Source organism: Eleutherodactylus coqui, chromosome 3 (assembly GCF_035609145.1).
Source record: "Eleutherodactylus coqui strain aEleCoq1 chromosome 3, aEleCoq1.hap1, whole genome shotgun sequence".
In the NCBI taxonomy this organism is placed as follows: Eukaryota; Metazoa; Chordata; class Amphibia; order Anura; family Eleutherodactylidae; genus Eleutherodactylus; species Eleutherodactylus coqui.
The window spans coordinates 224,774,539-224,835,384 of NC_089839.1; the positions used below are offsets into that span (position 1 = coordinate 224,774,539).

General features: G+C 46.0%; 3 protein-coding genes across 5 annotated transcripts; all 3 read left to right on the forward strand.

Annotated features, from left to right (window-relative positions):
• Positions 1–1,482: 1,482 nt before the first annotated feature.
• THUMPD3 (THUMP domain containing 3) lies at positions 1,483–13,255 on the forward strand. 2 transcript variants are annotated; one of them, XM_066596986.1, is made up of 10 exons: positions 1,483–1,590; positions 2,011–2,267; positions 4,080–4,157; positions 4,797–5,285; positions 5,419–5,549; positions 7,183–7,252; positions 8,147–8,262; positions 8,546–8,653; positions 8,747–8,870; positions 11,857–13,255. In XM_066596986.1, the coding sequence occupies exons 2-10, from the start codon at positions 2,034–2,036 to the stop codon at positions 12,034–12,036; spliced, it is 1,530 nt and encodes a 509-aa protein (XP_066453083.1). In that variant the 5' UTR covers positions 1,483–1,590; positions 2,011–2,033; the 3' UTR covers positions 12,037–13,255. The 2 variants fall into 2 exon arrangements, with proteins under 2 accessions (XP_066453083.1, XP_066453084.1); XM_066596987.1 differs by having other exon boundaries at positions 1,531–1,557.
• A 5,508-nt stretch (positions 13,256–18,763) lies between these two features.
• On the forward strand, positions 18,764–24,163 carry VHL (von Hippel-Lindau tumor suppressor). The gene is made up of 3 exons (XM_066596988.1): positions 18,764–18,993; positions 19,600–19,722; positions 22,406–24,163. The coding sequence occupies exons 1-3, from the start codon at positions 18,804–18,806 to the stop codon at positions 22,582–22,584; spliced, it is 492 nt and encodes a 163-aa protein (XP_066453085.1). The 5' UTR covers positions 18,764–18,803; the 3' UTR covers positions 22,585–24,163.
• A 6,296-nt stretch (positions 24,164–30,459) lies between these two features.
• Positions 30,460–55,319, forward strand: IRAK2 (interleukin 1 receptor associated kinase 2). 2 transcript variants are annotated; one of them, XM_066596990.1, is made up of 14 exons: positions 30,460–30,737; positions 39,275–39,454; positions 40,397–40,576; positions 40,725–40,841; positions 40,921–41,015; positions 42,511–42,699; positions 42,791–42,840; positions 44,064–44,175; positions 47,460–47,569; positions 50,069–50,261; positions 51,440–51,502; positions 51,590–51,799; positions 51,934–52,321; positions 53,622–55,319. In XM_066596990.1, exons 2-14 carry the CDS (start codon positions 39,334–39,336, stop codon positions 53,738–53,740), a joined length of 1,947 nt encoding a protein of 648 aa, XP_066453087.1. In that variant the 5' UTR covers positions 30,460–30,737; positions 39,275–39,333; the 3' UTR covers positions 53,741–55,319. The 2 variants fall into 2 exon arrangements, with proteins under 2 accessions (XP_066453087.1, XP_066453086.1); XM_066596989.1 differs by having other exon boundaries at positions 30,461–30,737; positions 42,785–42,840.
• Positions 55,320–60,846: the final 5,527 nt, after the last annotated feature.

Sequence of the window (60,846 nt, forward strand, 5' to 3'; positions counted from 1 at the left end):
CATGATAGGATTAGATACATCAGCTCAGTAGACAGTATCACACATGGTTGGATTAGATACAGGAGCACAGCAGACAGTGTCACACATGATAGGTTTAGATACATCAGTTTAGTAGACAGTATCACACATGATGGGATTAGATACACAGTTTAGTAGACAGTATCATGCATGATAGGATTAGATACATCAGCTCAGTAGACAGTATCACACATGATTGGATTAGATACAGGAGCACAGCAGACAGTATCACACATGATAGGTTTAGATACATCAGTTTAGTAGACAGTATCACACATGATGGGATTAGATACACAGTTTAGTAGACAGTATTATGCATGATAGGAGTAAATACATCAGCTCAGTGGACAGTATCACACATGATAAGATTAGATACACAGTTTAGTAGACAGTATCATGCATGATAGAATTAGATGCAGCAGCTCAGCTGACAGTATCACACGATAGGATTAGATACATTAGCTCAGTAGACAGTATCACACATGATAGGATTAGATACATCAGCTCAGTGGACAGTATCACACATGATGGGATTAGATACACAGCTCAATAGACAGTATAATACATGATAGAATTAGATACAGCAGCTCAGCTGACAGTATCATACATGATAGGATTAGATACAGCAGCTCAGTGGACAGTATCACACATGATAGGATTAGATACAGCAGCTCAGTGGACAGTATCACACATGATAGGATTAGATACATGGCTCAGCAGACAGTATCACACATGATAGGATTAGATACATGGCTCAGCAGACAGTATCACACATGATAGGATTAGATACACAGCTCAGCAGACAGTATTACACATGATAGGATTAGATACACAGCCAAGCAGACAGTATCACACATGATAGGATTAGATACACAGCTCAGCAGACAGTATCACACATGATAGGATTAGATACACAGCTCAGCAGACAGTATCACATATGAAAGGATTAGATACACAACTCAGCAGACAGTATCACACATGATAGGATTAGATACACAGCTCAGCAGATAGTATCACACATGATAGGATTAGATACACAGCTCAGCAGACAGTATCACACATGATAGGATTAGATACACAGCTCAGCAGATAGTATCACACATGATAGGATTAGATACATGGCTCAGCAGACAGTATCACACATGATAGGATTAGATACACAGCCAAGCAGACAGTATCACACATGATAGGATTAGATACACAGCTCAGCAGACAGTATCCCACACTATAGGCTGTGATACCCTTACTCTCTATCCCCGGAACTGATAGTACAGCAATGATAAGGTTGTAAAAACAAACAGGTTGAGGACGTTGCTCTAGACCGCGGTTGCTCCTCAGCACTGGCCAGTAGCCACATACAATAACCTCCATTATTTACAGCCCATCGCCCCCTTGCGGCTTGTTGTACAAGCGCACACTACCAATCTCTAATAGCGGACAGCGCCATCTAGTGAACGGCCTTACCTACATCGATTGTATCTGTCTCCTTCAGTCCTAAACCGGATGGCCGAGTCATCGATGTGTCATGTCTGCACCCTGGTGCGCACGCTGATCGGACGGTCGTTCTAATCGGTATATGGTTGTGTGTTTGTGATGTGCGGCTGCCGGATGACTGGGATGATGCGGATTAGAGTATAATTAGCCCTTTGTTAATGGCTGTAGTCTTGTTAGCATTGTATACATTCTTATCTTCCTCTCCCTGATAACAACCAATCACAGCGCCACTGTCACTTCTCAGACGTCCGTGGTAATATGAAAGCTGCGGTGTGATTGGTTGCTATGGGTAACAAGGTCATTCTTGATTGGTGGGGCCCTGTGTGCCTGCAGTGAGAGTCATGTGACTTGCAATGTGCCTGGTTGCCCCTGACAACGGTCCGTTTCTGTATTCATTTACAATTAGCTAAGCTCATCAATGGCGTTCTTATAGTCGTGCGGCGTCCGTACCTTGAGCGTTGCTGCCCCCTATAATCCCACGTGTGTCTTTTTCCACAGAGTTTACTATCTAAGCTGCCAGTATGACTGAGGTGGAGGTTATGGTGGACATCTTGATGGAGGTGACGCTGGAAGACCCCACTCCCAGCGATGCGGTGGCCTCCGAAAGTTCCCTGATGACCATCGGAGCCACCGTGCCCACGGGATTTGAATTCACGGCGGCTGCAGAAGTGGAAGAGAAGCTGGGATGTCCCTGTAGGATCAGCAAAGACCGCGGCAAAATCTACTTTGACATTGGTCTGGACGCACTGGCTCAGGTGAGGCGCTGAACACGCGCTCCGAGACTCATGTCTTAAAGGGGCTCTATCGTAGAAAAAGATTACACAGGGCAGGAAATGGTTAAAAATAAACTAAGGTTTCTTTTACACGCAATAAATCATTCTCATGAACCAACGACTATGGAGTTCGCTCGTGCAGCCAATGGAAGCTGTGCGTCCCACGGCCATTCTGCAATCATCATTGTAGAATGGTTGTGTCACCGCCATAGCAACGCCGCAGCGTCTTCTGTACTGCGCACAGCAAAAGAAAAAAAACTCTTTAAATTTGGGATTTTCATAATTGCACTGACCCACAGATTAAAGTTATCACGTCATTTTTTTCCGCACTGTGTACACCTTTAAAACAAGAACCCCCTCCCCCAAAGATGGCTATTTTTTTTTTTCATTTCACTCAACGTAGACATTTTTTTAAGTCTTTTTTAGTACCTTAAGGCCACCTGCACGCGGCATGCCGAACACCGCAGCGGGATCCGGCCCTGGAAGCAGCGGCGTCCATGCGTACCTTTACTTTCAGCCTTCAATCTTTATTGCAGGTGCTCCACACGGGGAGCCGTCGAATGTGCGTAGTACAGATTTTTATTTTTTGAAATCCTGCCTTTCCCGCGTCATTTCCGCAGTGTGATTGCGGAAGGGCTGCGGATCAGACGGCTTCCATTGACTTCCACACAAAAATGAATTATGCTGCGACTTTTCCTCCGCAATTGGTTTCTGCAAGTGTGCATGGAAAATTCGATTTCCCATTGCATGCTATGGGCGCTATTTGCTGTGGATCCGTGGTGCGAGCGCCCATCGTGGATTCCACAGCAAATATCCGTCCGTGGGCAGAAGCCCTAACTACGGTAGTACCAATGAAATTACAATTTGTACCACAAAAAACAACAAGTCCTCTCTGCTGGTCTGTTTTTTCATTTGATGCGACATTCTGTATATACGGATCACTGCTGCAGCCAATCACTGGCCTCGTGGCATACAGCTCAAGACTGCTGTTGTGTGTGTGTGTATATGGAACATCAGCACTATGGCCAAGGTAAGCACACTCTGGCGGTAGGGATAGGAGCAGCAGGGGATCAGAGAGGTGAGCTGCGTCTATACGGAATGACGATCAAAAAAAAATCGCCAGTTCATTCAAATTTAAACGCTAATCGTTCCGTGTAAGCACCGCCAACAATCGTACGATTACCGTTCATTTCATGCAAATCATGGTTGGCTCATTCGCTAAAGCATTTAAATACCAATTGTTCAGTCCTTCTCATCCACTGGACACTGAATGAGAACAATTGAATGATTCAGCGAGCGAACAATTTATCTGCCTGTACGAATGGGCTGCACCAGTGCGCTCTTGACGTCGTCTACTTGTGCAAATGATAAATCGCTCCATCTAAAAGCGCCCTTAGGGCGAGCACCCACTGGCGTTTTTTTACCTGCGTTTTGCGTTTTGCGTTTTTCCTGCACAGGCATAGAGATAACATGTGTTCCTGTCCACTGGCGTTTTTTTTGCGTTGCGTTTGCGTTTTTAACATAGGAACTGTCAGTTGCATATGTGTCCTTATTTTTCTCCATGGAAATTAATGGCAAAGCCGCGAAAACGCAGCGAAAAACGCCGCGGAAAACGCGCGGAAAAACGCGGGACACGCGGCGAAAACGCTGCGTTTTTTTCCCGCGGGAAACGCAAACGCCAGTGGGTGCTCGCCCTAAGTTTGTATTTTTTTTAACTATTTCCTGTCCTCTATAAAGTTTTCCATAAATTAGAAGATTCTTTTTTAAGGCAGAACCGCTCTGTTTATGTTGCAGGTTCATCGGCTGAGGTCGGTCGACAATCTGTTCGTAGTCGTACAGGAATTCACAGATTTCCCCTTCAAGGAAGCAAAGGTGAGTACATAAGGAATAGCGGCCTGAGATCTGTATACAGGGGTCACAAAACACACACTACTGGAGTATTGCTTAACTGGCATCTTCATTAATAGGCTCCTTCCTGTGACTGCATGGAGCAGTTTGACAACTTTTTTTTACTGCTGTTTTAGTTGCTTGTAGTTTATAATTATGGTTATAGAAATCTGATTTCCTTCACTGACATCCTGCTGAGCTAATATGAACAAGCAGAGCTGCAGTGTAAAGTATGGAAGAGGGACACATAAGCAAATTGAGCCTCTGTTGGTGCAGTTAAGCAGGACCTTCAGCGATCATGGCTGAGCATTAATGAAGAGAGGCGAAGTGTAACGTATGGAGGAAAACAACAGCAGTTCGAGAGTCTAATTAAATAGGGGATTTTGGCCTCCAGCAGATAGTGCTGCTGAACTGAAATCATTAATTGCAGAACTGTGTGCTAATGGAGCAGAGCTAAAGTGTAAAGTATGAGGGAGGGACAGTGTAGCAGCAGCATGAACTGGAATTCAGGTCATGCACTAAAGTAGCTGAAAAACAGCCGCCACTGAAGAACACAAGTAGCAGGTAAGCCCTACCAAAATACTGCCCGCCTGAACATCTGCTTTATCTTCCTTGTCTCTTTAGGAAGCCGCACTGCAGGATTTCGAGGAATTGGCTGCAAAACTGTCCTGGGAAAAAGCCCTGACGACCTGGGAGCTGAACAACAACCTGAAGAAGAAGAAAAAGAGAAAGAAAACTGCTGGCTGTAGTAAAGAGAAGAAGCTGGTGGCGGCAGCACCTGATGACGGGGTCCCAGCGGGAGACAGTACAGTAGAAGAGGCACCAGCGCCACCTTCAGGACAAAAGGAGTGTAAGACTTCTGAGAGTCATCCGGAGGACAGCATGGAGGTTTCGGCTTCTGTTGTCAGTGACTTGCAGGAAAATGCAATGAGCGACGACACAGAGAATAACGACTCCTCATCTGATGTCAACAAGGTTCTGAAATTCCGTGTCACTTGTAACCGGGCCGGTGACAAACACAGCTTCACATCCAATGAGGCTGCCAGGGACTTCGGCGGAGCGGTGCAGGAACACTTCCAGTGGAAGGCAGACATGACTAACTTTGATGTGGAGGTGAGTTGTGGCCCCCGTGTCAGGTGATGTCCAGAAGCTTTGTGGCAGTATATAGTGTGTGTGCGTATGTGTGTGTGTTTGTGTGTATATATATATACATATATATATATATATCTCCATTGTCTGTTCTCAGGTTCTCCTGAACATCAGCTATAATGAAATGTTGGTGGGAATCGCTCTGACCGAGGAAAGTCTGCACCGCAGGAACATCACCCATTTTGGGCCCACTACGCTTCGCTCCACTTTGGCTTACGGGATGCTCAGGTAACCTCTGGTTTTGTTCTTAACCCCTTAGTGACCAGACCATAGTGTTTCTACGTCCTGGCCTGCTGGGCTTTAAACCCCCAGAGGACGTAAAAACATGCATCTTCTGGGGATTAAAACCCTGCAGGCTCTGGATGTGACAGCTCAATGCTGATGGTTACCGGAGGTAGTCGACATCCTAGAGCTTTCATCCCAGGCCGCAGGACTCCCCTTCCCCGGTCATGCAATTGATTACCGGTAATCGCATTAAAGTCAATAGACAGTGCTGTCACAGAGTTTACGGAGAAAGGGACACCCTGCGGTGATGATTTTTGGGGAAAGGCTTTAAATATAAGCCCTTTCCTGAAAAGCATTCCAAAAGTCTGTAAAAAAATTTAACAACGTATATACTCACCTGTTCGCCGCTGTCGGGGTCCGGCAGGTCTTGCCACATTTCTTCCCGACTCTGCACTGAAGATCTTTCAGCCGGCAGGGATTTAAAAATCCCCACCAGCTGTAAGCTCTGTCTCTGATTGGCTGAGCACTCGGTCAATCACAGGCAGCCCTCAGCCATTCCTTGAGTGACAGCTGAGCGCTGCCTGTGATTGGTCACAGCGCTCAGCCAATCACAGGCATCCCTTGGTCCATTCATAGAATTCAATGAGCTAAGCGCCCGCCCCCTCCCTGCATCTTGTCCGCAGCCAGCAATTGAAAGGGCGGAGCTTGGCTATGACCCTGTCCCGCCCCGTCTCATAGCAAACAGCCAGAGGAGAGGAGAGGAGAGAAGGGGTAGGGAATTTAGCAGTCACACTGCTAAACTCCCTCCCACCTCCCTTCTCCGGCCGTAGGAGCCTATGCAGCAGCCGACGTATTCCGGGCACAAAGATAGTTCCAGGACTATGTTTGCTGCCCAGTGTAAAAGCACCCGGCTCTATATTTGCCGGCCCGGCGTTTTTATTCCACTAGAATATGCCTGTGTGATCTGATGCATTGGAATCCAATCAGCGTATATTGTCCGACTGTGAATATGGCGGTCGATATACGCTTGTGTGAATAAGCCCTCAGTTAGTTTGAAGAAAATAGACTACCTGGATTTGGATATTAAGGTAGTTAAGTTATAACGTAATACCTATTGTAAACCGTCAGCTAGGAATGGCGACATATTTTTTGATAGTTGTTGTTTACCTAGTTGGTTATTAAATATACCATTTGGGCAATATAGGCATGCAAAATGCTATTGTGTGAGCAATGAAGTTTTTGAATGGGAGGCTATAGAACTATCGCAGCTATGTATGGATAAAAAATAGCCCCTTATTTTATTTAATTTATTTTTTTATATATTTCTTTTCATTTATATATATTTCTTGTCTGTATGATTATATTCAATAAGATATACATTGTAATACCATGCCGGGCCACTGCAGAGTGCACACACATCAGCCTGTGAAATTGGTGAACAGTGAGAGCCCCAGGTGGTGGACCCCTGCCAATCAACTATTGATGCCCAATCCTAAGAATAGGTCATCACTCTTCAGTGCTGGACAACCCCTTTAATGAGACCTTTTAATTGCCAGATTATCAGAATTTCTGGATTAAAAAGGAATCTTCTACAGTTTTATTTCACTAGCTTAACACTTCCTTCTTTGTTCCTCAGGCTCTGTGACCTGGAACCATCAGATGTCGTCATTGATCCAATGTGCGGAACTGGCGCCATCCCTATAGAGGTAAACTGGAAACATAGGGGAGGAATTTATCATGTAAGGGTACATTCCCATAGTTGCCCAAGTGATTGCTCAAAAGAATCCAACAGGGCAAATGAGTGAGAATTGCTCACTTGTCGAAATTGCTTGGTTTGCAGTTCACCTAAAAACTAAGAGACTGTCGGCCCATGTAAACAGGCAGATGATCATCTATGAAACACTGCCTGTTTATTGTGAATAGATGTGGGCAGCCGAAAGAGATCATAACATCTGTGTGGGAGCACAGGAGTGATAATTGTTGGCTCGACTGGCAGGTGCCCAACAGTTGTCCTGTGTAAAAGTACCCTAAAATACTTCTGTTTTCTGATATAAAATAGTTGCACATTTTGGTGTATGTAAGTATGTAATAACTATTTTTAAGTGGGTGCTGCTTAGCAGCAGCAGACAGCCCATTAGATTTGGCCAGAATGGCCAACTCATTAGCCCCTTCCGACTCATGGTATAAAGGCTGAGAAACTGAGCCTGTGCTATCTGCAACAGGAGCCGGCTGTGACTGACAGCCAGCCTCCCATTGTAACAGCATACAGCCATGTTGATGGAAATGTTAAAAAAATTATGGCTTTTGAAATGGCAGGGGTTTGGTCGCACCCATGGTCCTACTCAATTCACAGAATATTAGGAAATTGCCCTTTTAGCAGTTTCCTCATAAGTTCTGTTAGTTCCAGTTTCATCGCTGTCTCACAGCCCCCTGCGGCTGAGCGCCTTACTTGTAAATTGCAAATTAGTCCTTGAAGAAAGTGCCGTTATGGGCAGCAGTACCCCGATGTGGCATTGTGTGGGGAGCGGTGCAAGGATGTGGGTGAAGTTTGGGAGGGGCTCTGTCTTTCTTACTTGTGATCCAGCTCCATAATCCCGCAGGGCGTCAGCGAGTGGCCCAGTTGCTTTTTCATCGCTGGTGACAATAACACGAACGCATTGAACAGAACCGCCAGCAACATCATCTCCTTACTGAGAAAGCAGCAGAGTGCGGACAGGTGAGCGAATAGACGGATAATCACAGTGAATTATAATATAACAGGCTAAAAGTACTGGAGAGAATAGATATAATAGACTATTCAGTGACTGTACAGATGAGCCATTCAGGACTTTAGGAGAGCTGGCTCACAACTCTTAATTGCTAAGACCACAACCTACGATTTATTGTCACATGGTTCTCACAGAAATTGCTATATAGTATTTCCAGCAAGACAGATGAGGACTTTTATAAACGATAGAGCACCTAACTCATCACGCTGTCTCTGCCTTATGTCTGCCCAGTGCCCCCCAGGGGCTCCCGATAGACGCCACTCACTGGGATATTTCTCGTCTGCCTCTGAGGAGTGGGAGCGTGGACGTTATAATCACAGACATGCCATTCGGGAAGAGGTGAGAGGTGCTGCAGGAGCTGTGTCTAACCTCGGGCCGGAGCCACCGTCTACATTCAGCTGCTGTATCAACTGTTTTCTTTCATCCACACAGAATCGGATCGAAGAAGAGGAACTGGGACCTGTACCCGGCCTGCCTCCGAGAGATGAGCCGTGTGTGCCGAGCCGGGACAGGGCGGGCTGTTCTTCTCACTCACGACAGGAAATGCTTCATCAAGGTGCGCAAACCCTCTCTGTCCCCGTACGCCGCCTGCTCCCTCGTCCCTTCTGTTTCCGTAGGCCGCCTGCTCCCTCTGTCTCCGTAAGCCGCCACCCCCCCCCTCGCCCTCTCTGTCTCCGTAAGCCGCCACCCCCCCCCCCTCGCCCTCTCTGTCTCCGTAAGCCGCCACCCCCACCCCCTCGCCCTCTCTGTCTCCGTAAGCCGCCTCGCCCTCTCTGTCTCCGTAAGCCGCCACCCCCCCACACACACCCTCTCTGTCTCCGTTAGCCGCCGCCCCTTCGCCCTGTCTTTCTCTGTAAGCCGCCGACCCCCCCCCCCCTCTGTCTCCATAAGCCGCCGACTCCCCCCTCCCCCCCCCCCCGCCCCGTCTCCGTAAGCCGCTGACCTGCTTCGCCCCCTCTGTCTCCGTAAACCGCCGACCTGCTTCGCCCCCTCTGTCTCCGTAAACCGCCGACCCGCTTCGCCCCCTCTGTCTCCGTAAGCCGCCTCCCCCCCCTGTCTCCGTAAGCCGCCGACCCCCTCGGTCTCCGTAAGCCGCTGACCCCCTTCGCCCCCTCTGTCTCCGTAAGCCGCCGACCCGCTTCGCCCCCTCTGTCTCCGTAAGCCGCCGACCCGCTTCGCCCCCTCTGTCTCCGTAAGCCGCCGACCCGCTTCGCCCCCTCTGTCTCCGTAAGCCGCCGACCCGCTTCGCCCCCTCTGTCTCCGTAAGCCGCCGACCCGCTTCGCCCGCTCTGTCTCCGTAAGCCGCCGACCCGCTTCGCCCCCTCTGTCTCCGTAAGCCGCCGACCCGCTTCGCCCCCTCTGTCTCCGTAAGCCGCCGACCCGCTTCGCCCCCTCTGTCTCCGTAAGCCGCAGAACCCGCTTCGCGCCCTCTGTCTCCGTAAGCCGCCGACCCGCTTCGCCCCCTCTGTCTCCGTAAGCCGCCGACCCGCTTCGCCCCCTCTGTCTCCGTAAGCCGCCGACCCGCTTCGCCCCCTCTGTCTCCGTAAGCCGCCGACCCGCTTCGCCCCCTCTGTCTCCGTAAGCCGCCGACCCGCTTCGCCCCCTCTGTCTCCGTAAGCCGCCGACCCCCTTCGCCCCCTCTGTCTCCGTAAGCCGCCGACCCCCTTCGCCCCCTCTGTCTCCGTAAGCCGCCGCCCCCCTTCGCCCCCTCTGTCTCCGTAAGCCGCCGCCCCCCTTCGCCCCCTCTGTCTCCGTAAGCCGCCGACCCCCTTCGCCCCCTCTGTCTCCGTAAGCCGCCGACCCCCTTCGCCCCCTCTGTCTCCGTAAGCCGCCGACCCCCTTCGCCCCCTCTGTCTCCGTAAGCCGCCGACCCCCTTCGCCCCCTCTGTCTCCGTAAGCCGCCGCCCCCCTTCGCCCCCTCTGTCTCCGTAAGCCGCCGCCCCCCTTCGCCCCCTCTGTCTCCGTAAGCCGCCGCCCCCCTTCGCCCCCTCTGTCTCCGTAAGCCGCCGCCCCCCTTCGCCCCCTCTGTCTCCGTAAGCCGCCGACCCCCTTCGCCCCCTCTGTCTCCGTAAGTCGCCGACCCCCTCCCCCCCCCCCCCCCCGTCTCCGTAAGCCGCCGCCGCCCCTTCTGTCTCCCTGTCTTCGTAAGCCACCGACCCCCTTCGCCCCTTCTGTCTCCGTAAGCCGCCGACCCCCCCCCCCTTCGCCCCCTCAGTCCCCGTAAGCCGACGACCCCCCCCCCCCTCGCCCCCTGTCTCCGTAAGCCGACGACCCCCCCCCCCCTGTCTCCGTAAGCCTCCGATCCCGCTTCGCCCCCTGTCTCCGTAAGCCGCCGACCCCCCCCCTTTCTCCGTAAGCCGCCGACCCCGCTTCGCCCCTTCTGTCTCCGTAAGCCGCCGACATACTTCGCCCCCTCTGTCTCCGTAAGCCGCCGACCCCCTTCGCCCCCTCTGTCTCCGTAAGCCGCCGACCCCCTTCGCCCCCTCTGTCTCCGTAAGCCGCCGACCCCCTTCGCCCCCTCTGTCTTCGTAAGCCGCCAACCCCCTTCCCCCCTCTCTGTCTCCATAAGCCGCCGACCCCCCCCCCTCTGTCTCCGTAAGCCTCCGACCCCGCTTCTCCCCTTCTGTCTCCGTAAGCCGCCGACCCCCCCCCCTGTCTCCGTAAGCCTCCGACCCCCCCCCCCCCTGTCTCCGTAAGCCTCCGACCCCGCTTCGCCCCTTCTGTCTCCTTAAGCCACCGACCCCCTTCGCCCCCTCTGTCTCCGTAAGCCGCCGACCCCCCCCCCCCCCCTTTCTCCGTAAGCCTCCGACCCCTCTTCGCCCCTTCTGTCTCCGTAAGCCGCCGACCCCCTTCGCTCCCTCTGTCTCCGTAAGCCGCCGACCCCCTTCGCTCCCTCTGTCTCCGTAAGCCGCCGACCCCCTTCGCCCCCTCTGTCTCCGTAAGCCGCCGACCCCCTTCGCCCCCTCTGTCTCCGTAAGCCGCCGACCCCCTTCGCCCCCTCTGTCTCCGTAAGCCGCCGACCCCCTTCGCCCCCTCTGTCTCCGTAAGCCGCCGACCCCCTTCGCCCCCTCTGTCTCTGTAAGCCGCCGACCCCCTTCGCCCCCTCTGTCTTCGTAAGCCGCCGACCCCCTTCCCCCCTCTCTGTCTCCGTAAGCCGCCGCCCCCCCCTTCGCCCCCTCTGTCCCCGTAAGCCGCCGACCCCGCCCCCTTTGCCCCCTCTGTCTCCGTAAGCCGCCGACCCCTTCGCCCCCTCTGTCTCTGTAAGCCGCCGACCCCCTTCGCCCCCTCTGTCTCCGTAAGCCGCCGACACCCCCCCCCCCCCCTCGTCCCCTCTGTCTCTGTGAGCCACCGTCTCCCTCGCCCCCTCTATCTCCGTAAGCCGCCGTCTCCCTCGCCCCCTCTATCTCCGTAAGCCGCCGGCTCCCTCGCCCCCTCTGTCTCCGGATGCCTCCATTATTTTACAGTGTCTTACTTGTATATTGTTGTCTCTGAACATTTATGGACCTGTATGTATTAGAACTTTCCACATCTGTCTATTTCAGGCTTTGGCTAAAGCTGGACACTTGTGGCGGAAGATGCACACGGTGTGGGTGAATATCGGTGGTCTGCACGCCGGTGTTTACTTGCTGAAAAGAACCACTCTGGACTTCTCTGACGGCTCCAGTGAGAGACTGGAGGAGAATCAGCCCTTGAGCCCCGGCTCACCTGCCAAAGAAGAGTAAGGAGTGCGGCAGCCTCGGCCATCCTCCACCCCTCCAAGCAATTCTCCCAAATACCCAACAACTCCTAAGAGGGCAAATCATTAAAAAAAGACCACTTCCCACTAAACTCTCCATAACTCTCAGTCCTTGACACTGATAAGTCTCATGTTTAGCTGTTTCTCCGTTATTTTTGGGTGGCAACCAATCTGGCTGTGATTACCGCTCCTACTGCGCTGGTTCTACAGCTTTCGAAATTTCCTCAATTCCAGGTATGAGATACCCCACCTGTGTGCCAGTATGATAATAGCCCAGTCCCGGCAGCCATAATGACTGTCACCCAACGTTCACGGAAATGGATATCATCAGGAACAGGGAGACTCCAGCACTTACGGAGGCTCTTCAGGGGCTCCAAGTTGTTTCTGTCTGCTTTATTTTGCCTTTAGGAAGTTTACAAATGTTATACAAGTTTTTAATGTTGGAATTTGCAAAAATAACAAGCACTAAGTTTGCGTGGTTTCATAAATTCAAAGGTGACACCAGCCGGAGTCCTTATGCTGTTTTGTTCTTCAGTTCAACGGTTTTCCTAAATAGTCTGTAGCTGTTTGTGGCATTTCCTGCAGACGGCAGCGACGACCATTTGTATGCGCCACATGTTAAACTTTATCAGAAGATATGTCACGGAGGTGAAGTTTCCCTGTAAAGGGGTTGTGCCGAGATAGAAAGTTATCCCCTATCCACAGGATAGAGGATAACTATATGATTTTTTTGGACCTCCATCACTTTTTGAGAACAGGGTTCCTGCATGAATGGAGCGGCAGTTCATTTCAATGGGAGCGCTGGAATTGCCATGTTCATGCGCTCTACTATCTCCAGCAGTTTCATTGAAATGAATGGAGCAGCAGGCGTACACTACCACCACCCCTTTCTTCATGCGGAGAGGCTTTTAGGACCCCCATTCTCAACATTGGTAAAGGTGCCATTGGTTGAACTTCCATCGATGGGGAAAGTTATCACCTATCGTGTGAGGAGAGGATAACTCTCAATTGCGGTACAAACTCAATGGAGCATGTTGATGACATCGCAGCCATGCCAAAGTTTGATGATGTCACCACTGCATTGTTAGGGCAGTAATCTAGAAACTTGACATTTTTTTGCTTTATAATAAGTATCGGGACTGTAATCTACCTGGAAGGAGATATTTGTGTGGTTTGCTGCTTGGAATAAAGTTTTTTCTGTTCTACTTTCCAGTTCTTTTTGTTCTCAGTGGTAGAAAATTAACCTGAAAATAATCTTCAGCCTCCGAGTCCTCGAGGCATGCGAGTTACAACTAGCAAAACAGATTTACTGGGCTACATATGAGACACAGGATGATTCACGTAGTAACTGCAGCAGGAAGAGCAATCATGAGATATCACTCAGCCCATCTCGGGTGTAAATGTTCAGCCAGTAGTAATGAAGCCCAGCACACCACAATGCTGCAGGCTACATTATGGCAGCTCAGAACTGGGGCCCTCCCCACCAGGGGCCACATATGCATGACAGACCGAAATACATTAATTTGGCTTCCAAGGAAACTGGCCAAAGTAATAAAGATTACATTGTGAACTCCTGGAGAAAACAATCTGTACAACGCTGTGGAAGATGTTGCTGCTGTGCGAATTAATGGACGATTAGGATGTTCTACAGTAAAACACTACTAGTTTACATCTGCAGGTCTGAAAATCTCAGTGGATTTCGAGGTTGAGGATCAGCACTTGAGGGCTCATCTATATGTGCAGAATATCATAAGCAAGGAACACAGCCTGTGTATTATACTCAAGTGCTGTGTTCAGTATTCGACAAGCTTCAGAGCTGAAATCTCCCAGAATTCTCTGTTTATTTAATGTCTGCAGTGTGGGAGCTCATTATTCTACTTGAGCTGCATTCAGTAGGCTTCAAAGCTGAAATCTCAAAGTATTCTCTCTGCTTGCTTAGTGTCTGTATTGTACATTGTGGAAACTCAGATAACAGTTTGTTAAAAATAAACTCATATTTGACAGCAAATGAAGGTTAGCGCTGCTTGTCAGGGGTATTAATTAGTGTTTTGAATGCTGCTCTGGGTGTGAATGCAGAAAACGACTTGAAATATTTCCAATTCAGAATCAAAATAGTAAAGTTTTTGGAGAATCCTTCTGCTTTCTCAATATGTCCCCTTAGTAAGGCTATGGTCATATTTGCGTCAGAGGCTCTGTTAACATGCTGCGCTATTTCGTCCAGGGAAATTTGTGGCCACTTGTAAGAAGCTGAATAGCCCTTGTTATTGTCAATAGGGTCCATTTGGCGCCATCCCTCTGAGACATCATCGGCACCTCCGCCATTTAATAGTGGATGGCTGATGGGCTGACATGGGCAGTGGTCACTATTGTTAGCAATACATTATATAATCTGTATTCTAATACATTCATTGCCAAAACCGATCCCTCCCCTAGAAGTTGTTGGAATGGAATGAAACTTTCTCTGTGATTGTAACATTGATATAAGTAAGTGATTAGAATATTAGAGCAAAAGGATCTCACCATTGCAAACGGAGGTAATGGAGGTAATGGTGGGTGTCAAAATCAGTACGTGTAATGGGTGCCATGTGGGCAATTGTCTTTCAGCCAAGCCCCTGGAAATGCTTCTGACAGACACAGAGGATGTAACGATTGCACCACCTGTCTCTGGATAGTGGACAACGAAACAGTTGCTGGTGCTTGTCAGACGATCCTCTCTTCTGGTGGTCTGTCTGGGGTCCTGAGCCCAGTCACTTTGTGTCCCCTCACACATCCACTGGGCACAACACCTCCTAACAGTCTGGTCAGAACGGCCCAGGTGGGGGACAGTTCAACGATACGACCATCCAGCTTCTCACATCCCGATAATGCGCCCCTCAGACTCTGGTAAGGGGGTGACATCTCTTCTCTGTGTCGTAGAGGCGTCTAGTGGTCAACAAGCTCTACACAAGAAGAAGAGGTCACTACACACAAGGAGCCTCTGAGAGACTTTTATAGGCCAAGGTGGGAACCACTTTTAGGGTTTCAGGTGGCAAAACCGTTCATCTAATCACACCATGACTCTAATCATTTGCATATGTGCCTGAGATGGAACTGCATGCCGAGTTTTGTAGCAAAATGACAACTCTTTTTGGGGGAGGGAGTGTTTTTGACAAAGAGTGTATAACTGACCTTATAAAAAGAGCTTATTTAGCCTGTTTCAAAGAACTGGGCGACCAAGATAAATCTTGGGCGCTTCATGTTGTGTGCGATAGTGGACAAATGGGAAAAGGAAATGAATGAAATTTGTTATGCCAATGGTAGGGCAAGAACAGGAGAATCATGTCTTAATGAAGATATCTTTGTTTTGTTGTTTGTGTTCAAGACTTCTTGGGATCTTTCTTCGTACCTTCATTTTTTATTTGGCATTCATTGCATGTATAATACAATATCTATGCATGTATCAATATGGATATATGTCATATTTTGATAAGCAGACCTGATGGAGAAAAACTGTCATTTTCTGAATCTATCACCCCAAAAAACTTTTAAGATCTCCGTCACCAAAAATTGTTTTCCCCAGTGTTATCAGTGTGATCATAGCATGGTAGGTTCAAGTTCCCTACATGGACATAAAAAAATATTTAAAAAAATACTTTTGTGCACACTTTCCCTTTTTTGTTTAAAAAAAATGCTAACATTTTTTTAAAACCCCTCACATTTGGTAACAACCAATATAATAGAAAACACCTTTTATTCTGCACAGCAAACACTATTAAAAAAAGCAAAAAGAACTGTTTTTGGTCAATTTCAACTTTTAAAAATTGAAATAAAAGTCAAATGCAGAAGTGGAAAAAAATTAAAAATATACACATCATTTTGGCATTGTCATAATCATGCCACCCTGCAGAAAAAGATAATGACGTTTAAGCTGCACGATTAATGCTGTAAAAGAAAAAAAAACGAAAAACAAACATGACAGAATTTATATCTTTTCTCCTCCCCTTCCAAAAAAAATTAATAAAAGTTCTAGAATGCATTATATGTACCCCAAAATGGTACCAATAAAAACTACAGTTTGCCACGCAAAAAACAAGTCCTCATACAGCCATGTTGGCGGAAAAATAAATAAAGGTTATGGCTTTTGAAAAGTGTTGATGAAAATTCCCCAAAAATCGTTGCATCCTTTGGGCCAAAATAGGCTGCACCACTAAGGGGTTAATGGAAGAACCCCTTTAAGAATCATTGAGGAAGCATATAATTAAAGGATGCGAGGTTGTGCATGGCGGCTTTACAAGCACAAATTAATGCAAATCTGGTTCCGCCACTGCAATTACTGTCAAATCAGAATTTTGTAGCAACATAATGAGACGTTTCCTGCAGCAAAATGATACAAACATAACTGGGGGTCGTAATTAAATTTACATAAGAGTCCGCGTATTATGTAGATTATAACGATCATCAACTGTCCAACTGAACGATAGCTAACGGGGCAGTGTGTCCCTGAGAGCTGCAGACTGCAGTAGCATGCTGGGACTTAGGCCACTATCACACACCGCATTTTCCCGCGATTAGCGCAGCATCCCGAATGCCAAGCCAATCGCGGTACAACGTTCCCCTTGATTTCAATAGGGTCTTGCTTTCTGGTCTATTTTTGTGCGTTTTCGCACTTCTTAACCCGGGAATTCTTTGATACGACCATCCAGCTTCTCACATCGCAATAATGAGCCCCCTCTCAGACTCTGGTAACGGGGGAAAACCGCTTCACTGCGTCGTAGAGGCGTCTAATGGAAGTGCAAGCTGAAGAAGAGGTCACTACACACAAGGAGCCTCTGAGAGCCTCTTATAGGCCAAGGGGGAACCACTTTTAGGGCCTCAGGGGGCAAGACCGTTCATCTAATCACCACACAACTCTCATCATTTGTATATCTGCCTGAGATGGAACTGCATGCCGAGTTTTGCAGCAAAATTAAAACTTCTAGGGGCGGGATTGTTTTTGACAAAAAGCGCTAATTGACAATGGGACGAGCACAGACTGGACCGCGTGCTCCTTGTATGACCGGGGTCTGAGACATACATCGATGGGAGTGATGTCGCCATACACATGTATTGCTGTTGATGAATCTCCTGTATATCACCTCCTCATCTCCGCTTATTACATGTCTATTTCCCACACGGAGATCCTGATATAATCCCTGTATACAAGCCTGCGACGTCACTGAGATTCTCAGAAGTAGAAAATTCCAGACACGTCACCAAACGCTTTTTCTCGGGGAAGTACACAGACGGGTTTCCTAGTAATAGGTGTGGTGTCATCATTTACTGTAAGGCCGGATCACATAGCAATAGAGATAAGGCAGGGAGGAGCAGCATTGCCACATCCCAAACCACCAAAAATGTGGGAATGCAAGCGATTTTTCTGGCATGATGACATCAGTGACATGATGTCACAAGACCCTGCGCTATTTGTACCCTTCGGAGGGTCGTCAACAAAGTCTGCAGACTTTTGAGATTTAATAAAAAAATAATAATGGCCCTTCAGTCAGAGGTCTGGTCCTTGTCACTGGAGACAGTCAGCAGGCTGGTGGACAGACACCTCCTCCAACAGCCGGGGAGCGGATTGCTCCCATTTACATCTGTGATCAAGGCTCCGTTCACGGTTACGGCTGCAGATCTAGATCAAAACCCTGCACGAAATAGCACAGCATGTTGCGCCATTTCTCCGGGGAAATTGCTGGGAGGAATAGCAGAAGCCGGACGGACCCCATTACAGTCAGTGGGGTCCATGCAGCACAGTTTAGGTTCAGGTGCTTTTTGCATTTTCGTGTTCGGCTCTGAGGATGGTACAGAACAGTCTGACTTCGCAGGGCGCAGATGTGAACAGGTTCCGTAGGGCTCATGACCACGGGGAAATTATATTTTTAAATCTGCGCGTGGAAAAAAACCACAAATCCGCATCCCATAGGAAAGCATTGACCATCCGCAGTTAATTAAATAGCCGCAGATGGTATTTTAAGTGATTTGCGAATCGTAGAGCTCATATCTCAATTAATCTCCCGCAAAAAAAAAAAATTATAGTGCATGCGCAGCAGAAATCCGCGCGGCCCTGATTTTTCCTGTGGACATGAGGCTTTAGGTTTCCCAACATCAGAGAACCTTGCAGATTGTAAAAAAGACCCATTTCCCAGAATGCAAATCACCAGAGTAAACTGTGCAGATGCTGAACCAGCAGGGAATGCTGGGAGATTCCAGCTCTGCAGCTGCAGCATAGTGAATCCAGCTTTGGAACATAATACAGGATGTAACGCGGATAATATGGCGTGATAGGCGTTGGCGCTACAGTGACGTCTCGCCTCCCTTTTTATAATGGGAAATTTGTGCAATTGTGTTTTAATCGCTCTTTATAGCCATGAATATAGAGAGCGGCACGACTGCCAGGGCTCAGACACGTCCAACGCCTGCACAGGTCGCTATTCACTACTGCGCAACCTAAAATCACTATTGTACTGATGCTTAAATTGTGTTTCTCAGTGAGTTCTTGTGGTATCTACTATTATTAATTCTCCACAGGATTCTCTGTAATATTTGCATTAATTGCATAATGTTCGCACTAAGTGGAAGGAATTATTGCCGCCATTAGCGCTCATCTGCGCTCAAACTACAACTCCCACAATGCCATTCGCCTTACAGTGACGTCCCAGGTGCGTACGTGATGACGTCGCAGTCGGTCGCTATGGTGACAAGTTGAGGCCTTGCCGGAAGTTTGGAAACCTCGAGATGATGCCGCAACAAATGCAGAACGATCTTCCTCGGCTCATGTCCATTAAGAGCCGGGTGCTGGTGGCTGTTGTGTTCTGTAACCGGAGCCCTCGGACCGTGCAGCCCATCTGGGTGAACTTCAAGGGGGACCCGCAGCCGTACCCAGCGCTGCCCCCTGGCACCGGCCGCAAGATGAACACCTACCTGGGTATATGTTACTAATAACTATCTAGCTAGAGTTCAGATCTCTGCTTGCTGTCATTGAATGAAATCAGCCTTATTTACATACTAGCTCGATCATCTCCCACAAGAGAGGGCACTAATAAACATGAGGACCCTTTACACGAGCCCAGGAATTGTTTAGATTCTTCCATCCAGCAGGACGATTATGACGCAGTGTAAATACACGCCCCGACTGAACGACAAACAAGAATTCGCTTGCTCTTCATTCGTCATTTGCTTTCTGCATGCACAAAAGCTGAAAGATGAATTGGCGCGTGTAGACAGGCCGTCATTCTTATGGATGACGGCCTGTTTACTGAGAATGGAGGCCGGAGGGCCCAAACTATCCCGCCACTCTGTCTCCATTCACTAAGCGGAAACATATTATTCAGTGTGTGGAAGCATATTCTTGCCGGGACGACCTGCTGGGCATTTTTTACCCCACAGGTTGTCCCAAGTCAATGGGCCTTAGAGATGTGTCCATTCACTGACAGCAAGCAGAGATATCTTCCTTATTGCATGCTTTTAGTGTTATTCGGATTGGGACGTTTGGCAGATCTGACGCCTCTGACTCTTCTCTCCGGTCACACAGGTCACATTTGGTTGTTTCGTGAAGTCGGCACAGACGTGGCATTGGCTGTCAACAAGGATGAGATGTACTTGGCGTCTCAGAGCAGGAATGGACAGCCGGCCATATTAAATATCTCCCTGCCAGGTAACGTTGCTCACCTGCACGCCGCGTCCTGCATCTCACATGGGTCGCCTAGAACAGAGGTCCCCAACTCCAGTCCTCAGGCACCACCAACAGGTCATGTATTCCGGATCTCCTATGGTAAGAACACCTGTGGCAATGTGTGAGGCACCGACAATAATTACATCACCTGTGCAACACTGAGGAAATCCTGAAAACATGACCTGTTGGCGGTCCCTGAGGACTGGAGTTGGGGAACACTGGCCTAGAACAGAATAGAACGTGGAGATGAGTGGTCAGCCGCACAGCCCACAGACGGGTCACGCCTGAGAGTATAACCGTGTGAATGCATCCTTACTCTCATCCACGTCACAGTAACTGCATGGGACATCTGAAAACTCCAGACATGAATTTTGCCATTGATCCCCCACCCCATACCCCCAACATAAAGTGATGCCATTTCCAAGTGATATGCTGTCACTTTATGAGATGGGAGCAACTTATTAACGACCAACTAATTTTTTTCTTCATTTTTGCTTTTCTGTCTTTTAGCAGCCATCCCCTTTTTTCATGTAGTTTTCCATTGATGCGAAAAATTAAACCAGAAATTTACGTCAATTCATAGCCGGCATAGATTTCTTTTTTGGTGCACGTACCCCCCGAGATGCGCCTGATGTATGACCTGCTGGTCTTAATAAATTTCCCTCATAATGTGTAAGTGTACTGCTGTTTGCAACAGAACATCCAGAGCCACAAAAATTCCTCATAAATCTCCATCCTTATTCAGAAGATTAAAACAAAAGACACATGAATGGCATGTGACGAATGCCAGGAAGAGAAAAGCAATGCGTTTCGGAAAAAGCACTTCCTTCTTCTCGACTCTATGATACGCAATAATCTGTCTCCGTATGATAATAGCTGAGTGCAAAGACAGTCCGGGTTTTTTTCTAGGGCGGACTGCAGAGGGTACCCCAATTGAAGTTGGGAGACCTCTTCCATGTCGCCATATTCTTTCTTAACAGTAGTGATCAAAGGGTTAATAGGACTGGTTTCTAAGTTCCTCCAATCACATCCACTAAAGAGAGGAGCTCGGTTGTCATTGGATAGTTGAGCACTCCAGGGCGGTACAAGGTATCCGCATAGGGCTTATTCTACAGTGCCTTAAAAATAAGGACTGCGCACAGTCATCGTACAAAGATGGGGTGGCAGTTGTTAAGGGGTTAATCCATTGTCTACAGCACAGGGGATAAAAATCTGATTACTGGGACCCCCAGCGATCCTGAAATTTGTAACTCGTGGATGCCCCATATGACTGGAGTACCAGTGCACATGTGGCCACCCCTTCATTCAATTCTATGGGACAGCTGGAGATCGATGCTCACTGCAGTCTCCCTCTGTCACGTAGAAATGAATGGAGTGATGGACACAATTACATGGGACATTCGGGGTGCGCAGATCTCAGGTTCACATTGGTCGGGTCCCCAGTAATCAGATATACAGTCTTTGAACCCTCTCACTTTTTTTTCATTTTGTTATGTTGTGGCCTTGTGTTCCCCATCCTTCTGCACTCAGCACCCCATAATGACAAAGTGACAACAGAATGGGAGAAATCTTTGTAAACCTTTCAAAAATGAAAATCGACCATTCTGCATTGACATAAGTATTCACACCCTGTACTCAGTACTTAAGGCCCTTTTACACACAACAATGATCACTGAAAAGCCATCTTTTGAGCGATAGTCATTGTGTGTAAATGTGCGCCCATCGTGCACTTACCGTGCACTTTTCGTCCATCGCTGACTTCAGGTCCACATGAAATCCTCATACCTCAGGACGATCAGATAAGATGGACCACACGCTGTGTTCTATGCAGGCAGCGCTGATAACTTTCTTTAACAGCTGTTAACAACCGCTGCCCCGCGGAGAACCATAGCGATGTATTTAGAGGACAGACCACCCGCTGTTCTCGAAATACATGCAGTGAAGTACTAAAGGGCTGATTCAGCCCATTGGTACCTATGCAAAATGATCGCTCAGTTTGGTGGGTCGACGACTCCTGGTTGTTCTACTTCCATGTAAGAATTATGGGGGCCTCTGGGCTCTTGGGAACTTTTAGTGCAGCAGAAATGTTTTTGTTGCCTTCTCCGAATCTGTGCCTCCACACAATCCTGTCTCTAAGCTATACAGGCAGTTCTTTCCTCTTCATGTCTTGGTTGTGGCCCTGATATGCATTGTGAGCTGTGAGACCTTACATAGACAGGGGGGTCTCTTATGTCCAATCAACTGAATTTACCTCAGGTGACAAACATCTTAGAGATGATGAAGAAAAATGGAAGACCCCATAGATATATATCATGTGTCATACCAAAGGGTGTGAATACTTATGTCAATGCGCAATTGTAGTTTTTAATTTTTAAGAAATGTACAAATATTTCTCCCATTCTGTTGTCACTGTGTCATTATGAGGTTCTGAGTGCAGAATGATGTGGAAATACAAGGCCATAACATGTGAGAAAAAGTGATAGGGGCTGAAGACTTTCCGCACTCCCTGTATATTCTCTATAATGTGTCTTTAATGGGAAAAGCCCTTTCCAAGTAGGAAAGAGGAACAAAAAGACGTAAATATTATAAGGTGTCGTCAATTGAGCTTCCTGTTATAAAAGCGCACAAGTCCCTTTAAATCATTGGTCCTCTTTCTGTGTTCCAGTCTTCAGCCTAAAAGATCGCTGCCTGCAGGTGGTCCGGAGCCTGGTGAAGCCAGAAGACTACAGGAACCTGGAGATCGTAGCCTCCCTCTACGACGATCTAGACGACCGACCAAATATTGAGAAGGATCTACGCCGACTCGCAATCCACATCTATCGGTCGCCAGCAGAAAACTCGTAATCTGTTTATAACTGCAGGGTTTATGCAGTTGGATAGAAGCAGCGAGAGCGATGTTTATTATAGACTTCTCCATCTCCGCTCCTTGGACCATAAATCTTATGACAAAGTGGAGTGAATGGACGACTGACACCAGGGCGTTGCAAGCTCAGGCTAAATCTACATCATAGACAGATGCAGGTGGCCATTACTGACCTGTAACATAGAGCAGGACCCTGAGGTTGGACTCAACTTTTCTATATTAAAGGGAATGTGCAGATAGGCAAAATCCTTACCCGGTCCAGCAGTGTCGGCACCTCCAGCTGGCTGTTTGGCTCATTGCATCGGCTGTAACAAAGAAGGGGGCGGGCTCAGCTACTGAAGTAGCCCGAACAATCGGTCTCTGGTAATCGAGGGGCCTTATGACCTGTTGTCGGGACCCAGCTGAAAGAGCAAATTCCGACACCACAGGTCTATAGAATTTTCACTCTCCTGGTCAACCAGTGAGGCAGCTGCAGACTTTTGCTTCCTCACTGGTTGACACTACAGGGCAGGCGGCATCCACATCAGAAGTGGCACATTCATCTTGCAGGTATGTCAAGGGTAGCTGTGCGACCAAGAGCGGAGCAGCGGCTGTAATGGGCCATTTATATGGGACGCTTATCGCTCAAAATTTGTTCACTATTCATTATCACTGACTTTCAGTCAGCATAAAACCATCCCTGGATCGCGGGCTTGTCGTTCCGTGTAAACGCTCCTCGCTCAGTGCTTCGCGTAAAAGGTGCAGCGCTGAACGAGAATCGCACGATCCAGCGGTGATGTCTGTCAGTGTAAAAACTCTGCACGAGCGCTAATGACCTTAGCGGTGATGTCAACGCGCTCATGCAGTTTAGACGACTGTCATCCCATGTAAAAGGGACATAACGCACAGCTGCAGCTCTGCTCCAATGACATAGATGTAAGGAGACTCCACCCTCTAGCCCTTCGAGTACCATGACGAATACTGATTATTGTATTCAATAGAAGAGACTTCCTCAGGATCCCCCCAGGCATTCGCAGACAGGCCAGGGACCATTAAAGCCCCCCAGAGCTGTCTGATTGTATCTTCTGTTGTCAGGGCTGCAGCAGGCAAATCCGCCATTTTTCCCTTGTGTATAAATCTCCCCATTATGTATCTATAGGCTGTAGTATAGGAAGACCACTAAATTCAGTTTCACCATGTGAACCTAGCGCCATTTCTGTTCATCAGTGTCCCCTCTGCCTACTCAAGGTCTTGCCACAGTAAAAACAAATGGTAGATGTGTCAGGACCGTACCGGCTGGAACGCAGTTGTACAGCCGCACCGCATCGCAGTGTTGCATTGAGTCCTGCACAGTATACAAGGCTGCACACTCTTCTGGTCGCCACTGTGAGGTTAGACGTCACCGGATAACGAGGCGCTACTTGTTTCTTCTCACTGCTGGTCATCATGTATAATTTGTACAGACTTTTCTACATGGAGATGTGTATTTCTATCTGATCTATAGGGCACGACTTTATTTTATATATATATATATATATATATATATATAGTGTTTTAAATAAAATACGTTCTGTGATTCTTTATGAAGTCATTGATTCTACTTAACTCTATACTTGGTTAGCAGCTTGTTATTGTGTCCTGCTTAACACCTTAGCTCCCCAGGGCATCCATATACATTGTACATCTTACGTGTGCTGCGTTTGTATGGATGGGATCTGGAGCTGAACCCGCTCCATAAACGGCCGCTGTACGCTGTCTGAGACACAGCTGCGATCAGCGTTCACGTATGATTGTGTATGTTAACCCTTTAAATGCTGCTCTCAATTCTGATAGCGGCATTTAAATGCCACAATTGGTGTTTGGGAATAAGTGGATTTTGCAGCATAAACGGCAATAAAATTGACAAACTGCGGAATTGAAATTCTGCACTGCTTGTCGATTTTCTGCTACTGGAAATGATGCAGATTTTCTGTGCAGACAGTCCACACAGAAGATCTGCGGCAAATCCGCCCTGTACGCACATGGACTTGGCCATCATGTCCACAGGCAGGTCGGGTTCCATGGGCAGGAGCCCCGCCGCGGGATCCCACCCTGCCCGCGGCATGAAGACATTCCGGACGCGTGCGAGTCGTCCGGCGTCTCGCACATGCGCAGTGGAGTGTTTTGTTTTTTTAATCTGCTCACCTGCAGGAACCGCAGCACACAAGGAGTGACAGTTCCGGGTGTGCTGCAGATCGGACAGCTTCAATGGAAGCCGTCCCTGTGGCAAAACGCAGCATGCTGCCATTTGTTTTGTGGACCGGATGGTCCAGAAAACGAACCCGCATGCTTTAATTAAGCTGCGGGCGCCCATGAATTGCCTATGGGCGGCTTGAACTCCAGATCATCCATGCGGGTGCCCCACGCAGATCCTGGAATTCAAACCCGTCCGTGGGCATAAGCCCCTTAGGCTGTGGATTTGATGCAGTAAAATCCACCATGCAAAAAAATGCTATACTGCTGCAAGGCTAAGAAAAAAAAATTGCCAGGTCCTCATCACCATCTCCATGGCAGCTTACAGCAGACTCCGCAGATAGACCGGTGTTGGCACGTCATATGTATTAGAAAATTGGTGCAAATGATGCATAACTTGTTACAACAAGACTTAAGCCGCTTTGCATCTAGTTCTATGGCGTACACAGTAGTGAAGCGACATCAGAGAGGTGTGGATAACAACTGGAAGTATCCGCGACAAAGTTATTATGGATTTAGACTATATTTTGGAGCAATATTTACACGGAGTAGGGAAGTGTGTGTAATATTCCTGAGAGTTATGTGAATATTAGTATGCAGCATGCGAATAATATATCAACAGCAAATTACTAGAATCCACAACGCAGAGAACTACAACCTCCAGCATGTCCTGACAGCTTGCAGTGATTTGTAGCTCTCCGGCATCCACAGGTTGCACACCGCTGGACTAGTGTAATTGTGTCACATAGGGGCCCGGTAATTCTTGACACATGATGGATATGATGTAAGATATTAAGTAACTCTACAACTTTCTTCATAGGTTCCAAGGAACTGAGGAAGTGTTTAAGGACAGCTCCTTGGCCTCTTGCCTCATCCTGTCAGTGGTAGGGTTCCTCTGTGAGGCACTTGGACGAGGAATCCCCTTTCCTAGAAGGAATTTCCGGGCGGGGTATGATGCTGTATAGCTGACGGTGACGGGTGGGGTGATTGTACTCCAATGTACATCCTGTAGGACGCTTTCACAGTTTTTGTGCCAATTTTTCATGCATTTTTTTGAGTCAAAGCCAGAAGTGAAATTGGGAAAAAAATGTCAAATTTTTTCTTGAACCGAGCGACTCCAGAGAGAAAACTGAAAAAATGTACATATATGTCCCATACATTGGAGTTGCTTACCACAAAAGTTTAGGAATTCGATCTATGTAGTTATTGAGGGAAAAAAAAATTAGGACCTCTTACTGACAATAAAGTAATGCATAATTAATGATACTGACACATTAATAAATCTATATTCTGCTAGTTCATTAAGTAATCTCATTAATTAAAGTAAATTAATCAAACCCTTAAGGTCCATTTAGACACAACAATGAGCGCTCAAAATTCGCTCAAACGTCAGTCTGAGTGACCGTTTTGAGCGATCATTTTGCATAAACTCTTAAGTAGCTACTCAGCTACTTAAGACTTTATTAGCGTGCAAATGAAGCCTTTAGCTGAATGCAGATAACAGCTAGAGTTCTGTTATCTGCATTCAGCTGCTTTGTTCTCGAGTGGGACTGCAGCTGAAAGAATGCTATTGGCGCTATCCCGCTGAGAACTCGGCGTGCGGTCCCGAGTGATGACTTCAAGCTGGTTTGAAGTCGGTGACGAACGAATAGTGCACGACGGGCACACGTTTAGTCGCAGCGATCATCGCTCAAAGATGGTGATCATAGTTGTGTCTAAATGGGCCTTGAGGGACTGTTTTTGGTTTTTCTTTTGCTTTCAATTCAGTTTTAGCTCCTCACTTTCAAAAATCAGAACCCCTTTGTTATTTTTCTATTGACTCAGCTAAAGGTTTGTTGTTTTTCGTGGAATGCGTTCTATTTTTCAATGGTACTATTTAATATACCATACGATATACTGAAATACTTTTAAAAAATTCTTGGTGGAGATAAATGGAGAAAAAAACCTGCACTTCCACCTTCTTTAGGGGTATTGTTTTCACTGTGTACACACAGCATCGAAAATGACATGATAACTTAATTCTGTGGGACAGTAAAATTGTGGCAATACCAAATTTATATAGTTTGTTTTGCTGCAATATTAAAAAAATAAAATATCTTTGGAAAAAAATGCAATTATTTTCTGCTGCCATCTTCTGACCGCTGTAACTTTTTTCTGTCGGTGTTATTGTAGCAGGCCTTTTTTTTTTTTTGCATGTCGTGTAGTTTCTATTGATAACATCTTGGAGTAAATGCGAGTTTTTGATATTACATTTTTTTCAGAAGATGGGGTGAGTAATTTTAGTGTGGTGGTTTTTTTTTTGCTTTTTTTTTGGAGAGAGACAGTGTTGGACCGTGGAAACGGAGGAGTTTCTGGCACAGATTATGGTAAATATGAAAGGACGTGTGCAGCCGCACCCTCTACAGTGGGGCTCCACCAACTTTTGTGTACACCCAAAAAGACCTAGTTTTGGCACTTGTACCAAAATTGCAGCTTTTGGACTCGAGAATTCTGGCATCCAGGGTGTAGTAAATAGAACCCATAGTCTTTTATTTTGTAAAGGTTTCACATCTTTGCCGTTCAGTGGTGTTTTTTCTGGCAAAAAAACGCTGCATATAGATGTTAGTAGACTGATAGTAAAATTTGAGTCCCGCAGACAATGCGTTTTTATAGAGAATTTTTTTAGCTCACTTTTTGTTTTTTTTGTTGGTTTTTTTTGGGGGCAAAATGCATTGCCCTCTGCGTATGGTATATATTTTATGGCATTTTATTATAAATCGCAGCACACTTTGGTTATGGTGTTTTTGGTGGAATATGTCTATAGTTGCAGTACCGTATTTGGGCCGGTGCGCGTTACAAAAACATGAACGTTTTGTTGAGAGGAAGACGCAATGTAGCTAGCAACAAGTCTGAGCTCAGTATGACATCAGGTGATGAAATAGCGCCACCACCTCAAGGTACTAAAATCGCAGTGCGGGTAAAAATGAGTGTAGCTCTGGATTCTGGTGTGCTGTCATGTTGTGTAAGATGTAGAACTCGCTGAGACGAATCAAACGACAAGTATACCTAAAGAAAAACCAAATAGTGAAAGCTTGAGAAAATTGTGGTGGGTAGAAGTGCAAAAAGTACAAAGTCTAAAATCACTAATGCCAAACATCAAAAGTAGAGATGAGCGAGCGTACTCAGATAAGCACTACTCGCTCGAGTAATTTGCTTTATCCGAGTATCGCTGTGCTCGGGTCTGAAGATTCGGGTGCCGGCACGGAGCGGGGAGCTGCAGGGGAGAGCGGGGAGGAACGGAGGGGAGATCTTTCTCTCCCTCTCTCCCGCCCGCTCTCCCCTCCTCCCCGCTGCGACTCACCTGTCAGCCGCAGCGGCACCCGAATCTTCAGACCCGAGCACAGCGATACTCGGATAAAGCAAATTACTCGAGCGAGTAGTGCTTTTCCGAGTACGCTCGCTCATCTCTAATCAAAAGGCTTTTAAGAGCGTCTCAAAGTTAAGGCGGCCGAGGTCAGTTTCGCACTCCTGGAGCCCCAGCCGAGCACATCTAGCGCCCAGTGATGTGGCCGGAGGTGGAATATGATGTGGATACTAATCGCCCTGGTGATGATGAAGAGGTGCCGGTGCAGTTACCACGAACGTGCAGGGCAGGCGGTGATTACAGTAGGATCTAACGATGCCAAACTGAATTGACATGCTTTATGCTTTACTAAAACGCTTTTAATTCAAGTTCATCTGCCCATCGAATCTCCCACGACTCTCGGTGGTACAATTCTAGATTTAACTTTCGCCTGTACTATTGACGTCGATCTCTTACTTCTCACATCACAGACCCATTGTATATCGTCTTTATTTGGATGATGTGTAAATTTGTTTAGTATTAAGAAATGAAATTTCAAAAATAAAACTTATCCTATACTGACGAGATAATTTGTTTCGGCGATAAGGATCCCGTGGCTCTTATTCTACGCCCTGTAAAGACTTGCGGCCGTGACCCCGACACAGCCCTTTATATTTTTTCTGGCATTTTTACAGGCATCTCTATAGGAAAAAAAAGAACAAAGGGAAAATGCAACCAAAAAAGGCATGCATCACCCAAAAACCACCAGATAAAATGCTATATTGGTGAGTACTCTTAAAGGGGAGTCCCAGGACTTTTTTCAAACTTTTTCTATTGAAAATAGATGGCTGGATCCCCACTGAACAGCTGATTTTCAGGGCAGAAGGTGCAGACCATAGTGCAGTGGCCCGGATTGGTACTGCAGGTGCAGCGCCCGCTGAATTCAATGCAATACTAAAGTAGTCCGCTGCCGTGCTTTCTGCTTCCTGCACTGACAGTATCCCAAGAATTGGCTGATCGGCAGGTATCTGAGCAATGGCTCCCCACCCATCATCTATTGATGACCTGTCACAGAATACCCCTTTAAGGCCCTTATTTTTGGGGCTACTATTTAGGCACAAATGTTCTTTATCTCCCCATCATAAGTTTGTGTGAATATACATACGATCAGTCGCTCATTCGTCTTTTGATTTTGTTTACCTAAAAATGCTCACTTGTTGGCAGCAGGGGGACATACTGCCAGCTAATGCACCTCTATGGGGGTGAATGAGCATAGTAACAATCAATCATCACCATATCGGCAATAATCTGCCCATGTACACATTATTAATGAGTGCTGGCTGTCATGTTCATGGTCGGTGCTTGTTCCCATGATTTATCTCCCTGTGTAAAACCAACCTAAGGCTACACTCACGTATCATGGATTTCCCCCATTAGTGGTCCCACAAGTAATATTGGCCCTAGTAGTAATATTATTCCCCATAATGACCCCACTAGTAATAGTGGCCCCAGTAGTAATAGTGCCCCCCACTATTGGCCTACAGCTCCAGTCTGCTGGTGGCCGCCACTGCTGTAACCCCTAAATTCTCCCTTTACCGTCAGCACTGCAAGCAGGAACACAAATGCTGGGAGAAGAGGTTAGGGGTCATAGCAGCGGCGGACGGGGGCTGCAATGTCGACGAGTGCACCGGTAAAAAATAATTACCATCTGGGTGGCAGCCCACTGCCGCCCCTCTGAGGTCCTGCAGGCTGCGGCTTGGACGGTAGTCTGAGGTCGCCTTATCATAGGGGCGCTCCTACATATATAGAGGTCCATGGAATTGTGTCCTTAATGTCAGCAGATGGCAGTTGATTTGACAGCAGTGGCTCATGGACTGAAACCGCACATATTTTTAATAGTAAATTATAAAGTTGCTTCATGTAACATAATTAGAGGAATAAAGACTGGTGTGGGGTCTCAGACACCCACTTTAATAAATCTGTCCCGAAGTCAATTAGAAAGTCACAGAACTTTTCATTATACAGTGTTACGATGCGAATATCTCATTCGTCTGATTGGAGCTACCAGAAATCTGTGTACCTGCAGCGACAAGAACTGCATGTAGATGAAGAGCTGCTTGTCAGTCGCAGAAGTTTCTGCAACAAATCTGCCATGTGTGCATTCACCCCGGACTGTAGACCACCTGTCCAGATCACCTGCCCCCCACCGTACCACTGCCCCCCTCCCCTTCCTGAATCAGAGATGTTGCAGTAAGCCACACTTCCTGCACTACTGGTTTTATGAGATCATTGCCTCTTGCCTCACCCCTCCCCGCACCACTTACTAGCGGGGAAGTTCTTGGTGTCTATCTGCTGTATGACATTAAAGGAACTTGGGTGATTTGGCAGCAGCAGCGTAGGGTTGCCCCCTACAATGATGTACCTCCCATTATATAAAGCAGGATTCCTGCAGCTCCACGGAACATACACAGCCATGAATCACTTGGATTTGCTGTGACAAATCGCAGCGCTGACTCTTATGTAACTGGACGGATATTAACTAATCTTCACAGCTTTCCATTTCCCGGTCTCTGCAGCACATTCAGGACCCGGCAGCATCACGTAAGTAAGGAGGCGCCCTGTCAGTGTCGATAATTATAGATTGCGCTGAAACTATGTGGATATCATACGTTAAGTACAAGTAAGGCCTCCAACACACTAACTTTTTTTGGTGTAGTCTAAAAAAACAGATGACACACGGTCAGCATACGGCCCCATATTATTCTATGGTAATCGCACACTACTGAAGTTTTCACTGAACTGAAACATTGTAACATCCCGGACTCCCCACTGATACATGTTACCTGCACTGATACATTGTAACATCCCGGACTCCACACTGATAAATGTTACCTGCACTGATACATTGTAACATCCTGGACTCCACACTGATACATGTTACCTGCACTGATACATTGTAACATCCCGGACTCCACACTGATACATGTTACCTGCACTGATACATTGTAACATCCCGGACTCCACACTGATACATGTTACCTGCACTGATACATTGTAACATCCCGGACTCCACACTGATACATGTTACCTGCACTGATACATTGTAACATCCTGGACTCCACACTGATACATGTTACCTGCACTGATACATTGTAACATCCCAGACTCCACACTGATACATGTTACCTGCACTGATACATTGTAACATCCCGGACTCCACACTGATATATGTTACCGACACTGATACATTGTAACATCCCGGACTCCATACTGATACATGTTACCTGCACTGATACATTGTAACATCCTGGACTCCACACTGATACATGTTACCTGCACTGATACATTGTAACATCCCGGACTCCACACTGATACATGTTACCTGCACTGATACATTGTAACATCCCGGACTCCACACTGATACATGTTACCTGCACTGATACATTGTAACATCCCAGACTCCATACTGATACATGTTACCTGCACCGATACATTGTAACACCCCGGACTCCGCACTGATACAATGTAACATCCCGGACTGCACACTGATACATGTTACCTGCACTGATACATTGTAACATCCCGGACTCCACACTGATACATGTTGCCTGCACTGATACATTGTAACATCCCGGACTCCACACTGATACATGTTACCTGCACTGATACATTGTAACATCCTGGACTCCACACTGATACATGTTACCTGCACTGATACATTGTAACATCCCAGACTCCACACTGATACATGTTACCTGCACTGATACATGTTACCTGCACTGATACATTGTAACATCCCGGACTACACACTGATACATGTTACCTTCACTGATACATTGTAACATCCCGGACTCCACACTTATACATATTACCTGCACCGATACATTGTAACATCCTGGACTCCACACTGATACATGTTACCTTCACTGATACATTGTAACATCCCGGACTCCACACTGATACATGTTACCTTCACTGATACATTGTAACATCCCGGACTCCACACTGATACATGTTACCTGCACTAATACATTGTAACATCCCGGACTCCACACTGATACATGTTACCTGCACTGATACATTGTAACATCCCGGACTCCACACTGATACATGTTACCTGCACTGATACATTGTAACATCCCGGACTCCACACTGATACATGTTACCTGCACTGACACATTGTAACATCCGGGACTCCACACTGATACATGTTACCTGCACTGATACATTGTAACATCCCGGACTCCACACAGATACATGGTACCTGCACTGATACATTGTAACATCCCGGACTCCACACTGATACATGGTACCTGCACTGATACATTGTAACATCCCGGACTCCACACTGATACATGTTACCTGCGCTGATACACTGTAACATCCCGGACTCCACACTGATACATGTTACCTGCACTGATACATTGTAACATCCCGGACTCCACACTGATGCATGTTACCTGCACTGATACATTGTAACATCCTGGACTCCACACTGATACATGTTACCTGCACTGATACATTGTAACATCCTGGACTCCACACTGATACATGTTACCTGCACTGATACATTGTAACTTCCCGGACTCCAGACTGATACATGTTACCTGCACTGATACATTGTAACATCCCGGACTCCACACTGATTCATGTTACCTGCACTGATACATTGTAACATCCCGGACTCCACACTGATACATGTTACCTGTACTGATACATTGTAACATCCCGGACTCCACACTGATACATGTTACCTGTACTGATACATTGTAACATCCCAGACTCCACACTGATACATGTTACCTGCACTGATACATTGTAACATCCTGGACTCCACACTGATACATGTTACCTGCACTGATACATTGTAACATCCCGGACTCCACACTGATACATGTTACCTGCACTGATACATTGTAACTTCCCGGACTCCAGACTGATACATGTTACCTGCACTGATACATTGTAACATCCTGGACTCCACACTGATACATGTTACCTGCACTGATACATTGTAACATCCCGGACTCCACACTGATTCATGTTACCTGCACTGATACATTGTAACATCCCGGACTCCACACTGATACATGTCACCTGTACTGATACATTGTAACATCCCGGACTCCACACTGATACATGTTACCTGCACTGATACATTGTAACATCCCGGACTCCACACTGATACATGTTACTTGCACTGATACATTGTAACATCCCGGACTCCACACTGATACATTGTAACATCCCGGACTCCACACTGATACATGTTACCTGCACTGATACATTGTAACATCCCGGACTCCACGCTGATACATTGTAACATCCTGGACTCCACACGGATACATGTTACCTACACCGATACATTGTAACATCCCGGACTCCACACTGATACATGTTACCTGCACTGATACATTGTAACATCCCAGACTCCACACTGATACATGTTACCTGCACTGATACATTGTAACATCCCGGACTCCACACTGATACATGTTACTTGCACTGATACATTGTAACATCCCGGACTCCACACTGATACATGTTACCTGCACTGATACATTGTAACATCCCGGACTCCACACTGATACATGTTACTTGCACTGATACATTGTAACATCCCGGACTCCACACTGATACATTGTAACATCCCGGACTCCACACTGATACATGTTACCTGCACTGATACATTGTAACATCCCGGACTCCACGCTGATACATTGTAACATCCTGGACTCCACACGGATACATGTCACCTGTACTGATACATTGTAACATCCCGGACTCCACACTGATACATGTTACCTGCACTGATACATTGTAACATCCCGGACTCCACACTGATACATGTTACTTGCACTGATACATTGTAACATCCCGGACTCCACACTGATACATTGTAACATCCCGGACTCCACACTGATACATGTTACCTGCACTGATACATTGTAACATCCCGGACTCCACGCTGATACATTGTAACATCCTGGACTCCACACGGATACATGTTACCTACACCGATACATTGTAACATCCCGGACTCCACACTGATACATGTTACCTGCACTGATACATTGTAACATCCCAGACTCCACACTGATACATGTTACCTGCACTGATACATTGTAACATCCCGGACTCCACACTGATACATGTTACTTGCACTGATACATTGTAACATCCCGGACTCCACACTGATACATGTTACTTGCACTGATACATTGTAACATCCCGGACTCCACACTGATACATGTTACTTGCACTGATACATTGTAACATCCCGGACTCCACACTGATACATTGTAACATCCCGGACTCCACACTGATACATGTTACCTGCACTGATACATTGTAACATCCCGGACTCCACGCTGATACATTGTAACATCCTGGACTCCACACGGATACATATTACCTACACCGATACATTGTAACATCCCGGACTCCACACTGATACATGTTACCTGCACTGATACATTGTAACATCCTGGACTCCACACTGATACATGTTACCTGCACTGATACATTGTAACTTCCCGGACTCCAGACTGATACATGTTACCTGCACTGATACATTGTAACATCCCGGACTCCACACTGATTCATGTTACCTGCACTGATACATTGTAACATCCCGGACTCCACACTGATACATGTTACCTGCACTGATACATTGTAACATCCCGGACTCCACACTGATACATGTTACCTGCACTGATACATTGTAACATCCCAGACGCCACACTGATACATGTTACCTGCACTGATACATTGTAACATCCCGGACTCCACACTGATACATGTTACTTGCACTGATACATTGTAGCATCCCGGACTCCACACTGATACATGTTACCTGCACTGATACATTGTAACATCCCGGACTCCACACTGATACATGTTACCTGCACTGATACATTGTAACATCCCGGACTCCACACTTATACATATTACCTGCACCGATACATTGTAACATCCTGGACTCCAGACTGATACGTGTTACCTGTACTGATACATTGTAACATCCCGGACTCCACACTGATACATTGTAACATCCCGGACTCCACACTGAAACATGTTACCTGCACTGATACATTGTAACATCCCGGACTCCACGCTGATACATTGTAACATCCCGGACTCCACACTTATACATATTACCTGCACCGATACATTGTAACATCCTGGACTCCAGACTGATACGTGTTACCTGTACTGATACATTGTAACATCCCGGACTCCACACTGATACATTGTAACATCCCGGACTCCACACTGATACATGTTACCTGCACTGATACATTGTAACATCCCGGACTCCACGCTGATACATTGTAACATCCTGGACTCCACACGGAAAAATATTACCTGCACCGATACATTGTAACATCCCGGACTCCACACTGATACATGTTACCTGCACTGATACATTGTAACATCCCGGACTCCACACTGATACATATTACCTGCACCGATACATTGTAACATCCCGGACTCCACACTGATACATGTTACCTGCACTGATACATTGTAACATCCCAGACTCCACACTGATACATGTTACCTGCACTGATACATTGTAACATCCCGGACTCCACACTGATACATGTTACCTGCACTGATACATTGTAACATCCCGGACTCCGCACTGATACATGTTACCTGCACTGATACATTGTAACATCCCGGACTCCACACTGATACATGTTACCTGCACTGATACATTGTAACATCCCGGACTCCACACTGATACATGTTACCTGCACTGATACATTGTAACATCCCGGACTCCACACTGATACATGTTACCTGCACTGATACATTGTAACATCCCGGACTCCACACTGATACATGTTACCTGCACTGATACATTGTAACATCCCGGACTCCATACTGATACATGTTACCTGCACTGATACATTGTAACATCCCGGACTCCACACTGATACATGTTACCTGCACTGATACATTGTAACATCCCAGACTCCACACTGATACATGTTACCTGCACTGATACATTGTAACATCCCGGACTCCACACTGATACATGTTACCTGCACTGATACATTGTAACATCCCAGACTCCACAGTGATACATGTTACCTGCACTGATACATTGTAACATCCTGGACTCCACACTGATACATGTTACCTGCACTGATACACTGTAACATCCCGGACTCCACACTGATACATGTTACCTGCACTGATACATTGTAACATCCCGGACTCCACACTGATACATTGTAACATCCCGGACACCACCCTGATACATGTTACCTGCACTGATACATTGTAGCATCACGGACTCCACACTGATACATGTTACCTGCACTGATACATTGTAACATCCCGGACTCCACACTGATACATGTAACCTGCACTGATACATTGTAACATCCCGGACTCCACACTGATACATGTTACCTGCACTGATACATTATAACATCCCGGACTCCACACTGATACATGTTAGCTGCACTGATACATTGTAACATCCTGGACTCCTCACTGATACATGTTACCTGCACTGATACATTGTAACATCCGGACTCCACACTGATACATGTTACCTGCACTGATACATTGTAACATCCCGGACTCCACACTGATACATGTTACCTGCACTGATACATTGTAACGTCCTGGACTCCACACTGATACATGTTACCTGCACTGATACATTGTAACATCCCGGACTCCACACTGATACATGTTACCCGCACTACATATGTAGCAGATCATTTCTACTGTGCATTTTGCTGCGATTCCATGACACAAATATGATGCATCACAAGAGATAAAATTCCCTGGTGAAATCTGTGGTGTTTCCGAAAACATAATGAGCCTGCTGATTGTTACATTTGTATCATGTCTAGACAGTACGCTGGGAAATAAACAGCCCTGACTTAATGGGGTTTTCCAGCACTATATTATTGATGTCCTGTGCTAAGGATAGGTCATCGATGGTTAATCAGAGGGGGGGTCTGTTGTTTAGGATCCCCACCGATCAGCTGATTGAAGTAACAGATGAGCTTCGGTGAGCGCCACTGTAAATTCAGTCTAAAGTGGGCACAACGCCATTCATTGTATCGTGGCTGTGCCTAGTATCACAGCATCCCATGCACTTGAATATGACTGAGCTGCTCTCGTGTCATGTCACCAATAAAAGTGACGTTATAGTCTTGAGAAGAGGCCACAGCGTTCACTGAAGCACTGCAGCCTCTTTAATCAGCAGATCAACTTTCCTGAGGATAGGTCATAAATAGTACAGTTCACAAGAGCGTATTTGCAGTCCATGTGCTCTCCACACAGTAAATCTGCTTTGAACTATTGTTTAAGGCAGGCATCGCACTGTCAGCCCTCCCTTCTGGCCACAGACAGCCGACAATGCAGCCTGAACTACTTCTCCCTGGCAATAAAGTGAACATTAGTCATCTCCTCCTTCCCCCATGGCTAAAACATCTAAGCTGTCATCTTCTCCTTCCCCTGGCAACAAACTGTTGGTTTCACATCTCATTCTTATTTTCCCCTGTTATTACAGTCAGTGCTAGAGAACAGTCTGTCAATCCGCTTGCTGGATGGATCTTAGAACAGTCTTAGTCCTCCAACTGTCAATATGCTGGAACCTACAACAGGTTCAGCAAGCAGGGGTGTACATAGAACTCATGGGGCCCTATAGCAAAACTCAAAATTACCCTCCCCCTTCCCCACAAAAATACTGTGTGTAGAGACTGCATACTTATAATACGGCAGGCTTAAGGCTCATTTAGATCCAACGATTCTCACTCAAAATTCACTCAACGCTGTCCTTTGAGCAAGAATCGTTGGGTCTAAATGCACGGACATCGTGCAGTTTTCGTGCACGAGTATTCCTTGCTCAATTCTAGTTTTCTTGAATTAAGCGATGAGCTCTTATCAGCGGTGCAGGCTGTTATCACAGTCGGCAGCGCTGATAAGATTCTTTCAGCTCACACCCTGCTGGTAGTTCACAGTGGGACGCGAGCTGTAATCGCGGAGAACAATACAGCTGTTTGCTTATGCAAAACAGCTGTATTGTTCGCTGAGCGATAGCGGTGGTGTCCAGCTCCGCCTGCATAGCTCTTAAGTAGCTACATAGCTACTATAGACTATGCAAAGATGATCGCTCAAAACTGTCACTCAAACTGTCATTTAAGTGACTTTTGAGCGATCATCTGTCCATGTAAATGGGGTCTTAGATATAGTGGTTCAGCTCTCGGATACCTCTAAATAAGGTCAGCTGCACAGAGGCATATTTGCATTGCGGAATCCGAAGCAGACGTGCGCCTCCGGATTCCGCAGCAAATACCTTCCATAGTATGCTATGGAAAAGCTTTTTTCCTGCACATGAGCAGAAATCAATTGTGATTTTCCGCTTGTGGAGGAAAAATCACAGGATGCTCTATGTTTAAGCGGATTCCGCGCGGACGTCTGACCCGCGGCCCTTCCGCAATTGGCGAGAAAATTGCACTTTTTTCGTGCGCTGCGAGAGTGAGAGCTCTTGCAAGAAAAAGAAACACGCTGGTGAATGAGAGCCTTTCCACTTGCAATGTTTTAGCGCAGGCTGCACTGTGAGGATAAAAAATGGCAGCAGGAGGATTGTTTCTGTGATTTTTTTTCTCTTGCCCATGTAGTTCAATGGGAAGGGAGATTTCTCGCATCGCAAAAGCTTGAGTTTTTGCAGTGTTGCAATGCGATTTTTCCATGAAAACCTGCGGCAGTCTCCTGCGCTAAAAAAACGCGTGAGAGCACAACGTGCAAAAACACTTTTGCAATTCAATGCAAGGATTTTACAGGGAAGTCACAATGCTAAGGCAATGACATCGCATCCAGCAAAATGCGATATCGCTGCGATTTCCTCATTGCAATATCGCTATCGCCAGTGGAAAGGAGCGCATATAGAGCAAGCCACCATTATTTACCCTCTCAGCATCGCATCAGTGAACACATCGCAGGTGGGAATAAAACCATTGTAAATCATTGGTTTCATATTCTGCTTTTTTACTATCGCAGCAGGCAAAAATCGCGCTATTTTCTCGCCCATGTGAAGCCACCCAAACAGTCTTCGTCCATTTCAGGATGATATTTATTATTTTGCTTAACTTTTGACTTTACAGAACTTTCAGCGTTATATTTGAGGCCACTGATCCCCCCCCCAAAAAAATAAAAGGCGAGCATGGCGTCTTCCCTGAGCGACAGCGGGGCACCCACTCTAATCATTGATATCTTACCTCGAGTTCTGGACGACTTCTGCCGCTGCATTGACAGCCTGAACGACTGGGAATGGATGCGCTTTGGTAAGAGAGCTGCGTTGTTTGTTCCTCTCAGGATAGAATATTTGTTTTTCATGGAATGATCCGTATTTCAGACGTTTTGCAAAATCTCATTTGACATTATCTTCAGTTATTCCTCTTGCACCAATATTGAATTCTCTTATAACTCTAGTTGCGCTCATTATCAGAAACATTCCCTCCCCTAGAAGGAATATATATATATATATGGAAGCATATATCTGCCTGAGATGTAACTGCTTGGCGAGTGGTTTGATAGTTTTTACAATGAGTATGTATCCAGAGCTGAATTCAGATGTTGGCTGGAAAGGTTTCATCTTTTCTGCTCTCACTCACCCCCTTAGAAACACTGGGGTGTATTTACTCAAATAGGTGCCCAGGCCTTTTAATACGTTTGTCACATCTGATGGCCCTGTGTACGCCAGACTGAAATCTCTGCCAGCTCGGAGCTGCTGTAGATTTTAGCAATAACATATGCCAGTTTCTGGAGTAAATTATAGTAAATCTGACAGGCTACAGATGACTACACCCGCTTTTTTACTTGCGCCCCCCCCCCACTGTTAACTTTTTAATAGAGCTATATTTTCAAAAGTTGTCCTGTAGTTCCGTCTGGCCACACCCTTTCACTACTAGCCCCACCCACCTGTCAGAAAAGTGGTGGGGCTGGCGCAGAATGATGAATAGTTGCACATTTTTGCACAAATACCCACTTGCATAAAAATTACTCCAGAAACTGGTGTAAAAAGATTTATAAATTATATCATATAAAGGTGTGCAGTTTTGCTGTGGGGCACAGGCATGTATGGTCTCCGCTATACTTTTTTACGTCTAACAGGCTTTTAGCCTCAAAATTGCCATTCACTGACAGCAAGCAGAGATCTCTGACATGCGTCATCATCCTATCTACATTTTACATGGCACTCTATTTGTTTTTTTTTTCTTTCTCAGCATCACATGTTCTGAACGACCAAACAAGTATCCAGCGTTTCTACATGCGGCGGAGATCGGGTGATTATGTCACGCGTGAGCTGCTCTGGAGCTGGGGGCAGCAGCTGGCCACCGTCCAGGACTTGCAGTTCATTCTTCAGAAACTGCAGCTCTATCGGGCATTAAACATTCTCCAGCAGTGTAAGTGTCTGTGTTAGTTTCAGTCTTAACTGTAGCTCTGGCATTAGATTCATGAACTAGTCAGCTCAGCATGACCAATGCTATAGAGCCTGACTGTACAGAAAGTTTCCTGAGGGTGAATTAATATAAACCTTGATGTATTATGTAGCCCCCTACAGTCTGGCGACGACCCCTGTGACCGATGAGAGGCGAGAGGCTCCACACGATTCTGGAGGAGCAGGAAGAAACTGCAGCAACTGCAACAGTGTTACGGAAATAGTGGCAGGTAAAGACTGTATTGGATTGTATCGTGCCGACCGTAACGTGGGAGGTCAGCAGTGGCTCACGTGTCCTCTGTATTACAGGATCCATAATGCAGTCACTGCCTTTACCACCACAACCCCCATCAGAGCTGCTGAGGTCCCTATCGTATTCTGACCAGGTGTCCAGTACAGATCAGGTAAGTGTCCTCACTGTCACCTTGTATAAGGCTGTACCACCACGTAGTGTTATACTCCATACTGGTATAACCTGGGTATCTCCTGTATATAATTACATATGTACAAAGGGCTACAAGTTATACATCCTGTATATAATAGTATATAGTATGCTGGTATAAACTGGGTATTTCCTGTATATAATTATATATGTACAGTTGGTGTAAGTTATATACATCCTGTATATAGTGATATGGAGCATATTGGTATAACATCTGTATCGCATGCATATAATTATATATGTACAGCTGGTATAAGTTATACATCCTGTATATAGTAATATGGAGCATGCTGGTATAACCTGGGTATCTTCTGTATATAATTATATGTCTATGGCTTGTATAAGTTATACATCTTGTATATAATAATAATCTTTATTTATATAGCGCCAATATATTCCGCTGCGGTTACATAGACAGGGGAAATACAGAAACACAAAAGTACAAAAATTACAGAACCACGGTTACATAGTAATCAGTTGATGTAAACAATAGGGGTGCGGGTCCTGCTCCAACGAGGTTACATACTACAAGTAATGGGGTGATACAGAGGGTAAAGGGGCTGGAGATGTGCACGGTATGGCGAGGAGTTGAGTGAGGGATGCAATACACATAGACAATGGTCAGACATTTAGCCATGTGATGGCAGAATCGGTATGACTGCAGGGGCAGTTGATGGTGGCTGGCATGGATTGCAGTCAGTAGGTCAGGGAGCATGTTATCAGGCGGCGTACATAGGGGTTTGTTTAGGGAATGTGGTATGCCTCCCTGAAGAGGTGCGTTTTTAGAGGACGCCTGAAGTTTTCTGAGTCCTGGATTGCTCGGGTAGCCTTTGGTAGTGCGTTCCAGAGGACCGGTGCTGCTCTGGAGAAGTCCTGGAGGCTGGAGTGAGAAGTTCGAATTAGAGGGGAGCGCAGTCTAGTTTAGTTAGCAGAGCGGAGAGCCCAGGCTGGGTGTTGGATTAAGATGAGGGAGGCAATATAGGGTGGCACTGCTCTGTGGAGGGCTTTGTGGATGAAGGTAGTCAATTTAAATTGAATTCTGTATTTAACGGGCAGCCAGTGCAGTGACCGGCACAGGGCAGAGGCGTCCGAGTAGCGGCTGGACAGGAAGATGAGCCTGGCTGCCGCATTCAGGATGGATTGGGGAGGGTAGAGTCTGGCGCAGGGAAGGCCAATCAGCAATGAGTTGCAATAAACGAGCCGAGAGTGCATGAGGGCTACAATAAGCGGTTTTAGCGTGTCTGCGGTGAGGAAAGAGCGGATTCTTGCAATGTTTCTTGAGGTGCAGCTGACATGTTCGGGCCAGAGATTGGATGTAGGGGGTAAAGGAGAGATTGGAGTTAAATATAACCCCAAGGCAGCGGGCGTGCTGACTGGGAGTTATGGTATATATATATATATATAGCGATATGGACTTTATAGCTGCACACTAACGCTGTTGTCCTGTGTCATGGCAGGTTCTCAGTACTCCGCAGCAGGAGATCAGCTTGTCACTAATCACGACATGTCAGCACTGGACAAGACAACAACTGGAGGAAACAACAGACGGATTCAGCGCGGACAGGAGGATACACAGCGGACAATTTTCTGATGTCTTTCTAGGACAGAAAGGAGACAACATGTATGCAGTGAAGAGGCTGAAGGAGGTAAATCATTATAGGAGTTTCTTCTGCTGGAGATTTCTGCGGCACGTGTCACAAGATGACCTTCCTGTATTTGCGCTTTCTTCAGGTGCAGATGCAGCAGTCAGATTCCTTCTATGAAAAAGAGGCGCAAATAGGTTTCCGGTAAGATCCTCAGCGGCAGTTCGCGCTGCACTCCATCATTTCCTGCAGCTGGTTTCTGGCGTAAATTATAATAAAGCTAATGAGCTGTGGAAGTGACGCCCCCTTTCCTAAGCCCCTCCCTTTTTAAAGAAATGTGGTGATCCGAGCACAAAAAAAAGAACAAAAGGTCAAATTTGTTTGCTGAAGTACAACTTGAGCAGAAATTTGCAACTTTTTTTTTGCAATTACTTTAATAAATTCCCTCCTTTGTGCCAACATGTTATCACTATTTTCAAGATTTCTTCTTGCTGTCAGTGAATAGAAACATTCTAAAGGCTGAAAACCTGTTCATACCTAATCCTGGAGGCTTTGTTACAATGTATCTATTCTAAACAGACAGGACTTCAGACTGATACATGTTACCTGCATTCAGGGCCCCCCCAAGCCTTTATACTGGCTGAGGCAAAGAATGAAATGCTAAAAAAACCCACTTATTTTTCAGGCATTGAAAGCACCAATACACAAGATACCCAACACATATTTAGACTTGTCTGAAGTGATAGAGTAATGGTGCCTCCAGTAGTGGCCCTAATAGTAAGTGCCCCCTTAATGACTCCAATAGTGTCATTCTTAGTTGCCCCAGAAGTTATAGTGACCCCCATAGTTGCTCCAGTAGTAATAGTGACCCCCCTCCTTTAGTGATCCCAGTAGTAATAGTGTCCTCTAGCTGGATAGCAGCCGGACAAGCATTTGACGCACTTGCTCTGTATTTCCGGTTTGACAGGGGCTCTGAACAGAGTGTGACTCCTAACCTCTTCAACCAGCGCCTGTGCTATATACGAGCTGGCATCTACGTGCAGGAACGCAGACACTAGGTGAGAGGTCAGGAGTCGCACTCCGTTTACAGGATCGGCAGCCCACCCCCTCTGCCGTCAGACTGGAATTACAGAACAAGTGAGTTAAATGCTTCTTGGGCATACTGGCTGGGTGGCAACCCATTGCCCCTCTGAGGTCCTGCAGACTGCTGCCTGAGGCAGCAGTCTTAGGTCACCTCATGGTAGGGGCCCCTGCCTGCACTGTTACATTGTAACAAACTATCAGGACAGGAGAGATTTGTGCTGCTGATATGTTTATCTCACTGAGGATTCCCAACTACCCTGTAACATACTTGCTCGGATCAGTGGGGTCAGCAGACATCTATCTTATGTGGACTTCTATAGCTTCCTCTCTGTTGTCTCATACAGGTGTCATCATCCTAATCTGCTGAAGCTGCTTGGCTTCTGCGCGGACGGTGGGCAGTGCCACCTCATATACCGCTTCATGAAGAGAGGATCTTTGGATGTTGCTTTACAAAACGTGAGTCTGAGGGTTCAAATCAATGCAGTTAATGCTGTTCATATTAACCACGTAAAAAACACCCACTTAATACAGACTACAAATATGCCCGTGTTATTGAAGCCTTAAAGGAAGAACTAGAAACAAGTCCTCTTCTTCTCTATGATGCTTACATATCTTACCTTTCTATGCGTGATATATCAGCTTTGTGGTATACCGGCACATACATTGTGGGGTTACATTTGGTGCACATTTACAATTACAGCGCATACAGAAAATGTAACCCAACAAAGTGATGTAAACGGAGACTACGCCATGTGATTATGCCGGGGGTGATGTCAATATGTAGTCTGTGAGTCCTTCCTGTGCTCCTCTTAGTTTCCTGCAGTCCATGGATTTACTGACAGATTAATAGACTTTCCATCATGAGGTCCAGACCCACATTCTAAATTCCACTTCCTAGAACTCTTAACATCTGGAGACCTGGATATACCTCGGTTAGAAAATGTTCCATACACATGGCTGCACCTCCATTGTTTCACTCTATGTCTTCTCCAGTTTGTCCTCAAAATGGCTGTAGATACAGATAATCTACACTCTGTAACAAAAAACAATCCCACCCTCAGAAGTTGTCATTCTGCTGCAAAACTCGGCACACAGTTAAATCTCGGGCAGATATGCAGATGATTAGAGTTGTGGTGGGATTAGATGAACGGTCTTGTCACCGGAGGCCCTAAAACTGATTCTCCCCTTAGACTATCAAAGGCTCTCAGAGGCTCCTTGTGTGTAGTGACCTCTTCTTCCACTTGTGTAGAGCTTGTTGACCACTAGACGCCTCTACGACGCAGAGAAGAGATTTCACCCAGTTATGTCCTCTCATATCACATCTTGTATCCAAGCTAGAGGCGTCCCAATAGCGTACTAGAGCCTCCATATCCGCCCATATCACATCTTGTATCCAAACTAGAGGTGGTACAACAGGGTACTAGAGCCTCCATATCCGCCCATATCACATCTTGTATCCAAGCTAGAGGTGGTACAACAGGGTACTAGAGCCTCCATATCCACCCATATTACATCTTGTACCCAAGCTAGAGGCATCCCAATAGGGTACTAGAGCCTCCATATCCGCCCATATCACATCTTGTATCCAAGCTAGAGATGGTACAGTGGGGTACTAGAGCCTCCATGCCAACTCGTATCACATCTCTCTCCAAGCTAAAGGCAGTAGAACAGGGTACTAGAGCCTCCATGCTCACCTCTATCACATCTTGCATCCAAGCTGGAGGCAGTACAACAGGGTACTAGAGCCTCCCTACAAGGGGTCGGTTTTCTACAATAAACGACCCTTTTGCTCTGATATTGTAATCACTTACTTATATCAAGGTTACAATCATACAGATAAAGTTTCATTCCATTCTGGCAATTTCTAGGAGAGGGATAAAGTAATTAGTCAACAGTCAGAATAATGATAATAAAGCAAAAAATGGGGCAAAATCAAGAAAACAAAACTTATCCATGTAGTTTGATTTGCGCCAAAACGAGTGGGATCCAAAAATTTGCGCCAAATGCCTCTTTACTTTATTAGCGCCAGTTTTTAGCGAAACTCTCTTGTAGTAACGCTTCATAAATATTTCGGAAAAATAAACAGACGCCTGCAACACCTGCTTTTGGGAAAAAGAAAAGTTGTTGATTGTGTTGCTTCTTTTTGGTGCAAACTATTCATAAATTTGTCTAATACTCTGTGCGCCTCAATTTCACCCAGTTATGTCCTCTCATATCACATCTTGTATCCAAGCTAGAGGCGTCCCAATAGGACGTACTAGAGCCTCCATGTTTAGTCTAGTGCTGTTTTAGACATGAATCTGTCATAAAACACATTCATATATGAGGGCCATTATCTCCGGTCATACTTGCCCAGGACATCTTACGTGTGGGAGACCTTGGATTTCATAAAGTTCTCTCTGGGATTGGATATGATGCCCTCTACATATCTTGCGCATTGGGAAGCTGATCTTGGTCTTACCCTCACTGACGCATGAGGTTTCCATCTCCTCCAGATATAAGGGGGCTAGTTTTAAATTATTGTTGCGCTGGCACAGAGTCCCTTCTTGTTTGCATGTTTTCATTCCTGATGTGAACCCAGTGTGCTGATGATATGGAGAGACAGAGTGTAGGAAGGTTCCCTTCTGCACACTTTTTCGTCTTGGAAAGTATTAGAGAGAAGTGCAACAGATGAAGTGCTCCATCATGGGGACAAATGTGAAGCTGAACTCGATGCTGCTCCTCCTCCATCACTGCGATTTACCTCTCCGTACCAATAAAAATGTCCTACTTCGGTTTTTGGTGCTGGGGGCCCGTTCATGTATTCCTCATGTGGCAGCAGAAATGCAGTCCTAAGCTCTCGCTCACGACCTGAAGGTTCCTGCATGGTTCAGGTAGCCGGCTCAAGGTTCACTCAGCCTTCCATCCTTCCGAGGTCGGTAAAATAAGTACCCAGCTTGCTGGGCGGTAATAAATAAATTACCTGAAAGCGCTGGGGAATAAGTTGGCGCTATACAAATAACATCTATACTGTAAGAGGACGGCCCCATCCCTTCTCTCTGATTTCCAGGGTCGATGATATAACTTTAGATGGTCTTATGATATGTTTTTTAAGACATGGTTCTACTAGATGGAATTCCAACAAACATATATGTACCATTGCCTTTTGGCCGACATTTCATAAGTTGTGCAGTCTTTGCTACCCTTAGTCTGACTGTTCCTCCCGATGCCCAAGGAATCGAGTTGCCCCTACAGCTCCCTAAATTCCCCCCCCCCCTTCTTTTCCTACTCTTCTTCATCCTCCGTCTTTTCTCACATTTAACTATTATATTGTTAACAACCAGGATCTGTGTGGCAGTCGGCAGTTCTGCTGATATATTCACTTAGTGTTGGTTTTTGTTTGTGATTACAATCTTTGTATTACTCATGTTTTGTACCAATGATGGCTAGACAAGTTTAGATCTTCTCAAGGTGGAGATTGCCTGCCCTGCTGCGTATCCACTTTGTGGTTTGTTAAATAAAGAATTATTAAAAAGATAACCTAACTGTACCCTGCATTATCGCACATCTGCTAAGCCGTTGTGGGTATGTCTGTCAACAAGCTTGCTGACCGTTTCCAATAACAATCAGCAGACTAGTGAATGCAGCTCTGGAGTATAATATAGGATAAGTAATGTAATGTACACATATACTCAACTTTTGTTGTAGATTTATTCTATATATAACATGGAGATTCACTTTATATATTCTGTATATTGTAGGCTGGATCCTATATCCTCGGTTGGGAGAAGAGACTGGGTATTGCTGTGGGTCTGTTACAAGGTGTTGATCACTTGCACGCAACCGGGATTTTTCATGGGAACATTAAGAGGTAAGAGCTCTGCGTAGGTGGAAACAGTCTCAGTGTCACTTCATGTCCTGATAACCACAGGTGCAGACATTAGCCGTCCTCCAACTTCCCTAACTCCAGAAAGTAGAACTGTGTAAACATTCTTCTGTAATGCTGGAAGTTACCAGCTCATTATTTCTTATATATTGTGGCTTCATTTCTGGTTCTTCTTTTCTAGTTGCTACATAAATTAACCCTTTCAGTGCCCAAGCATTGGAAAAGTTAAAGGGGAAATCCCTGTGCTATGAGCAATGCCAGATTCTTTATAGTTTCCAAACCCCTTCCGGCATAGTCAGAGATTTCAGTGTAGGGCTGGTTGCTGCAGTTTTACTGCATTGGAGAATTTAGATGTGCAGTTGTAGTAAACGGGATATTATAAAATCTGAATCTGGAGGGTGGTGGAAGGAGGAACAGAGGGTTGACTATGTGTGTACACACAGATTTGTGTTCTGAACGTAGGTGCAGGCCCCAGAGATGGTACTCGCACCTATCAGATCTGTATGGCGTATCCTATAACTGTCTATGATGGCTGTGGCCCTTTAAATAGATAAATTCTACCTGCAGACACCACTAGAGGGAGCTTCCAGCAAATGGAGTCATACAGTTTCCATTGACTTTGATACTAAATCCATCTTTAGTGAGCTCCCCTAGTGATGACTGTAGGCAACCAAAATCTTATCTATTGTGATAGACATGATGATTAGTTAGTGTAAAATGTCTATTGATTTGTACTAAAGTAGATGTATTACGCAGCTGTAGTGGCTTTAACTCTTAGAGGCTAATGACTGCATAATTTCATTATAGTAATTGCTGGACAATGGCATGGTGAAAGATGTGTGTGTAGTATAATGTTAGCCTAATACAAATGTTCCACAAGCAGCCTCTTAAAGAGTTAAGTCACATTCCAATACTGAAGAAGAGTATCCAGCCCCTCCTCCACAGAAACTTCTCCAACAAAGAGATACTTTCAGTTTTGACCACATGTTAAGACAAAGGCTCCTATGTAGACCGGACTTGAGAGAGGTGTGGGGAGGGAGAGCGGGGGATTCTACATGATCCGACAAATGAGAATCCTATATGTTACTGATGTAATCTGTTGCACGCCCATAAAAGGGCAGTTATCATGTGTTACAATAAAAGCCTGAGGCTCTACTCATTGGAGAGAGACTCTCCCAGCTTAGACCAGCACTTGTGTCTGATCTGGTCGATGATGTGTGCACACTATACAATTTGGAAGCTACAGAATACCCCGAAACCTGCTGGAGGAAAATATGATCCAGCTCACTTGTAACTCTGGCTGTGTGAAGGGGATCTAGAGCTTTGTATCAGTAAAGTGAGCTGGAATCAGCACAGAATTTTGGACTGGAAGTCCACTTCATACACAGCGGTTATCAGCTGTTTCTGACAGCTGCTGGTAACTGCCGCTGTCAGACTTAGCTCTGATTGCCACAGTTAACTGTTTAGGTGCCACATTCAAAACTGATCACATGTCTAGACAATCAACTGGGGGGGGACAATGACCCCTTCCCGAACTACATTGGCACCTCTTGCACAGTGATAAGAGGGTGTTGAAGGTCTAGCATGGAATATCTGGAGTCTACTGAAGGCTCCCAGGGTTGCCACGCATAGATGCTTATCAAGCTCTGCCCAGCTTAATAGGCAACATCAAAAATCGTTATATAATGCAATACTGAAGTATTGCAGTACATATATTAGAGGTAATCAAATAATCACATGTTCAAGTCCAAACAGAAGTGTAAAAAAAAAGATCTAACAAACATTTTTTTTAAACTTAAAAAAACTTACATTTTTTTTATTAAAAAAACCCCTAAACAATTAAAAACCCCATATATTTGATATTGCCATGTACATAAAGGTCCAAACTATTAAAATATCACAATATTTTTCCTGCACAGTGAAGCCCGTAAAAGGGAAGGGGGGAGGGGGGACAAAAAGTGATCAAAAAGATGTATGCACACCAAAATGGTAATAAAAACTACAGCTCACCCTGCAAAAACCAAGCCCCCACTCAGCCCAATCAATGAAAAAAAGTATCAGAATATGGGGACAGAAAGCAATTTTTGTTTAAGAAAAAACTTTATTTACTTTTTAAAGATCGAAAAACATTAAAAAAACTTTTCAAAATTTGGTATCACTGTAATCGTACTGACCCATAGAACAAAGTTCATATGCTATTTTTAGTGCACTGTGAACCCTGTAAATACTAAACCCACCAAAAATGTTGCAATTGCATTTTTTTTAATCTCTCCCCACTTTAAATTTTTTAATGAGTTTTCCCATACATTATGTATTAAATGTTACCATTAAAAAATACAACTCGTCCTGCAAAAACCAAGCCCTCATACAGCCGTCAATAGAAAGTTAAAAAGTTATGGTTCTTGTAAGGCGGGGATGAAAAAAAATGAAATTAAAAGAAAGTATCAATCGGTCCTGAAGGGGTTATTTTCTTGTTGTCTTTAGTTCTAATGTCTTCCTTGATGAAGATTTTACTGCAAAGCTGGGCCATCCGGGTTCTCACTTCAGTCCACATCGAGCTGCAAATTACACAAATATGAAAACCTACGAGCTACAAAGATTCCAGCCTTACCTGCCCGATAGCTACCTGCGGAGCGGCCTGCTCACCGCGCAGATGGACATCTTCTCCTGTGGGGTGGTAAGTAACCATCAGCAGCAGCAAATGCAGGACTGGCTCCTGCTTTATGCCACAGGGGTTCCCCAGCATGGACTTGGGGGTAAAAGCTTTGTAATATACTTTGCTTTTTAATTCATCACTATCTACAAGATATCTACTTGCTGTCAGTGAATGACAACATTCTTGTTTATATCCAGAAGTTGAAAATCTTACAGAGACCCAATACTGTTACGCTGCAGCAGCAGAGATGCATTTAGTTCAGAGGGTTCTCTAGTGTGAATACAATTGTTACAACCCCTCAGCTTTCAGAAGTATTAGATCTGCGCCTCTGTTGCAAATGCTAAATATGTTAGCAGCATAAATCTCTCCCCTTTCCTGATACTTGTCTCCCAACCTTGAAACAATGACAACGGGGATAATACTTGCGATGTGCATGGCACGCCATGGCACATTTTTTTACATTAGACCACATCCTTTCTACAGAGGGCCCTTTGTATACTCTCGCATTAATAGTTCCCCACGTAACGCCCCCTCAGTAATAGTGCCCTTGAAACCCCCCCCTTAGTAATAATAATGCACCCCCCCAGTAATAATGTCCCCACATAGCGCACTCAGTAATAATGCCTCCGCATGCCCCCCTCAGTAATAATGCCCCCACATAGCGCACTCAGCAATAATGCCTCCACATGCCCCTCCTCAGTAATAATGACTGCACATGCCCCCCCCCCTCGTTAATAATATCCCCGGATAACATACTTAGTAATAATGCCCACCCCCCTCAGTAATAACAACCGCATATGCCCCCCCTTCCTCATTAAGCATGCCCCACTCAGTAGAAATGCCTCCACATTACTTTCAATACTCATGTCTTAGAGAAGAAAAAGATAGTGAAACCAGCACCACCTATGAGGGGGTCTGTTCCGGGTTGCAGGAACACTTGAATGGGTGTTGAGAACCGGCACCAGGAGCTTACAGTGTTAGCAGACAAGGACCCACATCGTGCAAATGGGATGAGAGCAACAGGAAGGCTTGTCTCTAATGGTTAGGACTGTGCTGGTGTCAAGCAGCTGCTGAAAGGGACCATATTTTTATCTTTGCTACGACCTAAGGTTTATTATTAAAATGGGTTAGCATCAGCTTATCGGATACCATAAAGAGGATTTTTCCTATCACACTGATGGCCCCATGTGATCTTTTAGGTTTTGACAGAACTTCTAACAGGACAGAAACCCATCGACAAGGACAGAGACCCCCCCTACCTGGTAAGAGCATCCATATCCGATTTTCTGTTGCGGGCGCCAGTTAATTCTCGTGGATTTATCTAATATGGCGCTGTCTGTTCTCTTCAGAAAGATCTTATCCTGACGGAGGTGGAGCAGGTGAGGCTACAGGCGCAGTCCGACGGTCACAGAATGGAGTCTGTGGATCTTCTCTGCGCAAGCGAAATCAGCCGCAAATACGCAGATAAAAGACTGGAGCGACTGGGGAGAAGTTCTGCGGTACACTGGGCATCTGCAATCTGCCTGTGTCTGACCAAGAAGAGAGCGTTATTATCAGAGGTATCCCATACTGCAGAACAGCTCACTGCTTGCTGACTGTTTCCAGTAACATGTAATGTTCTATTATCCTAAGGGCTTTTAGTTGTTACAGAAGTCTATATTAACCCTTTATTTTTCCTTGTATTCCTCTACAGGTCATAAAAGTGCTGGAGAAAGCTCAGGAATCGATCACAGCCGCTCTTAGGGAACCCCAAGAGGACATGATGTTCAGTGTGAATATTCCGGAGGAATGCGATGAATCCTTGTCCTTAGGTTCCACTCAAGGAGAAGCGCTGCCCCCGCACAGCATTTCCTCCAAAGCTGCCTGGTCCATGAACAGTGTATCTGATCCAGGTGCAATATATAGCTCAGCCCAAAATGAGGGTTTCAAAAAGAGCCCGTGTGAACTGGACGAGTCTGGAAGCTTCGACCTTTATCCTGGGCATAGCTGGTACAGGACTGAGTCATCGTCTGGTGGACATCAAGCCAACTCATGTGCCCCAGAAGGAGACCTTACCCAAAGGTTCTCAAATTCACCAACAGGTATTACAGAATTCCTTCCCCATCCCCTTTTTTATTTCTCTTTTCTTCATACAAATAGTGACTCTAGGATACTCCTGTGTGCCAGACTAGCCAAGTGTGTATGTGCTTATAGTGGAGAGGGGGACATAAACCACCGCCAGACCCCGCTGATCCATCCAGTCTCCTCTGTCCCCACAAGGCTCATCTGTCTCCTTTAGAAACCTCTGTCTCTCTCCAGAGTTCTTTTATTTCCTCCAGATCCCTCTGACCCCCTTCAGACTTCTCTGCCCTTTCAGACCGAACATTCAGACACCTCTTTCCCTCTCCCAGAGCTTTCTTATCCCCTCCAGGTCCCTCTGACCCCCTTCAGACATCTGTACCCCTTCAGATCCCTCTTCCAGACTCCTCTTTTCCCTTTCAGACTCATCTGCCCCCTCCTGACTCTTTTGTTACCTCTCAATCCCTCTGCCACCCCTTCCAGACCCCTCTGCTCCCCTTCAGACCCCACTGTTCTCTCTTCTAGACCCCTCTGATCCGCCTGCTGACTTTTCTGTCTCCCTTCAGACTGCTCTGTCCCCTTCCCTTCAGACTGCTCTCCCCTCCACACACCTTTTCCCCTCTCTAGACTCCTCTGTCCCCTACTAATACCTCTGTCCCTTCCTCCAGACCCCTCTGTCCCTTCCTCCAGACCCCTCTGTCCCTTTTTACAGACCCCTCTGTCCCTTTTTACAGACCCCACTACAGCTTATATTACCTTGGGAACAAAGGTTTGGGCATGTTGAAATCTAACATGATCAATCCTTCTTTCCCTGACGTCTGTTTTTGGGGCAGTCTTAAAAGACCACCTTACACATTAGATAGATAATCGATCCCACCGCGGGTCTGACTGACTTTCATCTAATGTGCGTTGTCACTTTAAGAGTATAGAGGCCACTGTGGCGGCCATTGTACATGCTGCACCCATCACACTTCATGAGTTCTCAAGCTATTGGTATGTACGCCAACATTCTTCTAGGCACCTGATAATTATCACAGGGACTGTCCCAGTTACACGATGGCAGCCATCATTATGTGTACATTCATGGCCCCCGACTATGCAGCGACCTGTGGTCAAGCAGAGGTCCTGTCACACTTTCTCCACAGGATCGCATGAAGTGGCACAATTTTCTACCACCTCACAAAGCGTTAAAGTCTCTTAACGCTTTCTCTAGCAAGACATTCTCTAGCAAGGCTAGACGTCCACCATTTTTTTCACTGAATATGAGAAATTATCATTGAGAGTAAATTACCGTTTTCTCTTTTTTTTCACCTCATTTACCAGAAAGCAACGACCCATCTTGGGAAATTGAAATAAATGAAGCAAAAATGAAGCTGATGGAGGATATCAGACTGTACGCAGATGAAAAGGTGGACAGCTCGGTTCTGTTTGACTCGGCCTGAGTTTTCTGTGTACCTCTCTCCTGTGCACACTGGAGGCGGCCATTTTGAGGGCTGACGGATATTTCCTGGGAATACCACGTATTTGTGATGCCTCCAGTACTTGCAGGTGACAAAGACACCTTTAACACTACAAACTTCTGGGGAACGGCTTCAACTACCTCCGTGAAGACTACCTCCTAGTCAGCCATGTTCTGTAAATGCGTCGTGCATCTGTCATGTCTGAGGATGGGCGTACATGCAGGAGAGATGCCGCCGCTTCGAGAAATTCCCTTCATCCTGGCTGGGTACTTGATTGCCTCTTCCCCATCACTGGAAGGAGAGGAAAGTGCTATGATGCTGGTGCAAACTCCCATGATTCGTGTGTTTGTGTGGGGGTCACTTGGGAGAGGAGTAACCCTTGCTATTTAAAGGGGGTGTTTGAGATTAAGAAACATGGCGTCTTTCTTCCAGAAACAGTGCCGTTCATTAATATGGACCATATCTGGTATTGCAGCTCAGTGCCAATTGCTTAAAGGGGTATTCCAGTTAGTGGATGAAATTACTACTGAATGGTAGTGAAAACTGATTAAACAGTGGGGGTCTGACTGCTGGGAGCCCCAGCAATCCCAAGAACGGGGAACCCGTGTCACCCCTGTTTTGCAATGTAGGATCACTTCTCCCTATTTCCCTAATGTAGCAGTGAATGGGCCGCTATTCGTGCATGCACGCCCATGGCTCCATCCAACCAAGCGCTATGTTCGCCAGCCCCATTGAAATGAATAGAGTGGCAGCGTGCATGTATGGTGCAGCTCTATTTGTTTCAATGGGACTGCCGGAAGTAGCTGAGCACTTTGTACTCTGATATCTCTGTCTGTCCCATTAAAATGAATGGAGCCGCGCATGCGCAATGCCGCTCTATTCATTTCAACGAGCTGCCGAAAATAGCCGAAAATAGCCGATCATAGCACTCGACTATCTGTTTGCTCCATTGAAACGAATGGAGCCATGCCACGCAAGTGTGACCAAATGCCCAATCGCTGTAAAATAAGGGGAGCATGGGTCCCTGTTCTTGGAATAGGCGGAGGTCCCAATGGTTGGACCTTCACTGATCTAAAAGTCTTCACTCATCCAGTGGATGGGTGAAAACTTGTAATTTTGGGAATACCCATTTAAAAAGGACAAGAAAGCAGCCATGTTTTTCTACTCTCAGACAAACCCTTTAGGCTACATTCACATGCTGAGTATTAGCTGCAGATCCCAGTGCGGATTGTCAGATGACAAATCCACAGTGCATTGCAGCACCAGCAAAGTGGATCAGCTCTTAAGAATGTCATCAAGACTTTGCTAAGATTTTCTGCTTAGAAATTGACCTGCAGTGCGGATTTTGAAATCCACAGTATGTTGATTCTGCAGAGTTTCATATTTGGGTACTATTTGGGCATAGGGTACTATTTGCAGCAAATCAACAATTAAATCCACATGTAAGACGCGTGAATTTCTGCAGATCCCCTACAAAAAAAGTATCAAATACTTGTTTTATATGATGTCTATAATTATTGGTTTTATAGATTGTGTGTGATGAATAAAGCTTTAAATTTTATTAGTCAGTTTCCTTGAACACTTTAAGCCACAGATGTCAAACACAGTGCCTGCAGACCGAATCCGGCCCGCCCCGTCATTTTATGTGGCCTGTCGGCCGTGTTTAATAGAGGGGTTATCCAAGCAAATGCAATCAATGGGAGCTGTGCTTGCAATTACAAGCACTGGCCACTACACAGTGGTCGGAGAAGCGGTTTCTGCTCCAACCCCGGTTTATACCGCTGACTTCTGCACTGAGGTGAGAGGTCAGTGGTCACAGACTCTGCAATACACCGCTGGAATGGAGCTGTAGGCGGGTTGAGTGTAAAGCTTGTAGAGATGCTGCCTGGCCATAGGCAAAACAGAGGGGTTGCTATTGGCTTCTAGCCAGGCAGCATCCCTGGGACTACTGTGGGGGTCACTATTACTTATGGGACCAATATAGGGGACGCTGTTTCTCCTGGGACCACTATGAGGGTCACTATTACTACTGGGCCCATTTTGGGGTCACGATCACTACTGGGGTCACTATTACTACTGCAGCCACTATGTGGGTCACTATTACTACAGGGACCATTATAGGGGTCACTATCACTACTGGGACAACTAGGGGGCACTATTACTACTGGGGCCACAATGGGAGTCATAATTAGGGCTTGTTCATATACGTAAGTGCTTTTCGGTTGTACAAATATGCAGCGTATTTGTGCGACCAAAAATCACTTATGCCCACGTTTTTCTGCTGCTCTGCGTTGTTTTTATGTGCGCAAATACACTGTGCATTTGCGTAGGCAAAAAAGTGCAGACAGTCTCATTGAAATGCTGTGTAAATACGCAGTGAATATGCAGGTTTTCTCCGTATTTGTGCCCGCTCATTCACTTCAATGATCCGTGATATGCACCAAAATAGGGCACGCAGCGTATTTTTTCTCGTGTTTGCACATGTGAATAAATACGCTTATGTGACCAAACCATTGAAATCAAGGGGTTATATTCACTGCGTATTAAGCGCAAAAATATATTGCACATATAGTCCCATGTGAATGAGCCCTTACTGTACAATTACAATCGGCCCTTTGAAGACAACCATAATGCTGATGTGGCCCTTGGTGAAAAGAGTCTGACACCCGTACTTTAAGCAATCCATAACTCCAAAGTGTGTTAATTATGTGTTGGCTGGTGGAAACCGAGGTGGCTGACCTACAACACAAACAGTCTGTGGTGGCAGCGAGGTGTTTTGCAGCATGCTAGGCCATGTGGGGTGCAATTTGGGCTAGATCTTGTACAAGTGTAGTATAGGGAGAGCTGGAAATAAGTCGACTGCCATCTGCCCCTGGGTGCCGAACATCACAGGTTGGTGACTGTCAGACCTGTAAACCCAGTTACCGCGAAAATGTGCAATAATAATATCATATAAATGCAAATGTGTCCTTCATGTTATCAATGCGCAAATCTCACAGCCAAGTCACAACACAGAAAATATAGGAAATGAATCTTCCAATCCTGGGACAAAATTCTGTGCGAGCAGCGGAGGTAGGAGCTATATAATCTAATTCTCTAACTTCCCGGTGTTGTACAAACATGAAATTTGGCACAAGCATTCTTAGGTCCTAAGTAGGAAAAGTAAAGGGGTCACAACTTGATTATTCAATACTAGGCGCAAAAGTAAGTGCTCTCCTATGTAATGTAACTTGAAATTTGCCACAATCATTCTTTTTTTTTTAAATACTTGTAGTTTTATTTAAGATTTTCAGATTTACAATAAAATGGAAAACATTTCACTGAAAAGTGTTAGTCTTGTAGGAGTTTAACAAACAAATTTTTCTAAGAAGCAAATTGTATTGCGGGGTTAGATACTAAGAGGCTTTGAGCGGTTTTAGTGGAGTAGGGATCGTTTAACACTTCTCCTTGCTTTTTATATGGAAGTCAGGAATCTGTTGTTTTGCGAGGGGTGTGGATATGCCACAATCATTCTTTACATCCTAACAGGCAAAGTAAAGGGGTCACAACTTCAATATTCAATTCTAAGCGTGAAATACTGTGAAAATCTGCAATACATAACAGTTCTTTTCTCAGAAACCATAAAGTCCAAGGAAATTATTTGTATACTGAGGAGAATTTACCTCACCTCTATGTGTATATAATGAGGAGAATCTAACTGACCTCTGTGTGTATATGCTGAGAAGAATCTACCTCACCTCTGTGTGTATACTGAGGAGAATCTAACTGACTTCTATGGGTATATACTGATGAGAATCTACTTCATCTGTATATATATTGAGGAGAATCTACCTCACCTCAATGTGTATATACTAAGGAGAATCTAATGCTCCTCTACGTGTATATACTGAAGAGAATCTAACGCTTTTCTATGTGTGTATACTGAGGAGAATATAATGCTCCTCTACGTATATATACTGAGGAGAATCTACCTCACCTGTAAGTGTATATCCTGAGGAGAATCTACCTCCCCTGTATGTGTATATACTAAGGAGAATCTAATGCTCCTCTATGTGCATATACCGAGGAGAATCTACCTCATCTCTATGTGTATATACTGAGGAGAATCTAACGCTCCTCTATGTGTATATACTGAGGAGAATCTAACTGACCTCTGTGTGTATATACTTAGGAGAATATAACTGACCTCTATGTGTATATACTTAGGAGAATCTAACTGACCTCTATGGGTATATACTGATGAGAATCTACCTCACCTGTGTATATACTGAGGAGAATCTACCTCACTTCTCTGTGTATGTACTGGGGAGAATCTAACTGACATCTGTGTGTATATACTGAAAGGCTGTAAAGTGCATAAGGAAGCGGCCATGGACTGCAGGGATGCTTTTAAGGCTACGAAGAGGCTGCAACCTCCATTCTGGGGAAAAAAATTGAATAAAAAGGGGCATTACCTTTAGGCTGGGTTCACACAGGGGTTTGGCCGCAGCAAAAACCGCGAGATTTCCGCCGGGAGAGCTTTTTCCGCGGCGGCTTTGAAGCGGCCCGGCCGCTCGCTTTTCCGTTGCGGCCGGCGCTCCATAGAGGAGAGCATGGCTGCGACGAAAATAAACAAAAAAGAAAAGTAAATAGACATGCTGCATCTTTTGAAACCGCGGCTGCGGCAGCCCCAGCCGCGGTTTCAGTCGGACTTACCGCAGCGGATTGGCCATCCCGTGTGGACGAGATTTCTCAGAAATCTCGTCCACATGGCTGGCTAATCCCGAGATTAGCGGCCGCAGGCGGATTTGCCACGGAAAAATTCCAGGCGGCAAAACCGCGGCAAATCCACCCTGTGTGAACCCAAGGGTAAAAATTGAGGAGAGTGGGAGGGGTGGCACATTCTGCAGAAGGACATCGGTATATGCAGTCTGAGTTTTGTGCGAACAACAGGTAAAGACCTGTAACAAATTAACACCGGCGAAGCCGGGTATATCAGCTAATACACAATAATGGTATCCAGGCCTATACTTACCGTTCCTATAGACCTCAACAAGACAATTGGGCGCCAAGGGCTCCTGCTCACAGTCGGATATTTGCTGCGGAATCTACAGCAAATACCGCCCATTACTTACTATGGAGATTTGCTGCTTCCTCCACACGATCGGAAATCACTTGCAATTTCTGTTCGCGGAGGAAAAATCCCAGCATGCACCTTTTTTGGGTGGATTCTGCAAGGACGGCTTGCTTTGAAGTCAATGGAAGCTGTCCGATCCACGGCCCATCCACAATAAACATTGTGAACAGGTTACGGATTCCGCGTTGTCGCAGGAAAAAATAAAATTTGAAACAAAAAACGTACTGCGCATGTGCGATGGTGCACTGCAGATTCTACGGCGTCAGAGCAGGTATGCGGGGACCCCGCTACTAACAAAGTCGGATTCTGCATGTGCAATCCGGCTCTGCAGTGTGCATGGGGCCTTATAGCAAACATCTGGTTTATGCTTGGATATCTTTTTTTTTTAAGCTATACTGAAAAGCGTAAACGCCAACGCAGCACACTGCCACAATAGTATAATTTTCCATTTTCCTAATACAAAACACCAAAAGCAGACCTAGAGATACATCAGGGGTTTCAAGCTCAGTTTCACCAAGGGCCACATCAGCATTAAAGGGGTTGTCTCGCGGCAGCAAGTGGGGTTATACACTTCTGTATGGCCATATTAATGCACTTTGTAATGTACATCCTGCATTAAATATGAGCCATACAGAAGTTATACACTTACCCCTCCGGTGGTGGCGTCCTCGTCTCCATGGCTCTGTCTAATTTCGCTGGCTTCTTGCTTTTTTAGATGCGCTTGCGCTGTGCGGTCTTCTGCCTGGTGAATGGGGCCGCTCGTGCCAGAGAGCTGGTCACCGCGTCGTCATCGTAGCTCCGCCTCTGTCACATGGTGCCGATCAGCCAATGAGGTGGCTGTATCGGCAGTGGAACGCGGAAGACAGAAGAAGAAACTCCACGGTGCACCATAGGAAGACCCACGGTGCACCGTGGGAGAAGACCACCGGCGCCATCTTTAAAAGAAGAAATGAAGAAGCTGCAGAACGCTGATGCAGGTAAGTGCAATGTGCTTGTTAAAAACTAACACATGCTTTCTTTTTCACAGGGCATAATGCAGGGGTCCATTTAAAAAAAAACAAAAAACGCTTTCGCCGCGAGACAACCCCTTTAAGGTTTCTTTCAAAGAGCTATTGATAAGGACTCATTCACACAGAAGCATTTGCGCTCCTGCTTTTGCTGTGCTGCAGATAACCGTGGACGTTCACCATTGATCGTGCACAGCGCAGATTTTAAAAAATAATTGTTCTCCTGTGCCATTACTAGGCACTGACGCAGGTAGCTGCAGCCTATCCGCAATGTCAATTGCAGGTAGACTGCGAGTCGAATGGCTTCAATTGATTTCAATGGAAACTGTCCGCAGCAAAATAGAGCATGCTGCGATTTTTCCTGCAGAAATCTCAATTAGCTTCCACTAGTGTGAAGGAAAAAGTGTTTACATAGTATGCTTAGAAAGGTAGTGGCTGCGGATCCACTGTGCGGACGCCTGCCACGCATTCCGCAGCGAGAATCCGGTCGTCTGAAACCGGCCTTATGATTTTTTTAAAGGGGGAAGAAAAACTAAACTAATGGAAAAAAAGGGCTGTGTCCTTAACCCCTTTCTGTTCCAGGACATATATTTACGTCCTGGAGCTTCGGGGTATGTATGAAGAGAGGTCGCGGGGCGACCTCTCTTTATACAGCGCGGGGGTCAGCTGCTATCGGTCGTGCAGCCGAGTGTGGCTATTAACCCTTTAAATGCCGCTGTCAATTCTGACAGCGGCATTTAAATCCCCCGAACAATGTTCGGGGGTCCTGTATGGCCTCCCTGCGGTAAGATAAGGGGAGCTGTGCAGGTGTCATGGCAGCCAGGGGCCTTTCAACCCCACGGCTGCCTTAGGAGACTGTCTATCAAGCCCTCCCCGTGGGTTGGCTTGATAGGCTGCCTGTCAAATTGCAGTATGACCCTGAGGGTCTTAAAAGTAAAGTTAAAAAAAGATCAATAAAGTTTTTG

Coding starts and splice junctions, on each gene's coding strand:
- VHL (XM_066596988.1), top strand. CDS start 18,804: ATGATGCCGCAACAAATGCAGAACGATCTTCCTCGGCTCATGTCCATT. Junction 18,994..19,599: donor CAAGATGAACACCTACCTGG/GTATATGTTACT, acceptor CCGGTCACACAG/GTCACATTTGGTTGTTTCGT. Junction 19,723..22,405: donor ATTAAATATCTCCCTGCCAG/GTAACGTTGCTC, acceptor TCTGTGTTCCAG/TCTTCAGCCTAAAAGATCGC.
- IRAK2 (XM_066596989.1), top strand. CDS start 39,334: ATGGCGTCTTCCCTGAGCGACAGCGGGGCACCCACTCTAATCATTGAT. Junction 39,455..40,396: donor CTGGGAATGGATGCGCTTTG/GTAAGAGAGCTG, acceptor TTTCTTTCTCAG/CATCACATGTTCTGAACGAC. Junction 40,577..40,724: donor ATTAAACATTCTCCAGCAGT/GTAAGTGTCTGT, acceptor TGTATTATGTAG/CCCCCTACAGTCTGGCGACG.
- THUMPD3 (XM_066596986.1), top strand. CDS start 2,034: ATGACTGAGGTGGAGGTTATGGTGGACATCTTGATGGAGGTGACGCTG. Junction 5,286..5,418: donor TGACTAACTTTGATGTGGAG/GTGAGTTGTGGC, acceptor GTCTGTTCTCAG/GTTCTCCTGAACATCAGCTA. Junction 8,654..8,746: donor GACATGCCATTCGGGAAGAG/GTGAGAGGTGCT, acceptor TCATCCACACAG/AATCGGATCGAAGAAGAGGA.